Source organism: Bubalus kerabau, chromosome 15 (genome assembly GCF_029407905.1).
Source record: "Bubalus kerabau isolate K-KA32 ecotype Philippines breed swamp buffalo chromosome 15, PCC_UOA_SB_1v2, whole genome shotgun sequence".
NCBI lineage: Eukaryota > Metazoa > Chordata > Mammalia > Artiodactyla > Bovidae > Bubalus > Bubalus kerabau.
Genome location: NC_073638.1, coordinates 65,817,435 through 65,889,523, shown reverse-complemented (window position 1 = coordinate 65,889,523; position 72,089 = coordinate 65,817,435). Strand labels below are relative to the sequence as shown.

Genomic DNA, 72,089 nt, shown 5'->3' with positions numbered 1-72,089 from the left:
AAAGCATCAATTCTTTGGCGCTCAGCTTTCTTTACAGTCCAACTCTCACATCCATACATGACTACTGGAAAAACCATAGTTTTGACCACATGGACCTTTGTTGGCAAAGTAATGTCTCTGTTTTTTAATATGCTGTCTAGGTTGGTCATAGCTTTTTTTTCCAAGGAGCAAGCGTCTTTTAATTTCATGGCTGCAGTCACCATCTGCAGTGATTTGGAGCCTCAAAAATTAAGTCTCTCACCGTTTTCGTTGTTTCCTCCATCTATTTGCCATGAAGTGATGGGACCAGATGCCATGATCTTAGTTTTCTGAATGTTGAGCTTTAAGCCAACTTTTTCACTCTCCTCTTTGACTTTCATCAAGAGGCTCTTTAGTTCTTCATTTTCTGCCATAAGTGTGGTGTCACCTCCATATCTGAGATTATTGATATTTCTCCAGCAATCTTGATTCCAGCTTGTGCTTCATACAGTCCAGCATTTCTCATGTTGTATTCTATATATAAGTTAAATTAGCAGGGTGACAATATACAGCCTTGACGTACTCCTTTCCCGATTTGGAACCTGTCTGTTGTTCCATGTCCAGTTCTAACTGTTGCTTCTTGACCTGCATACAGATTTCTCAGGAGGCAGGTCAGGTGGCTGGTATTCCCATCTCTTTAAAAATTTTCCAGTTTGCTGTGATCCACACAGTCAAAGGCTTTGGTGTCAATAAAGCAAAAGTAGAGTCTGACACGATTGAGCAACTTCACTTTCACTTTTCACTTTCATGCATTGGAGAAGGAAATGGTAACCCACTCCAGTGTTTTTGCCTGGAGAATCCCAGGGACAAGGGAGTCTGGTGGGCTGCCATCTATGGGGTCACACAGAGTCGGACACAACTGAAGTGACTTAGCAGCAGCAGCAGCAGATGTTTTTCTAGAACTCTCTTGTGTTTTTGATGATCCAACAGATGTTGACAATTTGATCTCTGGTTCCTCTGCTTTTTCTAAATCCAGCTTGAACATCTGGAAGTTCATAAGTCACATACTGTTGAAGCCTGGCTTGGAGAATTTTGAGCATTACTTTGCTGGCATGTAAGATGAGTGCTTAAACAACGATTGTTTGGGGGAAGGGTTATTTGTCAATGAAGACAACTTTAATGAGTTTCTTGAGGAGGTCCTGAGCCCTCCATTCAAACAGACAATACCCCTGAGACCACCATTAATTGAAGTTCCTCAGGTTACTGATAGTAGGGCTGAAATACCTGCAAAGTTGCCAAGAATGCAGTAACTCTGAGCAGCTTTATGAAAAAGAAGAGTCAATGAAGGAAGTCCTTTAACAGAAAAAGAAGATCTAGAACATGCCACCACCTCAAAACCTGATTCTGATTCATCTGTAGCAGTCACAGTACTAGAAGAAGACAGTTGTGATTAAGTTGCATGCTTGCAACAAGAGGCTCTTGATGTTTCTCAAAAGCTGTTTGCAAAGTCTCAGCATTCTAAGTTAGAAAAGGAACCTGAAGTTATAAAAGACAAAAGTGCTGTTTATGCAAATAAAAAAAAAGATAATTTAAAAGAACCAGAATAACTGAAGAGAAAGAATTGGATGAAAATCACCCATCTTCATTAGTGAACAAAACCGCAGTTCACAATACACCTGGTTTTGACCACTCAAGTAAACCAATATGCAAGATGATAGTGATCAGGAAGCTTCCATAACCCTCTTATCCCTATCTATCAGAGGGCAGACAGAATGAAAACCACAATCACAGAAAACTAACCAAACTGATCATATGGACCACAGCCTTGTCTAGTCTAATGAAACTATGAGCCATGCTGTGTATGGCTTGGGCCACGGAAGTTGGACGGTTCATGGCAGAGAGTTCTGATAAAAAGTGGTCCACTGGAAAAGGGAATGGCAAACCACTTCAATATTCTTGCCTTGAGAACCCCATGAACAGTATGAAAAGGAATATTACCAGGCACAAATAGGAATTATTTTATAAAATTGATTAGATCATCAGAAAATGAAAGTCGCCCATTTGTGTCCGAGTCTTTGCAACCCCATGGACTATACAGTCCATGGAATTCTCCAGGCTAGAATACTGGAGTGTGTAGCTGTTCCCTTCTCCAGGGGATCTTCCCAACCCAGAGATGGAACCCAGGTCTCCAGAATCGCAGGCAGATTCTTTACCAGCTGAGCCACGAGGGAGAACCAAGAATACCGGAATGGGTAGCCTATCCCTTCTCCAGTGGATTTTCCCAACCCAGAAATTGAACTGGGGTCTCCTGCATTGCAGGCGGATTTTTTACCAGCTGAGCTAGCAGGAAAGCCAGAAATCATCAGAGTTCAGTTCAGTTCAGTCACTCAGTCGTGTCTCTTTGCCACCCCATGGACTGTAGCAAGTCAGGCTTACTTGTCCATCACCAACTCCCAGAGCTGGCTCAAACTCATGTCCATCAAGTCGGTGATGCCATCCAACCATCTTATCCTCTGCCGTCCCCTTCTCTTTCTGCCTTCAATCTTTCCCAGAATCAGGGTCTTTTCCAATGAGTCAGTTGTTCTTCATATCAGGTGGCCAAAGTATTGGAGTTTCAGCTTTAGCATCAGTCTTTCCAGTGAATATTCAGGACTGATTTCCTAGAAGACCTAAATAATGCTATCAAACTAACCTGAACTAACTGGGATTTATAGAACAACAGCAAAATATACTTTTTTTTCAAATATTCATGAAACATTCACTAGACCACATTCCTGGTCAGAAATCTGCTTCATTTATTTTAAAGCATTGAAATTATACAGAGGTTGTTTTTGAACAAAATGGAGTTAAATTGAAAATCATAATAAAAATATATGGATAATTCCAAGTTTGGAAATAAAGCATTTGGAAATTTTAAAATATATTTTAAATAATCGATGGGTCAAATAAGCTATCATAAAGGAAATTGGAAAATGTTTAACTGAGTAAAAATGACAACAAAATATATTCAGACCTGTAAGATATAGAACAGTCTTATGGACTCTGTGGGAGAGGGAGAGGGTGGGAAGATTTGGGAGAATGGCATTGAAACATGTAAAATATCATGTATGAAATGAGTTGCCAGTCCAGGTTCGATGCACGATACTGGATGCTAGGGGCTGGTGCACTGGGATGACCCAGAGGGATGGAATGGGGAGGGAGGAGGGAGGAGGGTTCAGGATGGGGAACACATGTATACCTGTGGCGGATTCATTTTGATATTTGGCAAAACTAATACAGTTATGTAAAGTTTAAAAATAAAATAAAATTTAAAAAAAAGGGGGGGGGGGAAGAATTAAAGTAATTCTTAAAATGAAATTTTGGTGTCTCAGAAGATAAAGAATCTGCCTGTAGCGCAGGATACCTGGGTTTAATCCCTGGGTGGGGAAGATAACCCTGGAGAAGAGAATGGCAACCCACTCCAGTATTCTTGCCTGGAAAATTCCATGGACAGAGGAGCCTGGCGGGCTACAGTCCATGGGGTTCCAAAGAGTTAGACTTGACTGAGTGACTAACACTTTCACTAAAATGAAATTTACATTATTAAATGCTTACATAAAAAGGAGAAAGATCCGCTATTTGTCTAAGTTTTCAAATTAAGAAGCTAGAGAATAAGAGTAAATTAAACCCAAAATAGCAAGAAGGAAGGAAATAATAACAATAAGACAGAAATCAATGAAATAGAAAAATGACAAACAATAGAGAACATCATGAAACCAAAATCTGAGTCTTTTGAAAAGATTAATAAATTTGGCAAATCTGTACTGATCAAGGCAAAAGAGAAAAAGTATAGATTATCAATATCAAGAATGCAAGATGGATATCACTGCAACTCCTACAGACATTAAAAATATAACAAGTTCATATAATAACCAACTGTAACAATAAATTTTAAACAAATCTAAAGCTACCAAAAGCATCTCACGAAGAAAGTTTAAAATCTTTACAGTCCTGTAACTATCAAATAAGATTACTTTATAATTTAAAATGTACCCACATTTAAAATCCAGGCCCAGATGGCTTCATTGCTATATTCCAACATTTAATTAAGAAAGTATATCAACCAAAAAGCACGTTTCAGAAGGGCTTCCCTGGTGGCTCAGATGGTAAAGAATTTGCCTGCGATGTGGGATACCCAGGTTCAGTCCTTGGATCGGGAAGATCCCCTGGAGAAGGAAATGGAAACCCACTCCAGTATTCTTGCCTGAGAAATTCCATGGACAGAGGATCCTGATGGGCTACAGTCCATGAGGTTGCAAAGAGTCAACATGACTGAGTGACTAACACATTAATTCATAAGCATGTTTCAGAAAACAGATGAGGAGAAACTACTTCTCAATTCATTTTATGAAGCCAGCGTTACTGTAATTTCAAACAGATATTTCAAAGAGGAAAAGAGAGCAAAAGCAACAGATAAGTATTTCTTGTGAACATAGATGAAAAATCCTCAACAAAATTCTAGCAGATTGAATTCAGCAATATATAAAAAAGATAGTATATTATGACTATATGTAATTTATTCCAGAAAAAAAAATAAAACCACGATGCTATAGAAATGTGTCCATTTACATAGAAGTACATTGGCAAAGAGACTGGAGGAAAATATCAGGCCATAAAGAGTATCTCTTAAAGGGGAAAATATATAAATGTGTACAAACAGAAAAGAATCTCAGTGACTTCCATACGTTTGATGGAACCATCTGATTCAAGACCAGAACAATGACTTTCCATATAAAAATAAGTATTGGAAAGACACTGTTAAGCTCAACAATAAGATGTACTAGAAACACAGCAAATGTAAAGTTATGAGCATTGGTTAAAGTCAAAGATGCACTTGGCTCTGGATCCTGAAGCACATAGTAACAGCTGAGTCTGTTCCTGGGAGGTAAAAGGAGCAAAAAGTTTCATCTAATAAGTATCACAGTACTGCATAATCCACAGATGGTTGAATCCAAGGACACAGAACTTGGGATAAAGAAAGTCGACTGTAGAATTAAATGTGGATTTTCCACTGTGTAGGAAATCAGTGCTCCTAACCCCTGAGTTGTTCAGGGTCAACTGTAGTTAGAAATATTGAATATAAAAGATAAATACAGTCACAAAGGAAAGAAATGCAAAAGATAGAATCAACTCGAAGTCAACACAAAGAGAGTATCAGTTCACTACTGTGCTGGGAAGCTCATCGAAAACATAGCGTAAAGAGACAAAGATCTGAAAAATTAAGAGAGGAGATAAGAGACATGAAAGATAGGTTGTCAAGCCTCCAAAGAGGAGAGAGAAAGAGGTAATAGTAGACAAGCAATATTTGAAAGAATAAGAGCTAAGAATTTTCTATGATTGGAGAAGAAACTGAATCTTCACATTTGAGATTTGAATGTCAAGCAGGATAAATAAAGATAAATCTACCCTTTAGGCAAAATGTGGTAAAATTGTATAACATTAATGATAACTAAAAATATTAAAAGCTACTGAAAAAAAAAACAGTCTACAGCAATATTGATTTCCATAAACAATAGGGTAATTTCTTCACACTAATAAAGAAAAATACCATTAATTTAAAATTTTATAAACAGTTAACAATTAGTTGAATGAAAGCTAAATTAAGACATTTTTAGACACAAAAGTACCAAGAGAAACTACCTCACCAACCTCAAGAACTATTAAAAGATATGTTTCATCAAGAAGAAAAGCAAACCCATAGAAAGAAGGTCATTGACAAACCCAAAACTTATTAAATATGTCAATAAATTTAATTAGCTAATAACTTTTATCTTAAAAATTGTATTTTGCTTATTTTAGAAGGTAAAAATAAAACTTCACACAACACAAACAAGATGAAGACTATGCAGTAGATAAACTTTAGGCATGCTTAGTTCTGAGTCTTGTGTATGAAAAAGCAGACATATAAGGCATTTGATAAACTTTGGACTGTCAGAAAAAATTCACAGTTGTGTTTGTATGGCAAGTTGTAATTCTACTCAACAAAGTTTTTGCTTCTTGTGAGGTTTCCCCGCCTTTAAAATAATAATACTTCTCTGAATTACTGACATTAGGCTTGGTCATTAGACTTCTTTGACCATTGCAATGTATTTGGTAATAATATACATTACTTCCAGAACCTTTCAGAACCATTGTGTACTCTATGACTTTTTTTCCCTCTACTTTCAAACTGGCATTGCCAGATAAATTGCAGGCTAGCCCATTAAATTTGATTTTCAGAAAAATAACCTACAAGTTTTAGTAAATGTCCCATACAATATTTATGATATGCTTACAGTAAAAAATTACTCATTGCTATCTGAAATTCAAATTTAACTGACATAAATATCCTTCCCCCAAATTAACTCAAAATGTGTCACAGAACTAAATGTAAAACACAAAACTGTAAAATTCCTTGAAGATAACGTAGAAGAAAACCTAGACAGCCTTGGGTGTGGTAATGACCTTTTAAATGCAAGATCAAGGACCTGATTTGTGAAAGAAATAATTAATAAGTTGGACTTCAATAAAATTTAAAACTTCTGCTCTGAAAAAGAAAAAAAAAAAAAAAAACAGTGTCAAGAGACTACAAAGACAAGACAGACATTGGGAGAAAACATTTGTAAAAGACATTTCTGATAAAGGACTGTTATCCAAAATATACATAGAGCTCTTAACAACAAATAACCTGATTTTTTAAAATATAAATGTATTTATTTTAATTGGAGGTTAATTACTTTATAATACTGTATTGGTTTTGCCATACATCAACAATATAACCTGATTTTAAAGTAAATCAAAGATCTTAACAAGCATCTCACCAAAGAAGACACACAAATGACAACTAAACATATGAGAAGATGCTCCACGTAATATGACATCAGGAAAACGCAAACCAGAACAATGAGGCATCTATTGGATATCTATTGGAATGGCCAACATCCAGAACACTGACACCACCAGACGCTGACGAGGCTACGGAGCAACAGGAATTTCTATACATATGGATGATCCTCATTATGGTACAGCAGAAACTAACAGGACATTGTGAAGCAATTATACGCCAATAAAACAATTTTTGAAAAAATGTTGGCCAAGATTAAAGTGAGGGAGAGGAATGAATAGGCAAGCAAGAGACTTTTAAGGTCGTGAAAATGCTCTGTATGATAATGAATATCATGAATATATGTTATTATATGTTTGTCCAAACCCATAGAATGTACAGCACCAAGAGTGAATCTGAAGGTAAATGATAGACTTTGAGTGATTATGATGCATCAATATAGGCTCCTCAGGTATAACATATATACCACTCTGGAGGGGATTGTTGATAATGGGGGAAGCTGTACATGTGTAGGGGCAGGAAGTATATGGGAAATCTCTGTACCACCCTCTCAATTTTGCTGTGAACCTAAAACTGCTCTAAAAATATTGTCTTTTTAAAAAACAAAAAAAGCATATTATAGATACATAGATACTTGCAAAGTTATACCCACAAATGGTTTCTATCCAGCATGTTATTTAAAATGCTTACAAATCAATAAGAAAAATTATCAATGCAATGAAGTATGTTCAAATGAACTGTCAATTCACAGGAAAGAAAACTTGAATAATAACAAATATATGAAAATGTACTCAACCTCATTAACATTTGTGGAATGCAAATTATAACAAAAATGAGATATAGTTTCACATCCTTCACATTCATGAAAATTCAAAATTATGGCAGTGCCAAGTGTTGATGAGAACATGGAACAATGGTAACATTCATGCCTGTTGGTGGGAGGGTAAATTGATACCACTGTTTGAGAAAACATATTTTGGCATCATCTGGGAACGCAGAAGATATCTGTGCTCTCCAACACAACATTCTAGAGAAATTTTAACACATGAGTGTCAGAAAACATGTGCAAGAATACTTATTGCAGCTTTTACATGGGAGTAAAAACTTGGAAATGGTTTAAATATCTATCAGAAGGATGGATAAACTGTGATACATTTATATAATGGAATATCATTCAGCACTTTAAATGAAGCTGAGAGAGTAGCATATATATATATATATATACACACACATGTAAAATATCAATTACAGAATGATACAGACAGCATAAAGCCATCTATATAAAATTTTAAATTGTGCAAAATTCGCTACTTGCATCTTAGAGATGGATACATAGATAGCAAAAGTATTAAATTCAGCATGAGAATTAAGGAGAGTGGTTATCTTTCAGAAGAGAAAGAAGCTAATAGAATAGGGGGTAGGTACCCAGGGGATTCCATTGGTATCTGTCAATGTAATTCTTTATTTCTCAAAAAGAAAAAAGCCTATATGCTTCTTTATATTTGAAATATTTCAATGACTTAAAAATTTAGAAGGAAAAGTAAAATCAAGGAGTTGACAGTGCTTCTCTCTGAGTATATGAATTTATTTTATTGTTGTTTTAGGATTTCTCCTTTTCATTGTTGTTCAAAGAAGGAAATTCTTTTTTTTTCCTGAATATTAAATAATTAGGCTTTTCTCCAATCTGAATATTTTGGATGTGTATATGAGCATATATGTGTGTGTGTGTGTATCTATGTATATACACACATACATATATGCATGTGTATGTGTGATATAACATATGTATATATGTGTGTATGTGTGATACTACACATATTTCTTAATAGTAACAATGACAACACAATTGGAGACATTTTTTTTCTCCATCAGTTTTCTGGAATGCTTGGTGGAAAAGGGTTTTTCTGGACCATGCAGATGGTAACCTCACAAAGGTCGTGGCATGTGCAGAATGGCCTCACCCATGGTGGTTTCCAGGGTTTGGATGAGAACCAGTTTCTGGCTATTTCACCATCTCAGGACAGGTGAGAGGTGTTGCTCTGAGACACCCAGTCAGCACCGCTTCTACCTGAGAGGCCCTGCCCAGCCTTGAAATCATTTCTGAAACTAATGAGATCAGCAGCTTTTCACGAAACCATGAGTCATCTGTCGGTGAAGATTTCCAGGAGCCTGAGGAGTGCCTTCAAGTGCTGGCTTCACCAGATGCGGTAGAATCACCAACCCTCCCCAACACCTAGTGCTGCATCCGGCCCATTGCCCACAGTCATGAGGTCACAACAGCCAAAGAAAATGCCTTGGGTTTCAGGTGAAGACTGTAAAAGTAATGCAATCCCAATAAAAATTCCAGTCAGATTGTTTTTCAGGAACTTTATCATTTAACACTTACATTAGCTCACAACTAATTAAGACATTACTAATTTTAAGACACATTAGAAGACCAAGAATAGAAACTGTATGGTATTCAACAGAAACAGACAAATCAGTCAGTGTAAGAGAAGAAAGTATGTCATATAAAGACAGATGGATAGTCTGAAAGATTTATTGAGACACTTGCTTAATAAATAACATTGAGAAACTAGAAAATTGACTATCATAGGAAAAAATTCTGAAGCTAGATTACTAACCCCATTAATAAGGGTAGATTTTAGACAGATAAAAACCTCAGATGTGCAGATGACACCAACCTTATGGCAGAACTTGAAGAAGAACTAAAGACCCTCTTGATGAAAGTGAAAGAGGAGAGTGAAAAAGTTAGCTTAAAACTCAACATTCAGAAAACGAAGATCATGGCATCTAGTCTCATCACTTCATGGGAAATAGATGGGAAAACAGTGTCAGACTTTATTTCTTTGGGCTCCCAAATCACTGCAAATGGTGATTTCAGTACTTGCTCCTTGGAAGAAAAGCTATGACAAACCTAAACAGCATATTCAAAAGCAGAGACATTACTTTGCCAACAAAGGTCCATCTAGTCAAGGCGATGGTTTTTCCAGTGGTCATGTATGGATGTGAGAGTTGGACTGTGAAGAAGGCTGAGCACCGAAGAACTGATGCTTTTGAACTTGGTGTTGGAGGAGACTCTTAAGAGTCCCTTGGACTGCAAGGAGATCCAACCAGTCCAGCCTAAAGGAGACCAGTCCTGAACATTCATTGGAAGGACTGATGTTGAAGCTGAAACTCCAATACTCTGGCTACCTCATGCAAAGAACTGACTCATTGGAAAAGACCCTGATGCTGGGAAAGATTGAAAGCAGGAGAAGGGGACGAGAGAGGATGAGACAGCTGGATGGCATCACCGACTCAATGGACATGAGTTTGAGTGAACCCTGGGAGTTGGTGATGGACAGGGAGGCCTGGCATGCTGCAGTCCATGGGGTCACAAAGAGTCGGACACGACTGAGTGACTGAACTGAACTGAAAAACCTAAATGTGAGCACTAAAACTATAAAATTAATAGAATAAACTGTAGAATATGGAGAGAATTTAAAGCACTATTATACCTATGCTACCCACTCCAGTATTCTTGGGCTCCACTGGTAAAGAAGCAGCCTGAAATGTCGGAGACCTGGGTTCAATCCCTGGATTGGGAATATCCCCTGGAGCAGGGAAAGGCTACCCACTCCAGTATTTTGGTCTGGAGAATTCTATGGACTATATAATCCATTGGGTCACAAAGAGTCCCACATGACTGAGTGACTTTCACTTTCACTTCATTTTCATACCTAATATAAAAAATAAAAAATTGAATGAGGTATATAATCAAACATAATTGACATAAAATAGAAATAATACACATAGTGTTAGTCGCTCAGTTGTGTCTGACTCTATGATCCCATAGACTATAGCCTCTGTCCATGGACTTCTTCAGGCAAGGATACTAAAGTGAGTTGCCCTCTCCTTCTCCAGGGGATCTTCCCAACCCAAGGATTGAACCCAGGTGTCCCTCATTGTGGGCAGATTCTTCACCGTTTGAGACACCAGGGAAGCCATACTATATAATCAAACATAATTTACATAAAATTGAAATAGTACACATACAGTATATATTTGAAGAACACGTATTAAAAAAAAAAAAAAGAATGTGAACCACCACAACACATAGATAGAATAGAATGGTTGTTCATGGAAGTGGGTATGAAAAAAAAAGCCAGTGAATAAGTAAGTCAAGTAAAAAAGAAACCCTTGAAAGGCCACTAATAATTATGTCCCATAAACTGAAGAATGTGATTAACTCTGCAACTAAAGATACACTTGCCCTGTAAATGCTCATACTCTCATATAGAAAAAGATACTACAAACATTAAAGAAATTGTATATGTATTAAGGAATTCACGTGCTATCCGGCAGAGAAGAGATACTCATTATACAGATGCTCCTATTTAAGCCAGGCAGACCGTAGTAAAAGCCATCATATAGGATGTATTACAGCATAATAAAGAGTGTAAGTAAGTAAGTAAGTGTTAGTCACTCAGTTGTGCCCAACTCTTTGCGACCCCATGGACTGTAGCCCACCAGGCTCCTCTGTCCATGAGATTTTCCAGGCAAGGATACTGGAGTGGGTTGCCATTTCCTTCTCCAGGGGATCTTCTCAACCCAGGGATCAAACCTGGGTCTCCTGCACTGCAGGCAGATTCTTTACTGACTGAGTGACTAACATCTATTTTTTTTTTTTATGGACAAAAGATCCTAGATGTCTTCTTCTAGAAGTATATTATTGGAACAATTTATTCAATAAAAATCTAAGCACAAATTACCTGAGGCAATGCATCACAGATGTATGTGTGGGAATTGATGGAACTGCATTAGGGTATTGCCATCTTCATCAGCACTTCGGATAATAAGTGACAGAAATGTGAGCCTATCTATCTTTTGCAGTATCAATAAACTGTTTATTACTTACATTTATCTAAGTTTTTAGATTTTATGATTTTGTAGAAGAAAAAAGTACCAACAAAGAAAATGAACCTTTCCTTTGTGCTCTTTTCTCTCCCATCTCTAGAATTTCTCCCCCATCATCTTTTAATACTTTTCCTACTTTAATTAAATAAGAATAATCCTAAAGATTTGCTGGGCTTCCTTGGAAGCTCAGACACTAAAGAATCTGCCAGGAGTACAGGAGACTCAGGTTCAAACTCTTGGGTGGGAAGATCCCCTAGAGAAGGGAATGGCTACCCACTTAAGTATTCTTGCCTGGAGAATTCCTTGGACAGAGGAGCTTGGTTGGCTATAATCTGTGGGGTTACAAAGAGCTGGACACAACTGAGTGATTTTCACTTCACTCACTTCATTCACAATCCTCAAGGAAATAAACCCTGAATATTCTGTTGCTGTTGCTGAAGTTGAAGCTCCAATACTTTGGACACATACTGTGAAGAGCTGAATCATTGGGAAAGACCTTGATGATAGGAAAGATTCAAGGCAAAAGAGAGGGAGGCAGCAGAGGATGAGATGGTTACATAGCATCATCAACTCAATGGACATGAGTGTGAGCAAACTCTAGGAGATAGAGAAGGACAGAGGAGCCTGGCATGCTGCAGTCCATGGGTTCGAAAAGAGTTAGACATGACTTAGTGACTAAACAACAATAACAACCTTATTTAAATGGTAAAAAGGTTGAAATAACAAAAATGCCCCCAAAATAGGGGAATAGCTAAGCCAATGATGTTTCCCATTTTATAGATTATTATAGACTCATAAAAATTATATTAAAGTAGAAGAGGAAGAATGAGCATTAAGAAGGTGCATTGTGGCTGGAAACACAGGTCCACAAACAGAGCTCAGTTTCTCCCCATGAGTTGTTCTGGCTGGAATCTCTGGTGATTTGTCTCATCTGCATTGCAAGCATTATTTAACAAATTCCACACCTCTACCAATTCTTTAGGAATTCAGAATGGTTTTGGCTGACAGTGGGAGGTCATGCAGGGAAAAATATTTTTTCAAAACTGGTTGGATGAGGACATAGAGATTTGTAGAGGGATCATAAGTAATTGGCATAGCACTACTTAATTTCATCTGTGTTAATTGTGTAAGATACTCCATTATTTTATGTATCATTAAGTAAGAAAAACACCGTCAATTTAACTATGACATAATGGAGTCCTTAAAAAAAACAATACAGCAGTCTGGAAAGCTGGGGTGTATGTCCCAACCCTTCTACTTCTAGCTATGCATCTGTGAACACATGAACTAACCTCTCTAAGCCTCAGTGTCAGCATTTGTAATAAGAAAACAGTAATAGGGTCCACTGAGAAGTCTGTGTAGAGATTAAAGGAGAAGAAAACACGGTGTTCAGCATGGTGTGTAGAACATAATGAAACAATGGACTGGTTCCAAAGTGGGAAAGGAGTACGTCAAGGCTGTATATTGTCACCCTGCTTATTTAACTTATATGCAGAGTACATCATGAGAAACGCTTGGCTGGAAGAAGCACAAGCTGGAATCAAGTTTGCTGGGAGAAATATCAATAACCTCATATATGCAGAAGACACCACCCTTATGGCAGAAAGCAAAGAGGAACTAAAGAGCCTCTTGATGGAAGTGAAAGAGGAGAGTGAAAAAGCTGACTTAAAACTCAACATTCAGAAAACTAAGATCATGGCATCTGGTCCCATCACTTCATGGCAAATAGATGGGGAAAAAATGGAAATCGTGACAGACTTTACTTTCTTGGGCTCCAAAATGACTACAGATGGTGACTGCAGCCATGAAATTGTTGCTTGCTCCTTGGAAGAAAAGCTATGACAAACCTAGACAGCATAAAAAGCAGAGACATTACTTTGTCAACAAAGGTCCTTCTAGTCAAGGCTATGGTTTTTCCAGTGGTCATGTATGGATGTGAGAGTTGGACTATAAAGAAAGTGCCAAAGAATTGATGCTTTTGAACTGTGGTGTTGGAGAAGACTCTTGAGAGTCCCTTGGACAGCAAGGAGATCAAACCAGTCAATCCTAAAGGAAATCAACCCTGAATATTCATTGGAAGGACTGATGCTGAAGCTGAAGCTCCAAAACTTTGGTCACCTCATGCAAAGAACTGACTGATTTGAAAAGACCCTGATGCTGGGAAAGATTGAAGGCAGGAGGAGAAGGGGACAACAGAGGATGAGATGGTTGGATGGCATCACCAACTCAATGGTCATGAATTTGAGCGAGTTCTGGGAGTTGGTGATGGACAGGGAAACCTGGCGTGCTGCAGTTCATGGGGTTGCAAAGAGTAGGACACGACAAGCAACTGAACTGAACTGAACTAGTACATATAGGCCATTGATACTTAAAATATATTAGAAATTTTAGGATGAATGAAAAGTTTGTAAGAATATAGAATGTGTTCACAGAGTTAGCATGCTCAGTCATGTCTGATTCTTTGTGATGCCATGGACTATAGCCAGCCAGGCTCTTCTGTCCATGGAATTCTTCAGCAAGAATACTGGAATAGTATTGCCTTCTCCAGAGGATCTTCCTGACCCAGAGGTTGAACTTGGGTCTCCTGCATTGCTGGCAGATTCTTTACCATCTGAGCCACCAGGCAATCTCCAAAAGTTGTAAATAATATAGTATGTACTCATGGTATAATGTAATGAAAAAGCAAGAGATAACATTACTATAATCTCAACTATATTTTTTAAGTAATATATAGGAAAAATACTGCAAAGAAATATATCAAAATTTTCACATATGTGTTAACATATATAACACACATTTGGTAGGTAAAACTATGGGTTATTTTTTCTTTTTTTTCCTTTTGTATTTTCCTGGCTTCCTAACTTCTCTATAAAATTAATTTTAATGGGAAAAAGGTATTTGATTACTTTTATGATTTATTCCTAGGTGCTTTTTTCATACTTGGGTACCACCATTGAATGAGGAAACAAATGCACCCTCAATGTGGCTACAAAGCATCAGTCCACCACTTCTTATTCTAGCCTGAGGACATTGCTGATTAAACAAAGCCTCCTGCGATTCTCACCCTGAATTCTATTAATACCTGATATTTACAAGCCTTATAACAATAGTCCAGCTCTTTCCTTCTGATCAATTGAAATAGCACAAACTGGTAAAGCCTGTCTTCGGTCTCATGCGTTATTCCCCCCCAGGATATTTATACATTAACTATTAACATATTTGATCACTAGGTCAAAACTTCAGGCTAAAGACAAAAAAGAAAAAATCAAGGTGGAATTTTAGGAGGCCAGTTTTTGGGAAAGGAAATTTGGAAAGAAGGACCTTTCAACTGCAACACCTTCATTTTCTTTTACCAAAAGACCATAGGCTTACCAGCAGACTTTCATGTCCGTAAGCCTCTGGCAGGATTCCAGATTTTCCTAAGCAGTCCTACAATTGCATGTCCTACCAGTTGTGCTGGTCAGGCACTGTGCTCCAAGCTTGGTTTTACCTCTAAGGTCCTGTGAGCTCATCCCTTTTTATATTCCAGGCACCTGGCTCTTGGCAGATGTTAAATCAGTTGGTTGCCCAGTGATCCATTTCTTCTAGCAAAAAGAAAACCTCTTCCCTTCCTAGCAAAGCCATAAATTTCCCCTCACTCTCAGACTTTGTGCCTCACCTCTTCAGACCTCTTCTACCAGGACGGCACAGCCCACTCTGCCTCATGCGTGAACTAGACTAGTCCTCCCAGACGTGTCCTGGAGCCAGTTTCCCAGGAGATGAGAACAGGTGGTCAGGGCCATGCCATGCCCATGATGTGGAAAGCCACTGGAAATGACTGGTAAGTGAGTCATATAGCTGTGTCACTGTTTGTTTACAGAGACCAAAGCTACATTTGTCCCAAGCTTGTAGATTCAGAGAAGAAAAAAAATCTCAGGAAAAGACCAGAGGCTCATATTATTCCAAGTTACCTGCAAAAGGCAGAGTGATCGGCGGCCTGCAGGTGGAGATAAGACAGCTCTTGAAATTCCACTGAAAGGCTGCAGGCACCTGTCCCCAGGTGCCTTGGGTAGCTGGCAGAGAGATGTTTCCCTATGAAAAGACTGAAGAAGAGATATTGTCTTTGATGTGCCCAGAGAGGGGGTTCTTGGATGGCCTTTGGAACTGCTGGTTGGAATGGCAGAGAAAACTTATGACTTGGTTTCAGAAAGCCTGCATTCAAGTTCTGCTTCTCTCACCTAATGATGGTATGATCTTGGGTGAGTCTCTTAATTTCCCTGAGTGTCAGTTTTGTCATCTGTAAGCTGGTGGCAGTAATTCCAGGGTGTTGAGATAATTCAGAGAGTTTACATGAATCTTCTGGCATATAGGAAGTGCTCAATAAATGTTTCATTCCTTATCCATTCTGTGGAAATTTAGGCTAGGAGAGATTCTATGATTTGCCAAAGGTCTCCCACATCAATGGTGAATGAATGACAGACCTCCATTTTCTGCCTGGAAAGTGGGAGAACTGGGACTCGAGTCTAGTTAGTTGCCTGTTTAAAATCAAGGAATTTCCCTGGTGGTCTAGTGGTTGAAACTCTGTGTTTCTAATGCAAGGGTTTGGGTTTGATCCCTGTTTGGGGAACTACGATCCCAGATGCCATGCAATGTGGAAAATAATTACTTACAAAAATAAAATCAAATGCATTTTTCTGAAAATTCTTTTTGCCTTCTTGCCAGTCAATGCCAACTGGTGGAGGCCTAGTCAGAACTGAAGTTGAGGAGGGGAGCACAAATTCTTAGGGCCGAGAGAGGAGAAAATCCAACAGGCAGAACTCACTGAGAAAAGCCCTGCGTTCTGTGCTGCTGCCCTCCTCTGCAGCCAGTGAAGCAGGTAGAGGCGGCACGTGGGAGGGTCCAGCCCAGCACCGTCACGTGTGGGTGCTCTCTGCAGTCACCTGGTACTGCTGACCCAGGACCCTCTCACTGTAACAGCAACAGCCATACAACGGCAGCTCCCACTTACTGACTGCTTCCCGTGTAGCCAGTCACAGGCCAAACATGTCCCTTCACAAGGTTGGTGTGAAGACGCAGTAAGGTACTGTCTACAACACTGGCCAGAGCAAGTGGCCTATAGTAAGTGTTCAATTAATGGTAGCTTTGGGCACTTTATATACAGTCCCCTTTCATCTTTCCAATGACTTTATAAATTGCTTATAATCAAAGTCTCTGGGCTTTCCTGGTGGCTCAGACAGTAAAGAATCTGCTTGCAATGTGGGAGACTCAGGTATAATCCCTGGGTTGGGAAGATCCCCTGGAGAAGGGAATGGCAATCCACTCTAGCATTCTTGCCTGGAAAATTCCATGGACAGAGGAGCCTTGTGGACTACAGTCTATGGGATTGCAAAGAGTTGGACATGACTGAGTGACTAACACTACCATTGAGGATATGGAGGCTGAGTGGATAAAGGAACTTGGTCATAGACAAAAAGCTGACTATCAGTAGAAATCAGGATTTAAAGTCGATATATCTGAGTCCAAAGCCTGTGCTTTTAACCATTAGGACATAGTAGCTCATAGGTCAGCTAGTGAAAGTTGTGAGTCACTGGATAGTCTCAGTGTAATGTTGCCAGAGTTCCCTCTTTCACAGGGGAAATTGTGCTGAGCCCTAAACAGCACAGCAGGAGGGAAGCAAATGCCATGCCGGCTGGCTCCATCCTCTGCATTGCAGGAGCCTCTCTGAGACTGAAGACTGGTGGCTAAGAAGGAGAGAACTGAACTGGGTTTTTATAGGAGAAACCTTAGAGGTTTCCTGATCTCAAGGTCAGTAGACTGGTTTGTCTGTTCCAGTTTGATTTGGTTTGATTTTGCTTTGGAACACTTTGCTCAAATGCAATTTTATAGGAAAGTTTGAAGTGTGAAGTCAACAAAAGTGAAACCACTCTGATGAAAATGAATGGAAGGGCCAGAGCCTCACCTCCTCCAAGGAACTCTGACATACGCACCTCTTAATGTGAGGAAGAAGGCCATGCATCTGGGGAACAAAGGACCATGCCCTCTGTACATGGATGGAGACAATATGGGCAGTGCAAAGTGCATGGGGCTTTGAAATCAGATAGAACTAGGTTCTCATCACATCTCTCTTCTTTAACCTATGTATGATTTGAGCAAGAAATATCATCCTTCTGAGCATGTTTTGTCCCATGGAAAATGGAGCTCTGATCCCAACCTGAGAAGGTTGTTGAGAGAAAATGGAATAATTGGTGAAAATGACCTCAAACAGTAAAAGACACAGAAAAGAAAGGAAACAACTGTTAGCTCTTGGATCACCAATCAGGTTTTGCTTATTTTATTTTTCATGAAAGGAAGAAGAAATTTTTATGGGTTAAAATGAATAAAGAAAATATACCTTTAAAAAAAGCATATATAATCACAAAACCTCAAAAAATGCACGTCCTGAGACTTCCCTAGTGGTCCAGTGGCCAAGACTTCCCAACACAGGGCACCCAGGTTCGACTCTTTGTCAGGGAACTAGATTCTGAGAGCTGCACCAAGAGTCCGCATGCTGCTGCGGAGAGATCCAGAATGCCTCAACTAAAAACCCGGCATGCCTCAACGAAGGTCGAAGACCCAGTGTGCCACCACTAAGACCCAGGGCAGCCAAATAAATAAATAAATAATATGTTTAAAATCCACATCCTTGCCTTCATTCAACATTTGCCACGTGCCCAGAACTGTGTGGCACCAAGATGGAACAAGGAGTACGACTAGCGTCTGCCCCGGAAGATCTTAGTCCAGTGTACGTACAACCACACACACACACAGAGGAAAAATTTCCAAACTCGTCCCAGCCTGGCGAAAGATGACAGCGCAGCAGCTTGGCGTCCTGAATCCTGGGAATCCCTCCTCCAGTTCTTGTCCGAGCAGGAAAAACACCAAAGCAGTGAACCAGACCATCACCCTCCCAACTTAGATATGGTAGAATTCCAAGACTTTATGTACCAGAACAAAGACATTTTTCTACTATTCTTCATCCAGTGAGACCAGAAAGGCAAATATTTTAGATAAAATATAGTGACCAAGCACCCCTTCATTGCATTTATTGAGTGTTCACTCTATGCAATGTGCAGACATTACACGGATTATCTTTGGGCTCCAAACTACTTGAAAGCAGGGGGTTTTGTGTTCCCAGAGACAGAGCAAAGGACTAGACTTTTCAGCTCTTTCCAGACTGAAATAATTTTTTTGTCCCCGAAGAATTCCTTTCAGTATTTGCCTTGGTGTAGCCAAAAAATAACTAAAATTATAAAAAATAATATAAAATAATTCCATCTATATAACCTATTCTTTTTTCTTTTTTTTACTGAATAGCTCGTCCATTAATAAAGTTTATATGTAAGTTTTCACAGTGTGAAATCATGCTTTCACCAAAATCCTCCAACCTCCCAAGTCCCAGCCCTTAATTCATCTATCTTTTTATTAGTCTAGAAGCCTGGAATGACATCCACCAAATGTGTACAGGATTATTTGGAGTGGTAGGATTTGAGTTGTTTTTTTTTCCTTCATGTTTTTCCATACTTCTTTTTTCAAATAGTGATCAGATATAGTTTAAATTCCACTGTTCTGTGAAGACTTAGCTGACTGTCAGGACCAGAAATTATTTCTTTCTTCTCCATCATCCATATCCCTTACTCTGCAGCACTCGCACGTTATATACATACTCTCTGAGACCGATGCTATTTGTAGACATGCAATGCATTCCTGCTGTAGCAGCTCCCTGGAAGTCCAATCTGTGGTTCCACCATTAGCATTGAGTTCAGTTCAGTTCAGTCACTCAGTCGTGTCCGACTCTTTGCGACCCCATGAACAGCAGCACGCCAGGCCTCCCTGTCCATCACCAACTCCTAGAGTTTACCCAAACTCCTGTTCATTGAATCAGTGATTCCATCTAACCATCTCATCCTGTCATCCCCTTCTCCTCCTGCCCTCAATCTTTTCCAGAATCAGGGTCTTTTCAAATGAGTCAGCTCTTCGCATCAGGTGGCCAAAATATTGGAGGTTCAGCTTCAACATCAGTCCTTCCAATGAACACCCAGGACTGATCTCCTTTAGGATGGACTGGTTGGATCTCCTTGCCGTCCAAGGGACTCTCAAGAGTCTTCTCCAACAACACAGTTCAAAAGCATCAATTCTTTGGTGCTCAGCTTTCTTTATAGTCCAAATCTCACATCCCTACATGACCACTGGAAAAACCATAGCCTTGACTAGACGGACCTTTGTTGACAAAGTAATGTCTCTGCTTTTTATGCTGTCTAGGTTTGTCATAGCTTTTCTTCCAAGGAGCAAGCAACAATTTCATGGCTGCAGTCACCATCTGTAGTCATTTTGGAGCCCAAGAAAGTAAAGTCTGTCACGATTTCCATTTTTTCCCCATCTATTTGCCATGAAGTGATGGGACCAGATGCCATGATTTTAGTTTTATGAATGTTGAGTTTTAAGTCAGCTTTTTCACTCTCCTCTTTCACTTCCATCAAGAGGCTCTTTAGTTCCTCTTTGCTTTCTGCCATAAGGGTGGTGTCTTCTGCATACATGAGGTTATTGATATTTCTCCCATCAATCTTGATTCCAGCTTGTGCTTCATCCAGCCCAGCATTTCTCATGATGTACTCTGCATATAAGTTAAATAAGCAGGGTGACAATATACAGCCTTGACGTACTCCTTTCCCAATTTGGAACCAGTCTGTTGTTCCATGTCCAGTTCTAACTGTTGCTTCCCGACCTGCATATAGGTTTCTCAAGAGGCAGGTCAGGTGGTCTGGTATTCCCATCTCTTTCAGAATTTTCTACCGTTAGCATTACAGGGACCAATTAACCTCAAGAAAAGATGATATCTATCATGAGTTTTGAGTTTCAAATTACACTCAATGCCCCAGGAAACTGTTTAATTTTGCATTTTTGGCAAAATTTGACTTCCTGTTTCTAAGAAAGCCTACTCAACCAAAGAAGGGACTTTGCTCAGCTGTTTAAATTTCAGGATATTCTTCCTCTAGCCGCTTAAGGGTTCATGCAGTAGAAATGTCATTGCTTGGGAGCTGTGTTCAAGTTCCAATTCTGCTACCCGGGCAAACTGTTTAATCATACGAAGTCTCCACTTCCTCCTCCCAAGGGAAAGATGGTAACAATGCTATTTACCTACTTCATAGAGTTAAATGAGATCATATAAGTAAAGTGCATGGTACGCTCCCTATCAGAGTAAGCACTCCATAAATATCAGCCCTCACTGTTACCCTTAAGTCATATTCCCAGGAGCTGCTTTCCCAGATGGAGATATGGTTCTTAGATACTGAAGGGCAGCTTTCCCTGGAGTTGACCACATGTGTCCAAGGATCCAGGCTCTGCGGCTTTTGTCTCGACTCCCCTCACTTCCACAGCCTTACAAAACCATCAGAGATAATTCCACGTTTACCTTAGTTCACCAATGCTTCCCAGGGCAGAATCATAAATACTTAAATATATTTCAGATTACATTCAAACTTAATTTCGTAAATTCTTGAAACTTTCTATTTGGGACAACCTCAGACATGATCTAGTCCAACCTGTTGACTTACAAATGAAGAAACCAAAGCAAGAGCATTTAAGAAACTTGCCTAAAGGCCCATGGCCAGTTAGTAATGGAGCCATGCCTGGAACCCAGGTCCTGTCTTCCAGCAAGTCCCTATTATGGATTGCTTTGCCATGTAACATGCTGGTTAATTGGCTCTCTCCCCCAGAAATTATAAGCACCAGCTTAGAACACCTGCTTGTTCATGAGGAAGCTGAGGTTTAGAGGTTAAGTCATTGGTCACCTAGGTCACCCAGCTGGTCAGTGAAGGTATGAGATTTGGAACTTGGATTATTCCCATTCAGAAGCCTATACTTTTTATTCTACTAGCCTGTTTTCCAGTCTCAGTGACTTAAAGATATCTCTTTTCTCAAGAAAGAATGAACATCAATGGTGGATGCAGAACAGTGGTGTAATAACAGGAAGTCAAGGGGCTCATACACTAACCTGCTGTGTGAACTTGGACCAGTCCTTGACCTTGCCTTGTACTGTGTCTTAAGCAGCAAGACTGTGGCAGCCTCTACTGCAGTGCATGGCACCCGGGATGCCATGGAGATCCATATGGAGCTGAAGATTGTTGACTGTGGGAAGCCCTTTTCCCCCAGTACCACACAGCCACCACGTTCTTTACTTCTTGTTTTCCCTCTCACAGGACACCTCAGCGGAGAGTCCATCACAAGCCCAGAATCCTGTGTCTCCCTCCCCACTCAGGTGAGGCGTGTCCTCAGGTCAAAATGAAGAGATCGCCTCTGTTTTCACAGCTTTAGCAGGGATCACTGGCTCTATCAAGTGTGAATCCACTGTTTGCTTTCCTTTTTGTCTCTCTGTTTGCCATTGGAAAAGTCCATTAGTGCTGAATGACAAGACTAAATAGTCAAGGGGAGAACAGTTGATGTGTTAATAACTCTTGGGTAAATACCATTTGTTATTGTCACCACTGAGGCTTTCAGAGACATGGCACCATTCCGGGCCCTGGACTGGAACTGTCGTCTTGTCAGCTCTCCGTCTTTCAGCAACCTGGAAAGACAGGTTTGGAGAGGGAAGGAGTCTGAAAGGGATTGGTGAGCAAGAGGAAGAGAAGGTATGGGAAAGAAACAGGGACTCTGAAAGCAATACAGAGAGTGAGAGAGAGGAGGGCAGGCTCATATACGTGCCCACATGTGCCTCAGCACACACACATACACAATGATGCCAAGGTGCGAAGTCAGAGAGCTGGTGATTAATGAAATTTTTACCAGATTTCATAATCTCTTATATTCCTTCCTTCCCAGTGCTAGGGATCTCTGCATTCATCACATTTTAGCAGCTCTGACTTTGTTCCTCTGGTTCCACATCTGCTCTTCTACTGATATCCAAGATGTGCAATTTGTCCTACTGAACCTATCTGGGACCCAGAGGGGAGGTGATGTTGAAGAACCAGTATAAGATTCAAAGGGTCAGCATAAGAAGGTCACATGGCATTACCATGGAGGTCAGGAGAAAAAACTTTGTAAAGGATATCTCCATGTTGCGGAGGATGGTAGAATCCACAATCAGGAAAGCTCACATTTGCATGAAAAGATTTGTGAACAGAAAAACTGGGAAACTGGCTTCTGCTCTTAGTTAAGAGCCTGGGTGACCACCTTGGATCTGTATATTAAGTTCTCTGCACTTTTATTATGGTGTGTGTGCTCGCATGCTCAGTTGCTCTGTCATGTCCAATACTTTGCAACCCCATGGACTGTAGCCTGCCAGGCTCCTTTTTCCATGGGATTTTCTAGGCAAGAGTGCTGCAGTGGGTTGCCATTTCCTCCTCCGGGGTTTCTGATGGCAGTTTGAACCAAATGATCTTCCAGCTCCAAGCATCTCTGGGACTGAGATCTTAAGGCAGATCAGACACTGAATACTCTTTGAATCATCATCTCTGGCTAGGAATGATCAAGTATGACTTTAACACAAGGCAAAATGGCTTGAAAACAACCGTGTTGGCTAGAGATCATTGGGTTCCCAGACTAAAGACCTTAAATACCTATCTTAGAGTCGTCACAAATTTAGTAATAATTCGTTTACATTGCTTAGTGGTTAATTCTTTTCATAGCACTCTCCAAGAGAGGCAATAGAGCATCAGGACTGAGACACCAGCTCTGGACTCAGCCAGCGTGTGCGTGCATGCTGGGTGGCTTCAGCTGCATCCCACTCTTCACGACCCTATGAACTGCAGCATGCTAGGTTCTTCTGTCCATGGGATTCTCCAGGCAAAAAAATGGAGTGGATTGCCATTTCCTACTCCAGGGCATCTTTCTGACCCAGGGATCAAACTGGCATCTCTTACATCAGCCTGCATTAGCAGGTGAGTTCTTTACCACTCAGGCAAAAGTTCAAATCTCAGCTCTGCCACACACCAGCAGGGTGAAGTCAGGTAAGATTCTTTGCCTCTCTAAGCCTCAGTTTCCTCAACTACGAGATGGAAATAACAGTGAACTTATCTCATGGGCAAAGATTTAAAGAAACAAATAAATAAACAAATGCAAAGTGTTTAGCACAGTGCCTATCTGTATAAACCCTCCATAAATATTAGATTCTGTCCACTCCATTCCCACAACACTGCTGGGAATTAAGTGTGTATTTCCATTTAGGAGAGTAAGAAACTAAAGAATGGAGAAGTTAAATGACATGACCGCAGTCTCCAGCCAGTTAGAGTTGAAGCCAGGACCAGAAAGAAAATAGCCTGTTCATCCTTCATATCATCACAAAGTCTCTAAACTGAGCTTTCAAGAGCCTAAGCTTTGAGGGTGAGAATGTAAAGAGACGAGGGTAAGGGCTAAGGATTTTATCTTGGGGAACACATGTCGTTAGAAGGATGGGAAGAGTAAGAACTGAAGAATGAGGAAAGCAAGAGAAGAAAACTGTTGCAGCAAAGGAAATGGATCTTTTCCAAAGTAGAGAGGGAGGTCTGCAATATCAAAAACCATGAAGTCAAAAGAAAGGTCTTGGAATTCGAAAACAAAAAAAGTCCTTCATTTATTAAACAAATATTCATTGAGCCAGATACATATGTTAGGCACATCCTAATGCTAGGAATATGTTGGTGAATGTGGTGGACAAGATACCTGCTCTCTTGAAGCTTCCATTCTAGCAGGGAATATAAATACTGTAAGAGTAACCTAATGTCCTAAAAATGTAATTTCAAGCAGTGATAGTTCTAAAAAGAAGATAAAATTAGGATAGTACAATAGCAAGTCATGGAGAAGGTGGGTGAGGACCTGAAGCTCAAGTGATTAACAAAGGTGGCTTTAGGAATCTACCAACCACAAGGCCATCAAAAGTGTATTTTAGGTGAAGGGAACAACTGAAACCAAGTCCCAGAGGTATAGATGAGTTTGACTATGACCTTCAGGGGGCATTTTCAGTGACTTGATATGAACAGGGGCCAGATTATGGGTTAACAGAAGAGATTTGAGACATAAGGAAATAAGAGTCTATAGGTCAACTGGGCTTCCCTAGCGGCTCAACAGTTAAGAATCTGCCTGCTAAGGCAAGAAACACAGGTTCAATCCCTGGATCAGGAAGATCTCCTGGAGAAGGAAATGGCAACCCACTCCAGTATTCTTGCCTGGGAAATCCTATGGACAGAGGAGCCTGGCGGGCTACAGTGCATGGGGTCACAACTGAGTGACTAAACCACCACCACCATTGGCCAACTACTCACTCAAGAAGTTGGTCTTGAAAAGTAGGAAGAAAATGGTATTCATGGCATTTATAGCTGACAGTGGCAATATCAGCTATTCCTATTTTGGATGTTTCGTTTCCCTTCCCATTTCAGTGATATCTCCTCAATACCAAATTTTCAACCAGAGAGCCACATTCTTGGAACATTCACATTATAGATGGGGAAACAGTGGCTGACTTTATTTCTCTGGGCTCCAAAATCACTGCAGATGGTGATTGCAGCCATGAAATTAAAAGATGCTTACTCCTTGGAAGAAAAGTTATGACCAACCTAGACAGCATATTCAAAAGCAGAGGCATTACTTTGTCAACAAAGGTCCGTCTAGTCAAGGCTATGGTTTTTCCAGTGGTCATATATGGATGTGAGAGTTGGACTATAAAGACAGCTGAGCACCAAAGAATTGATGCTTTTGAACTGTGGTGTTGGAGAAGATTCTTGAGAGTCCCTTGGACTGCAAGGAGATCCAACCAGTCCATCCTAAAGGAGATCAGTCCTGGGTATTCTTTGGAAGAACAGATGTTGAAGCTGAAACACTAATACTTTGGCCACCTCATGCAAAGAGCTGACTCATTTGAAAAGCCCCTGATGTTGGGAAAGATTGAGAGCAGGAGGAGAAGGGGACGACAGAGGATGAGGTGGTTGTATGGCATCGCCGACTTGATGGACGTGGGTTTGAGTGAACTCCGGGAGTTGGTGATGGACAGGGAGGCCTAGCATGCTACGGTTCATGGGGTCACAAAGAGTCAGACACAACTGAGCGACTGAACTGAACTGAACTATAAAATATTTGTGGGATTTGGAGATAAGCATACTCAATTCCTCCCACTCCAAGACTCCACTGACAGCATGGAACTTGTTTGCACTCGTAGATAACTGTCACCATTCCAGCAAACACAGAGATATTTGCTTTGGATCTTTACTAATTTTTTGTTCTCTAGAATTCAGGGTCACCTCTGGTTTCTAAGGCTTAGTGGATCTTATTTCACTGTTGATTAGTTTTGCTCACTACCCTTGCCCCTTTCCACCCTTACCCCATCCTCCCAAGTCAGATTCTAGAGCAGTGCTGTCCATTGGGACTTTCTTTGATTATAGAAATGTTCTATATCTGTTTATCCAATAGAGAAACCTTTAACCATATGTGACTACGCATATGGTAGTGCAATTAACAAGCTACATTTTCATTTATGTAATTTTAACGAACTTAAATGTTAATCACCACATGTGGGTAGCACCTATAGTTTTGGACAGACAGATATTTCTAAAGAGTTAAAATTCAGGAGAGTTCCTGTTTCCCAAAGAGGAGACACTCTGCAAGATCTTCATGATTACTGAGAAAAGTGTCAGTGCAAATAACTCCCAAGGCAATGAGGGAATTTCTCCTCCTTGGAGAAAAATGGAATTTATATAAAGTGGGCCGAGTTTGATGTGCTTGAATATTATCAGCATACTAATTTGGCCTGAAAATGAAAATACTGCTTCTTGTAGCTCAGAGAGGTCATCTCAAAAGATCATCATTTCCCTAACAGTGTTCCAAAGGGTGCTGATTCCATGAAGTCTTCTTTGATGAAAAAGTTCCATTGTCAAGTAAGCTTGGAGAATTGGGAACACTTTTTTACCTCTCTTACAGATTCACAATGCACCTCATAACACAAAGGCTCTGGAAAATCCCACAGTGAATAACTCTGTAATACATCATTTGACTCAGTATTATTTCCTCAATGTCTTTAACCATGAAAACTGTGTGTGTGTGTGTGTGTGTAAGACATGAGTGTTCCGACACACTAGAGACATATTAGGGTTATGAGTATGGACTTTGGGGGATGCCCTGGTGGTCCAGTGGTAAGGACCCGGTGCTGTCACTGCCACAGCCCCTGTTAAGTCCCTGGTCAGGGAACTAAGATCCTGCAAGTTGCCTGGTGCAGCCAAAAAAAAAGAATGTGGACTTTCGGAAAAAGAGAGCTGGGTGAACAATGCCAGTTCCACCAATTACTACTAACTATGTGGAGAAGGCAATGGCACCCCACTCCAGTACTCTTGCCTGGAAAAGCCCATGGACAGAGGGACCTGGGGTGCTGCAGTCCATGGGGGTCGCTAGGAGTCAGACACGACTCAGCGACTTCACTTTGACTTTTCACTTTCATGCATTGGAGAAGGAAATGGCAACCCACTCCCGTGTTCTTGCCTGGAGAATCCCAGGGACGGGGGAGCCTGGTGGGCTGCCGTCTATGGGGTGGCACAGAGTCGGACACGACTGAAGCGACTTAGCAGCAGCAGCAGCATGTGACCTTAAGAAAGCCACTTCACCTTTCTGACCTTCATTTCCTTCAGTTGAAAATTGAAGATAATATTTATATATAACGGGAAAAAAATGGAAATTATATAAAGTGGGCCGAGTAGATTAAATGCAATCATGTATACAAAGAACACATCCCAGTTCCTGGGATCAACTGCTTCTTCCCCAAGTTATTTTCATTGTGACTTATGAACTTAAGTGACTGAAGGACTGCAGACTCCGCACCCCCAGGAGAAATGTGCTATGAACTGGTAGAACGCATGTCCTGCCTGGAACTATTTTTAAGTGTGGTATTGGAAAGCTGGATGTGACAGTGGTCTTTTCCACCTCCCTTTCTTCATCCTTCACCAAGAATGTACACTCAGCATTGAATGGCTTCCTGCAATTTATTCTTAACAGAACAGCTAGAAAGACCCTTTCAAACCAGCATAGGAGCACGGCATTCCTCTCTGGCTCCCCATCTCACTCAAACTAGAGCCTTCAGCACGGCCTCCAAGCTCTAACATTATTTCCTACTATTGCTGAGTCTATCTTGCAAACAGACTACCCTCCTTTTCTTTGGATATCTCAGGAACAGGTGTCAAGAACCTCAGGAACTTTGCATTTGAGGTGCCTCCAATAGGGTGCCATCCCTTCCCCCTCTCCGCCCCAGCTATCTCCACAGTTCCTTTCCTTCCATCTTTCCTAACCCTGCCAAAACTTGCAAGCACCCCCCCATACTCCAGCATACTCTACTCCTCTCCTTGCTCTACATCTCTTGACTACACTTCTGATACACCATGTTGTCTTTGTCAATATCTTGTTTCTTGTCTGTTTGCATCCAATAGAACATAAATGTCACGAGAGCAGAATTTTTTTGTCTCTTTCATTCTCTGCCGTAATTCAGTGCCTAGGACAATGCCCAGCCCGTAGGAGTAGATGCTCAGTAAATGATTATTGAGTAAACACATCCAGAAACTGCCTACGTTGTGTTGCTACAGACTAAGTGCATTCCCCTAAGCCCAGTTTTGGATGGCTTGTTGAAGCATGAAACACACAGTTACAGGCTGGTCTCTGTAGTTTTTATTAGTGTTTTCTGGGACCCATCAAACAAACAAACAAAAAAACCTGTATTTTGAAAAAAATAATTCTTTCATAAAACAGAAATACTCAGTTTGAATTTAACACAGTTTCAAGGGCAAGGTTTCTGATTGTTAAAAAAATAGCGGCAGTAGGGTTGCGTCCCCAAAAAATGTCAACCCAGAAGCCAGATGGGAAGAAAAGCAAGAATTAGGTAGACAGTTACAGAAAGATTAATCCCAATTAAGCTAAACTCATGAAGGCTTACACATTTCAGTGGTTTGCGACACCCAGTCTCAACATGTTTTTATTCAATGTTCTCTCTCTTATTCCAGAAATGGAATCCTGAGAAGCAATGCTGAGGCTAATTCAGCTCATGTACTTTCTTTCACACAGGAAGTAGCCATTCCATGGGCTCCTCTGGAGTTTCTCTTACACCCCATATAGTTAGATAAACTCCTCCTGAAGATGGTTCCATGCTGTGCACACAGGTAGGCACTCAACAAACTTTTTTTTTAACTATAGAAGAATAATATAACTGCCTTTTTCTCTTACTATTTTAACTTCTCCTACATTTTATACATTTGAAAAACAACACACTTGCAAAACTAAAATCTAACATGCATGACTAACCTTATCAAAAGATCCCTCAATATTTTTCAAAAAGAAAAAAAAAATACAAACCAACCACAAAATACTAAAACTTAGAACTGCTTTACACTTAAATAGAAATTTACATCATATAAACATTCATAATCTTCATCGTTTAAGACAGGTTCAAGGTTCATGACTGGCTTCTCATATACTGGGTAATTCTCACAGTTCCCAGTGAGGTGACAGAATTCTCACACAACATAGGTTGATTTGCAGAACCAAATAACCTGTTTTGGTTTTATTTCAGCGCAGGTAGGAAGGCAAAGTAAAGAACCTCATAGTAAAATGTTCATCTGACAGATAGTAAGTCCTTGAAGTTTTGACTGTTGTGCTCTTTGTCCAGTAAAGAAACAATTTACATCACAATTATGGATATGGGCTCCCAATCCGAGGAGTCTTCCAGAAGACATTTATTCATTAACTCAACATCTAGTTACTAAGGACCTATCTCATGTAGGTATTGAAAAAACAGTATTGCTAAGATATCATCCCTGCCCTCACAGAGCTTACAGTCTAGCGAGAGAAGAGTTTGAAAAAGAACAAGCCTTACGATCCAGCAATCCCACTGCTGGGCATACACACTGAGGAAACCAAAAGGGAAAGAGACACGTGTACCCCAATGTTCATCGCAGCACTGTTTATAATAGCCAGGACATGGAAGCAACCTAGATGTCCATCAGCAGATGAATGGATAAGAAAGCTGTGGTACATATACACAATGGAGTATTACTCAGCCATTAAAAAGAATACATTTGAATCAGTTCTAATGAGGTGGATGAAACTGGAGCCTATTATACAGAGTGAAGTAAGCCAGAAAGAAAAACACCAATACAGTATACTAACGCATATATATGGAAATTAGAAAGATGGTAACAATAACCCTGTGTACGAGACAGCAAAAGAGACACTGATGTATAGAACAGTCTTATGGACTCTGTGAGAGAGGGAGAGGGTGGGAAGATTTGGGAGAATGGCATTGAAACATGCAAAATATCATGTATGAAACGAGTTGTCAAGTCAGGTTCGATGCACGATACTGGATGCTTGGGGCTGGAGCACTGGGACTACCCAGAGGGATGGAATGGGGAGGGAAGAGGGAGGAGGGTTCAGGATGGGAAACACATGTATACCTGTGGCAGATTCATTTTGATATTTGGCAAAACTAATACAATTATGTAAAGTTTAAAAATAAAATTAAATTTAAAAAAAAAAAGAAAAAGAACAAGCAAATTTCAAAGAAAAACTCACTGCCCTGGTCTGTGCTGCTCAGAAAGCAACTTCCAGAAGTTGTAGGCACGTTGTTGAGGGTCAGGGCTTTGCTTGTTTCATCAAGTCAATTATCTAGAGGCCCCAGATGATCTGAATCTAGTAAAGTCTTAGCAATACATTTCCTTCCTCAGGTTCCCATGCAAAAATAAAATAAGAGCCCAAGCCTTTAGTGTAAGAGGGGTTTAAGGAGGCCATGTGTAGTGATCATAGGAGTGTTGGCTCAGATGAGAGCTTCTCAAGTGAGAAGCTGTGAGTTGCCAAAAGAAGGGGGCTTCACCTGTTGCTGGCTTGTTGCTGAGATTTTGCTCTCCCTTGCAACACTGGGGTGGGAAAGATTCTGTGCACACCCCAAGTTGGCATGGCTCAATTACCTTGAGTTCTCCAAGTCACGAATAGCACATAGAAAATGCATCAAACTCAAGCCAAGACAATAGAGATATATGCTGAGAACTTAATACGCCAACCTATTTAAGTAGGAACCAGGTGCCAAGAAACCGTCACTTTCAACAAATAACACAATCTGCTAATTATCTGCAGTGTTCCAGTCAATACACCCCAGACTCACTACCTAGCAGGGGTTGCTCTTCAACAGAGAGGGTGAAGAAAGAGCCAAGACCAATTTGGAGGAACAGGAGAAACTTACAGTTTTGAGGAAGGGAGAGCTCAGAGAATGATCCAGGCAGCTTAGATGATGAACAGGCCAAGCCAGAGGACAGCAGAGAGCAAATTAGCAGATGTCTCTTAATAACTATACACAGACATGCAAACATTCACATGTTTACATTAATTCAAATATCTGGAAGTTTAATCTCTTCTGTGGAAAGTATGGTCAACTGCTGGGAAAGCCTCAGTTCTATAGCCTTGCTTGGAGAACAAGGTTTGTCTTTCTTGTGGGAATGTCTCAGATTTGTGCTGCTCATCGTCCTTCTAATGAGAGCCATGATGGCCAGTGACCTTGGAGCACAGCTTAGTGAGATGAATGACCTTCTGAAGGTACAACTGAGTTGTTTTTCTTTCTGCATGACTTGGTCTCCTCTAGAGGTGCTACTCAGCATTGTCAAAGTACAGATACTGGGGAAAGTCTCTAACTCCTTCCTGGCCACAGCTCCTGAACTGAGTTTTCTGTTTTTCTCTTCCATCTTCCTTCCTTTCCATCCTTCCTTTCTGTTTTTCTCTTCCATCCTTTCTTTCTTCTTCCTTTATTCCTAAGGAAGTCTTTTTTTGTTTGTTTGTTTTAACATTCCTCTAGATCCAAATCTAGGCAAGACAGCATTCACTTTGGAATGAGTTAAAATGCGACAGGAAGGTTATCCCAAAGAGGAAAGATTATAAGAAGCAATATCTGCAAATGTGTCTCCCTGGCACTAACCTCTCTCTGTCGGTCTCCCTCTCTCTCCTCTGTGTTTCCTTCCACAATATCATTTTTTCTCTGTTTTGTCATTCTACTGAAAATGTGTTGTATTGTTAGCCCTTGTTTAAGTTATCTGATTCTAGCTCTCATCTGGGGTTCTGAAAAGAAGTCCCTCTAGCGATTTAAACTCACTGTCACAACATTTTAAAAATGAAAAATAAGTTGACTTTAAAGTCTTCACTCCAGGGATTTTTGTTGTTGTTGTTCTGAGAGTAAATCACCATCTTCATCTTGACTGGCTAAACCAGTGGTTCTCAGTTAAGGGCAATCCTCCCACCTAACCAACCTGGGGGACATTTGGCAATGTCTAGAGACATTTTTGGTTGTCGCAACTTTGATGACCACAGTGCTATTGGCATATAGAAGGTAGAGGTCATAGATATGCTAAACATCTCAAAACACAGACTACAGCCAAAATAATACACAACGAAGACAAATTCAGCCAAAAATGTCAATTGTGCCAATTTTGAAACCACAGACAATGGGAATACAAGAGAAAACTCATCATCTCCTTTTCCCACTTATTTTTTAAGCAATTAATATAAAAATAACCAAGGCTAGACCTTCTCTTGAATAACCAAAAGTAAGCACAGGTGGCAATTGAAGTTTTTCACCAATGAGTCGAGAAGGAGGAGGGAAGATAGACTTCATCCCAGGTAAATCATTCCTGAACGAGTATAAAGCCCCCTGCACCATTATTCTTCTCTGATTTAAACAGGAAAGTTATGTGATTATGCAGTGATTACAGTCCACCCTGGACTGTGGAAGTCCTCAGTCTCCACTCACTCACTCCTGAAGGTCAAGGTAAACATCCCAAGCATCCTTCTGGTTCATCCCATCAATCTGAGACCCTGAAGTTCATCCTGGCGACCACATCCACCTCACTTGAGGAGGCAACGTGAATGCTTACGTGTGGAGGACACGTCACCTTTTCCTAAATCATTTTGTATATAAAAACATTTAATGCCCTCTGATTATTTTTCTTTCTCTTAACAAGAAGCACAAGACTCTGTCCTTCTTGCAGCAGAAAAGAAGTTCACAATAGAGTCAAAAATCACAACCAGGCACAGCGTCATATTTCACAGAAAACTGTGTACATTTGTTCCCCATATAGGACATACTTCAAAAGTAACAAAATAATTTTATCAACTGTCATGTTCCTTCTTCCTGTTAGAAGTAGATGTATTTTTTTCCCCCTCGTGGTACATAAATATCAGAAAACAAGTAGTCTTTGAAATATTTACGTCCGGGAACTTCATGGTTGGTTATCATTTGGGGGGTTGTTTAGCTTTATGTTCAAGGGTGTCAGCAGCTTCAGTTTTCATTTTCCCTCCATCCACGTGCATTCTTGCCAAATTTATATACCAGTCTTCGTCCATCCACACGTTCCAGAATTTCTCTTTTGTAGTAATATCTGTAACAAAAGACATTGCGTAAGGGGCCTGTTCTAATTAAGATGGCTGCGGGAACAAATGGTCACATGGTCTTATCATGTTCGGAGACGTGAAACTCCTAACCTCATGGCTCGGCTGAGTTTTTCGTAGGTCATGCTGCTGTTGTTTTTCTTTTTCCCCCATAGCTGGGCCACAGCCTCTGATTTCAAGAACCTGAAGATGCCCTCAGACCGGTCTTCCCACTTGATTAACCCTGGATTCTTGTCTGGGTTTAGCAGGATGTCGCGGATGAATTCCCATAAGTGAGTCCCTCTCGGATCTGAGGCCAAGTGGAAAAGAAGAGTTTATTCACAGCTTAAGTCACAGCAAAGAACAGCTCGAGGAAGCCTAGAGTTGAAACATCTTCCATCAAGTAAGAAATACTCAATACCTTGCTACCCACTTATGACACCACATCACAGCACCTCCAGTACTGAGTGTTTAAGAATGAACTAGCAGAATTTTTTAATTTTACAAGTCAGAAAGCTGAAGCATGGATAACTTAACTGACTTGACCAAAGTCACACAAGCAAATTAGCGGCAAAGCCAAGACAAAAGAATAGGTCTTACCTAGAGAACAGATTTGTGGTTGTCAAGGGGAAGGGGTTGGGGGATGGATGGAGTGGGAGGTTGGGGTTAGCAGATGTAAGCTGTTATAGATAAAGTGAATAAACAACAAGGTCCTACTGTATGGGACAGGGACCTATATTCAATATCCTATAAATAAACCACAATGGAAAAAATATTTTTAAAAAGGATGCAGAGGGAGGGGATATATATATATATATATATAGATATAGATATGACTGATTCCTGTTGATGTACAGCAGAGACCACCACAATATTATAAAGCAATATCCTCTGGTAAAAAAATAAATAAAATAATAAAAAAGAATGTGTGTGTACACATATATATATATATATATATGTATAACTGAATCACCTTGCTGTACAGCAGAAATTAACACAACATTGTAAATCAATTTCAATAAAAAAAAACAAATTTAAAAAATCAGTCCTAGATCACCGAGGCTAGTGGGAGTATCTTCAAAATATGGTTGACAGATTCCTGGGGACTCATTTCAACTTGTTACTTCCCAGGAGAACAATGCTCAACCACTTTTATTTACTAATAGGACCTCAACCAATTGGACAGCTGCAACCCAACAATTGTGTGTCAGCCAAATGCACAGGGTTCTAGAACTCTTAGGCCTAGAATATATTATGGTGGGGTCTCATGGGGGTTGAGGGAGTCAATCTGAAAATAAAACAGCAACTGTAATGACATTAGCAACCAAGTTCAATTCTATCCCCATTGGATTTGTGACGCACAGCTCCCTCCCCAAGCCCCAATTAGCGAGGCTGTGTCCCTTCAGTCCTTCAGGATGATGTGGAGTAGCAGATAGCAAAGATGTCCAACCACTACAGTTTCCAGATTATACCACCTCGATCTCTTTTCCCCACCAACTCCACATCTCTGATATTTCATACGCTTTCATAAGATTTTATTATTGGGGGAAATATAGCTCCACAAAAGCACTGCTGATGCTTAAGAATAAACAATATTTCTTGAAACAGTAACTCAACAAAAGAAAGAAGCCAACATTCAGCAAAAGAAAAAAAGAATATACCTCAGCTGTTTCTTCCCACCTTTCTCCTCACCCCACCCTTTTTTTTTTTTTTTTTTTTTCTGGAGAAAGGGAGATAGCCCACCGCATGTCTGTAAAAAGTTCCCATTCACAGAGGTCTCAGTGTTAGAACAAATAGAACAGAGTGAGGAGGAAATATCCATTGAAACTCTACTTTGAGAAACCACTGCAGAGGGGTTGCTTGGCCAGCAAGTGATGCCTCTCTTTTCACACCCTACCCAGTCTGAGGTGAAGAAATGCAGGCAGCAGGAAGAGGCAGTGTTTGCCTTAAAACTGGCGGCCTCCAGCAACCCTCCACTTGAACGAAAGGAACGGCCAGGAGGCAACTGAAAGCCAGCCAACTTACTGTGCTTTTTGGTGTGGGGCTTGGTGGGGTGGTCTTGCTCCTTTTTCATATCAGGTGACTCTGCTAAAGAGAAGACAACGAGAACTGCTTCATTTCCCTGTTTCCTACAATTGTCGTCTTCATTTGTCCATTCATTTCACCAGGATTTATTACACACCTACTACATGCCTGGCACTGCTCATGTAGTTGGTCATGATCAAAACAGAGCAGAGATGATAAGTGCTCCAGAGAAAACATTTCAGGATAAGAAAAAAAGGGTAGACATGTGGGAATGGGAATAATTTGCAATTAAATATAAGGTGGTCACAGAAGAACTGATAAGGGGACCAGAAGGGTGTGAGGGAGACAGTCACACAGAGAACTTGTGGAAGAACCTGCTGTGCCTGAGAATAGTAAGTGCAAAGACCCTGAGGTTGATGTGCACAGAATAGAAGGAAGCCAGTGTGGCTGTGAGCAAGGGGCAGAGGGGAAACAGTGACGTTCAGATCACTAAGGCCTGATAGGATATTTTGAGGATTTTAGTTTTTATTCTGTGAGAGATAAGCCATTGAAGGATTTATGTCATCAGTTTTTTTTTTTTTTAATGAAATACCAAAATGTAAACATTTAAAACAAAGAAAGATGACTTTTAAGCCAAAGGAGTGCCTTTTTTGGCATGCAAAGTTACATTTTAATTAGCCAGACAAAGGTGCCATTGACTGGCCTGAGCTCAGCACAGAGGGCCACAGTGGACTGTGGAAACACAAATTAGTTTAACAAATGACTCATTATGGTGACCCTTGAGATTATCAACAAGAGAAAATGACAGAGGCAAATTTGTGAAATAAAACTTGTTAAAAAGAAAACTAAATGACTTAGCAGTGTGTGTGTGTCTGTGTGTATGCCTGTGTTTGTGTGTGCCTCTGTGTGTGTGTGTGTGTGTGTGTTTATATCAGTGGGCATGTCCAGTATCAGGAGAACTAAAGCAGATCTTACCAAAAAAAAAAAAAATCCCACCATCAAAAATCTGCCAACTTGAATACAGAGCTGCTTGTAAGTGGTAGCCAATCCCGATAAGAAATTGGACCAGTATATCACATCTCTTCTGTGGGCATTACATCAGAGTTCCCTCACTTAGGGTTTGCTGACCCACATGTGGCTTTCAAGAGCATTTTAATCAGACCAACACTGCTGGCAAAGGAAGAGGATCCACGCATTCGAGATTGTCAAGAGTGGTTCATTATTCAATAAGGTTTGAACATCATCAGATCCTAATGAAAATGGTAGACTAACTCTTGTTTCTTTAGCACTTACTATGTACCAGGCACTGTGATCAGTACTTTACATGAAGCACCTTATGTGATTCACACAATAACCCTATGAGGAAAGCGCTATCAGGATCCAGAGGTTTTACTCATAAGCACTATTCTATGCCATTTACAAAGATGGTGCCACATAACAGATTTCATAAATGCCTTCCCTGCCAAGAAGCAGGTTCAGTTCTGCAACACTCAGGTCAGTGGGGAGAAGTCATTCCAATTTGATGATTCTGTATTTCCCAACGTGCATAGACACATTCACCTATCTGAGCACCCAGACTGTCACAACTCAGAGCTCCCAGCAGCTTGAAAGTTGTGGTGGGATGGATGAAAGAGTTTTAATAAGATCTGGTTAGAAGAGAAACCTCTTTTTCTGGTGGTTAAATGCACCGCCACCCTCCACTCACCCCCCAACTCCCCCCACCTCCACTACAACAATGTCAGCAGGAGGGTTTGCACCTGACTCAGATTTCTCTGAAACCTGGAAAAACAAATTCACAGAAAATGCAAGGAGACTCCACTCTCTCTCTCTGTAGGTTTCGCAGTGAGGTTGCGACATCCCATCAGGATGTGACAATATTGCAACAGGTTGGCACCCACCCCGGTTTCCAAGTGATGCATCACTCTGACAGGGCCACGTTGTTCTGCAGACAAAGAGTGGCATTTACCCAGCAGGCCACAAGCAAAGCTTATTTTCAAATGGCATCCAGGAGTGGTGCAGGGCCATTATTTCAGAGCCAGGGTTGAAGTCAGAAAAACCCAAGTGTAAGTGTCTCTCAGCTTATTGGCCTCAATCCTTACTTAGGGGTTGCAAGCACATGTAATGCAAGAATCAATTACTTTGGGAGATTGAAGTACCTTTAGAATAAACTGGAAACCTTGGACCCTCTCCCCAGAAAAAGGCACATATGTGTGTACACTCATGAAATTCTGTAACAGTTTCAGGAGTTTGTGGGTCATTTAGCTGTCCATGGATTCCAGATTAAGAACCTCCAGACCAGCTACACCAAGAGGAAATGTTCTCTTTAAGATGTCAACCATTTACCCAAGCTAGACTTCCGTCCATCTTAAGGAAGAACCTCAGCCAAAAAAAAACCCCTCAATAAAAATGTGACCATCATCGTATGGAAGAATATGCAGCCACAGGCAAAAAACACTCGAATTTCTTCCAGCCTCTTCTAGTCCCCAGTGCGTGCGGGGCAAGCTGTAGAATCACCCACCTGCCTCAGCACTAAAATCTTTTGATCTGAAACTTCACCTTCATATGCTGGTCTCTCCCCCTGGCTCTTCCCCTGGCCCTCAAATAAAAGTCAGAACCTTTGAAGTTAGCCGTGTGGTTAAGTGACTCATCCTTATAAAATAATAGTTTGCTCTGAGGAAGTTGTCCAGCTTGGTTTTCTCCTGCTCTGCTTCCAGGCACCTCAGGCCAAGGTCCAGTCTGGACCGGGGCAGCACCAAGGCACGAGTTTATGAAGAGCTCCAGAGCATGACTTCAGCTAAGCTGCCTTGCAAGAAGCAAAGAGTAGAAACATTTGCATATGATTCAGCTGTGAGCCATTTCTTTACGGGATATACAAATTTCAGTGTTATAATAGACTATGCCACCCTCGCTCTAGGCTCAGCGAGTCGGTGAATAAACACATCAAGCCTGCGTTGGCATGATTGGCTTGAGGACTATCGGGCAGATCAGGAACACTGGCGGCAGCCATTTTATGAAATGAGCAGATGACAGAGAAATCAAAACACGGCTGCTTCCCCACCTGTGTTTATCAGTGAGGGCATCAGTTTATGTGTGGCCTCGCCTCATTGTGGCTTGTAACTTGCATTAAAACAAATAAAGATACTTAACTGCCCTCCATTTCATGGGAGCTGGAAATCTGAAGACTCGAACGAATGACAGGTCTTTGGGACAGGGCTCGGGGGTTGTGGCAGGGTGAGGGGTGGAGGTTCGGGGGTCCTGGCCCCATTCAGTAGAGATAACTATTCTGAAGGGGATTGGTCCTTACAAGGCTGTAATTAACTATTCTACCTGGAGGGCTTGTTACCCCAAAGAATTTACCAACCCAGACACTGAATTGATTAAGTGATCATTCTGATAGAGCTCCTGAATGGATTATCTCTTTTTTCAGCCTGTGTTACAATTTCAGGATAGGAATCCAGGATAAAGAGATTAAGAATCAATGAAGGGACTTCCCTGGCGGTTCAGTGGTTATGACTCTGTGCTTCCACTGCAAGGGGCGTGGGTTCAATCCCTGGTCAGGGAAGTAAGATCCCCACATGCCCAGTACCAGAAAAAAAGAAAGGAAATTTCTTGAACTGAATAAAAATGAAAATACAACATATCAACTTTAAAAAAATTTTTTTAAAGAATCAAGGGGTGTGAAGGAGAGTAGATTTATAAAGCTCATTTTAAGAAGGACTATTCAAAAGTTGAGTAAGTGAACTCAGAAGGCAGTGAGTTCCCCGTTACCTCCACAGGATCTACCCCACCCAAGATCAAATTCATGTCTCCTCCACCTCCTGCATTGCAGGTGAATTCTTTATCCCTGAGCCGCCAAGGAAGCCCACAAACATGAAAACAGACATTGGTCCCTATTGATTCTGAGATTCTAGCAGGTAAGTCAGGATGCAAAAGAGAGCCGGGTCGCCTGGCGTGAGGGCAGCAGAGCTGTGAGGACTGCTTTTGGTTTCCCAGGTGCCTCGAGATCTAACTACTCCTGAGGCTCGGGAAGTGGCTGGTTTAACCTCATTCTTAGTTGCAATCTTCTGCCCAAAGCCAAAGACTCAGGACATGGGATCAATACCTTAGGAAGCGTGGCAGGAAGGCAGAGGGTGACGAGGGTGGTCTCTTCAGCTCTGAAAACCTTAGTCTTAACTGAATGGCAACAAAATTTTACCCTGACTGGCTCAATTCCTCCAGAATGGCAAATCCACCACAGAATGCTTCCAGTGTTTGATCTAGTTCCCTAATTTCAGCAGATATTTAGAGTGACAGACAATGGGATGGGCCACCGGGGCTCCAGAGGGGGAAATCAAAAAATGAATCAGCCTTCGCTCTTCACCTCGATTCCAGAAGCACTTACCCTGGCTCCCAGCCCTGTCTCATTCAAGGGGCTTGAACTGAACAAAACCTCAAACCGAAAGCTTTCGTTTTTTCAGTTCTCAAAAACACACTCAACAAAAGCCAAAAAAAAAAAAAGAGAGAGAGAGACAGAGAAGGGGTTGTTGTTTGACTCTTGCCTTTCACAAACACTCTTTTTAAATCCCAGTTCTGAAGCTGCCCCAAATTAAGTTCCAGGAAAAGATAGTCACTTGTAACAGGTCTAAGCTCTATTTTACAGAGCCAGACAAAGCCACAAGTAGTTTGCAATGAGATCAAGAGTTGGCATGAAACCATCTCTTCACCTTCCCAGTGCACTCATTCCTACCAATGGACCTATTTGTAAGTGGATGAAGAGTAATAATCTGAAAGCCCCTCTCCCAGACTCCCAACAGACCAACCCTCTCACTCAGTTTGACTTTGACTGAGTCACGGATAGCCTCCAGACACATCCAATCTTGAACACAACTAATATGAACATAACTCATAATGTGCAGGTGGCCTGACTGATTAGAGAGTCCTGATGAGCCTTCAAGCACAGACTTTAAAACTGACCCATGATTCCCAAGTTTTCAGCAGAAGTGAAACTTCACTTCAGTTTTCAGTGAGGGTGTGGAAGTTTTCCTGCACCTTCAACCCAGAGACCATCTTCCTAAGTTCACTGACTTCTGAATTCCACTGTGAGACATTCTTTTTCTAAAGCCAAAGACAGCTTGTTGAAAATTAAATAGAGCCTTCTCCCCTAATATACCCACTTAATAATTTTATCAGATGATTTCACAAAAGCAAGTTTTTAATTGAAAAGAGGGTTTTTCTTGTCACAAGAGAGTGATTTGGATTCACAGGAGGAAAACACTTTTTCTAGAGGCATCTTTGATGATCATTTTCAATAGATAAATATGGTCTCAAAAGCAGTTATTTTATAAAGCTTTCCCAGACCTTCACTGGGAAGGACTCCAGCAAAGTTGGAAATGTAGAACATTGGTAATTCTCGTTAATTCTCAGTAAGCGCTTGTATGAGGTACACTCAGCCTTGGGTGTCAGGACAACTTACCAATGGGAAGGTGACCAGTGGTTGTCATGGAGATCTGGGCCCGGCAGAAAGTTTTGCTGTCCAGCAAATCTGTGGCAGTGAAAACGTAAGGGACATTAAGATCCCCCTCCTTACAACATAAAGTTTTGGCTTTGAGAAAAACAGAATCAGAATGTAAAGGGGGTCTTAAGTGTTGGGGAGTTAGTTACCTACTGTGCTACCATAGTTGGTGTCGTATAAATAGTTTTCTTCTTTCCAGGTGTTCATGATGGAAGGGTCTACAAAGGACAGAAAATGGAAATGTCAGCAGTCACCTTCCCCAAGTGGGGGGTTTGCCTGTTCTTACTGTTCTTTATCAAAAAGGTGTGGGACAAGAAGGTGGCTTTCAGAGAGAAGAGATCAGATTCTACTTCAGTCACATATTGATTTACGATAATGTTAGCCCAGTTTTTCTTCCAGCGCCCTGGGGGAGATGGACTTTGTTACAGCCTCAGCCAGGTGTTCCACACCTGTTGCATTTTGAGCAACGTGAGAGCAGTTGCAACAGTGGGATCCTCTCCTAGACCAGTGCTTTCCTGGGGATGTTTCCAGTTTGCACGTGGGGGTGGGGGAGTTCAGGGGTCTGACATTGTCATACATTCTACTGTACTGTCCCCAGAATACTTTTATACTAGTTTAAAAAAATGGTAAGGACAAAAAATTTCATGATGAATGAGCATCTTTTCCAAGTAATATCTTCCTGGGAGAATGAATTATGTTTCTTTCATAAAAAATCTGCTCAGTCTTATCATAGAATCTTTATTGCTAAAGTCCAGAGTGAAACTCTTAAGTTGGGTGACAGCTCCCTCCCTCCAGGACATCTCCAATAGTCTTAAGGGGTGGACATAAAATTTTCAAAATAAAACTGAAGGAAGAAGAGGAGATTGTAACCGAATCAAATAAACAGCTTTTAAGAGTAGAACCTCATTAGAATGGATAAAGAAGATGCAGTACATATATACAATGGAATATTACTCAGCCATTAAAAAGAATGAAATAGTGCCCCTTGCAGCAACACAGATGGTCCTAGAGAGTGTCATACTGAGTGAAGTAAGGCAGACAGAGAAGGAGAAATGTCGTATGACATCCCTTATATGTGGAATCTGAAATGAGCTTACAAAGCAGAAAGAGACTCACAAACTTAGAAAATGAATTTATGGTTGCCAGGAGTGGATGGGATAGTTAGAGAGTTTGGGAAGGTCATGTACACATTGCTGTATTTAAAATGGGTAGTTAACAAGGACTTATTGTATAGTGCATAGAACTCTGCTCAGTGTTGCGTTGCAGCCTGGATGGAAATAGGTCTGGGAGAGAAGGGACACATGTGTATGTGTGGCCAAGTCCCTTCGCTGTCCACCTGAAACTATCACATCGTTCATTGGCTCTGTTCCAATACCAAATAAAAAGTTAAAAAAAAAAAAAAAAAGAGTAGGGCTTCATTGCCTCATCTTGGAAAAGAAGTTCTTTCTTCTTCTTCAGAGTGCTGGGTAAGCACATCTCTTGACTCTTTAGATTTCAGACTCAAAGGAAACTCCCCTCCACCTACCCTAAAAGCAGCCCAACTCCTACACACCCGCCACATCTGGGCTGATCTCCAACAGAAGATCTCTTTTTTTCCTGGCTGGGCAAGAGCTAAGCGATCTGGCAGGAGCTGTCACCTCATCCTCACCAGGAACTTCCTGCTCTCCCCTCCTCACAGATGGAGATGCCCTCAGCTCCCTCCTGCCCAGCATCTGAATTTCAGGGCTGGGATGGTAAGCCACTGGCCGAATTTCATTTTGTTTTTATAGCATAAATGGTGTAAAACCTGACTCACTGGCTAAGTCCTCTTGTTTACGACATAGGGATTTAGCTGGTATTTGAACTAATAGCTACATGCTTGGGCACCCCAAGCCCAGTCTCCTGGGGTTACACCCTCTCTCCTCGTTGGGTTGCCTCGTACACCTGTTGTTGTCTCTGAAAACAAACTGAACCAAAAGAGGTTTGGGGGTGTTGGCCCCTGCATGAGCCTCCTCTCCCCTCCTCCCAGGGTGCACCTTCTTCCCCACCCTTCAGCTCAGCTTTCCTGAACTGGCACCACAAGAATGTCTGGATGGTCGAGGAGGAATTGTCAAGTACTTGGGACCTCTCCGGTACCACCTCCTGGCTCTTGCACTGGGGCTATCTGTCTGGTCAATAGTGGGGGTTAGAGGTGAGGCACCATCCTCTTGGCCAAGTTCTATTCCTGCCTCTAAGGCAGTCAGGCCCATAAAGCACAAACCATCTGGGTAACTCAATCCCTGGTCTCTGGGGCGGCGTGGGGGGGGCGGGGGTAGAGGGGGAAGGGCAGGGCTGGAAAACCTAATTAACATGCTTAGCAGCTATTGTTTTTTCTTTAATAATGGTAGACCAGCCCCCTTATACAAGAGTAAATAACTGCATGGGGCCAGTTTCTGCCCCTAGTGACTCACAAATCACCCCAGGTCAAATTCTGTCCTTGGTGACTGGCACGCAAGCCTCAGGGAGGCCTGTGGCAGACTCTGTGGTTGGCCCATGTGGCCCATACTCTCGCTGATGTGGGCATGGGGAGAGACCCTGGGGCGGGAGCAGTTCCTGTGGACTTGGGGCAACTTGCAGAGTTCTCTAGACTAAGAGGTCATAGAAGGGCAATATGCCAGGAAACTGATTGATACCAGGCTCTGGGGCACAACTTCTGGAGGTAGTTACTGTTCTCTGCAGGTCCCCTGGAGGGGAGGTGGGGAGACAGAAAGTCCCCAGGAGAGAGTTCAGGACAGAGAAAGGAGGGATGATCGGGCAGAAGGAGGGTACAAAATGAATGTAATGGCTCTGGGACCGCAAACTCTACTTGGAGCTCAGAACATCAGCTTTTGTCTGAAAGTGCTCTTAAAGTAGGAGTTGGTTCCACAGCTGCTTGGACATCCTTACAGAAACTCCAAGGTCCCCAATCTCTCCTCAAGCCCAGTCTCTTGGGGTAACACCTTCTCTCCTTGCTGGGTCACCTGTTGTTGTCTGTCATAGAGTAACTACGACACCCAGGTCGGTGCTTCCTCTTCTTGATGAAACACACTCCCTTCAAGGGAGAAGGGGGAGAGGAGACACTGATGCTTCCTCTTCTCTCCTCTTGCTTCTCCTGACTCGGCCAAGTCCAACCCCCTGACTCTCTGCAGTGAGGAGGATGCCCACTTAGACTCTGCATTTTTCTGGGCTCCTGGATCAGAGCCTGAATGCACCCCTGACCAACCACAGGAAACAGAGATGTGTGGGAGGAATTAGGCTCACCACCAGTCTAGAAGTCAGAAACAGTTGGTAGTCATGGTCCCAAGGACAAGGAATGAGATTTGTGGCTGGGTGGGTGGCCCATTGGAGACAGCCAGGGAAGAGGCATCCCTGGATTTTCTGCCCAAACACCGGCTCCATCCTGCTCCCACACTCTCCCTCACACTCCCTCCCAACTTGTGTTCCCCAGGCCTGTGCTTCCCAAGTTGGCTCCCTTCATCTACCACGACTCACCAGTTTGTTCAGTTTTGACAATGACATTGTGCGTGGACTGGAACAGGTCACTGCTGCACTGGCCTGTGAAGGGCAGATTGGGAAAGTCAGAGCGGGCCCACACGGAGCCAAAATGTGTTGCTTGGCTAAGGACAAAGCTGGCTTCATGGAAGAGTTTCTGCTAAGCCCACTGCCTGATCATTATCCTTTGCTTCTGAGAGGGGGCTTCCCTCTCTGCATCTGTAATCTCAAGCCTGGGGTCCTTGGCCCAGAAAATCAGTAGCTGGGGCACCCACCTCAAATGGAATTATTTGGCCTTTCAAAGAGAAGACATCCAGTATAAGGGAACTAGAAGTTTAGATGTTAGAAGACCAGTTTCTCCACTAACAGCTGCAAGTCACTTCAGCTTTCTCGGTCTTGGTTTCCTCAACTGTAAATTTAGGGGATTAAACTAGATAAAGTCATTAGATAGCCTCTAAGGTGCTTTCCCATACTAAGATCTGACACAAAATGCAAACAAAAACACAAAGCCATCTTAATCCTTTTTTGATCTTAAATGTAGCCCCTTTCGGTTAGATCCGATCTGTGAGACACGTCTAGGTAAGTGCAGTGATTCTTCTCTTACGTATGCCTTACAACTTCTCTTCAGATGTATCATATATAAAAGCACATGCATGCGTGTGTGCAAAGTAGCTTCAGATGTGTCCAGCCCTATGGATTGTAGCCCGCCAGGCTCCTCTGTCCATGGGATTCTCCAGGCAAGAATACTGGAGTAGACTGCCATTCTCTTCTCCAGGGCATCTTCCTGATGCAGGGATCGAACCCATGTCTCTAACGTCTCCTGCATTGGTAGGCGGGTTCTTTACCACTAGTGCCACTTGGAAAGCCCCATTAGAGCACATATATACATGTAAATTCACTTTGTATGTTTGTCCTCCCCAGCCAGATTACAAATATCTCAGGAGCAGAGGTCACGCTTCAACGTCTCTGACCTTCAGTTTTCCCAGATGAAAACTTCCCCTATCAAATGGCCGTGATGTTTATTTTCTCATAAGGTCACCAAATGAATCTATTCACTTGGAGTCCTTGTATAAGTAAATACTCAATAAATGTAAGTTAGTAGAATGTTTACAAAAAGGCAAATGACAAAAGCAAGGTGAGAAATCTGGCCAGGAGGCAGTCAGAGGCACCGGCTGTACTCAGTGGGACCAGACAAGTCATGGAAGGCCAAAGATGGAAGGCCAGGGCCTGGAAGTCAAGGGTGACCACATCCCATCCCACGCCTCCCTGTCTTAAGCTTCAATCAGAGCAAAGCTTTAAAGGAGTGGATTTAATCAGAGGTGGGGAGGTAAATATTTTTAATTCTTCAAGTATAAGTCTGCTCTTTCTGAAGACTCCTGGGCGTTATTTTTAGAGCCTTGTTTGGTTTGGTTCTAGTAAAAGAAAAATGAGCAACCACCTCTGAGGTGGGTGGGAAGCAGGGAGTGCCCCGGAGCTGAATGAGGTCATCTCAAACGGCCACCATGCTGCCAGCTCAGCAACCAGACATTGGGTCTCTTCAGTGTTGGTGGCAGCTGTCGGGACCTGAATCTGGTCCATAGCCCTGGAGCTCATGCTTCCCACAACCCCAGCTCCATGTCCAAACACTGGTTCTGCTTGGATAGACGTGCCTGTTCCAAAGTAGACAGGCCAGGCCACTATTCATACACATCACTGCTTCCCAAAAGGGTTCTCAGAGAAGCTAGTTTTTTAAATAACCATTATCATAAGAACTTCAGGCCGGTGTCAAGGGCATTCTGCAAGATAGCTGTCTCCCCTACCAAGCCTTCCAAGCCAGTGTAGCATGCATGCGTGTGTGAATCAAGTATCACTGATGGATAGCCTTTGAATGCTTCCTGTCTATGCACTGGGTGAAGCGTCAGAAGAGACATCTGGGGCTCTAGGATAGCCCCAATCCCAGAAGTCACTGCAGAAACATACCAAACCTGTCCAGACCATTTGTTCTAACCCTTTTTCATTTAGGACCTTTTAAGAATCTGTTGTAATAACATAAGCTTTCTCTCCTCCCCCAAAACAAACTAGAAGTAATTTCACCTTTTTTTTTTTTTTTTTTACCATACTTATGTTCCATTGTAAGAACCTAAGTATAGAAATATTTTTTAAAATATCCATGGCGATCTTAACCAGCAAGTGATTGGGAATGAAACAATCAAACCCCATTTGTAAGAGAAAGAAGTGGTTTTCTGAGAGCACCAAGTATTCTGTGACTACCCAGCTAACCCTTGTCTCCTTGGAAATTAACCATAAGGAGAGAATTACATTACCCTAGATTTGTATGGGATTTGGCACACCTTGTACCCTAGGCTTCAAGCCTGTCCCCTCTCACCTCCCTTCTACTTCCTTGTCTTGGGAAACAGTCATTTGGAGGTAAGGCCATCCTCAGATGTCCCTAAACAGGAACCCTGCCAGTCGTGGAGTCTCTGCCCTTCCAGCTGGCTCCCAACAGGGTAGAGAGAGTGAAAGAGAGTCACCATTCCACTTGAGATGCTGCAGGTTGCTGTAAAGAAGCTGCCCGGCCGTCCCTGCCGCCCGGGTGAACTCCTGCAGACTCATGCTGCAGAGATGCTCGCCGTTGACATCAAACTCTTGGAAAGGGATGCAGCTGGCATCCAGCTGGTTGGTGTCCAGGAGATGCTGGAGCCACTCCCACACCTGGTACTTGGTCCAGTACTGAGGATGGATTTCATGCCACTGGCCTCCGAAAAACCCACTGGAAACTGCAAAAGAGGAGGCAGCCCTGTGAGTGAGCTGTGTTTGTTTCTGAGCATGATCCCAGACAAGGGAGGTGCACCGCCAGAAGTCACAGGGATCGCAGCTGAGGTGTGCATGCATCAGCAGACATTGGATTTGGAGAGGAGGCTCTGGGAAATGCAATTCCTTCCCTAGTTGTGGTAGGAGCCAGTCATTCAGCCTCCCTACATCTTCCTGTTGTTCCTCATATACTCACCCTTGGGCTCTGGATAAGGACACAAGACTTGAAAGGCTCTGAGATCATGAACTTCTTCCCCATCTCCCACAAAGTACCATGAGAGCTAATGCATTGCTACAGTTTCAGCAACGTATTGGCTTCCTGCCCACACCCACATAGTTCACGTTTTTTTTTTTTCCCTCTCTCTCTCACACACACCTATATACACACATATACCCCCAATTCAAATTATTTTCAACCAGAAGCCTGAGACTCGGGTTCTCTTCTTTATGATGCCTTTGTTTCTCCCCAGAGTGGTCCAGATGATTCATCTGCCCCCTGTGCTGATGTTGCCCTGCCCAGTACTGGTTATTACAACCACTATGACATCACTTCCCTACCCAGTTACCTTCAGCAACTTCCCTTTATCCAGTGAAATTAGGTCCCAAACTTCCAAGCCAGGCACTGAGGCTCTTCACTATTCCTCCAGTGACCTTTTGCCTTTTTTCTATATTGTCCTTTAGGCCAGTTTGAGGTCTACCTGTGGCTCCCTATTGAATTCCTGCCCAACTCACTGACTCCGACCACCCATAAAGCCATCAGAGACCCGCCGACCAACTGCTGAGGGCTGCTGTCTTTAAATCTCCAGGAAACATACTTCCCATTTCTCCTCATGACTTCTGTCCTGTTTTGCCTTTTTGGATGGGTCTTTACAGTCCTATTCTTCCTTGTAAACTGTGTGCTCAATTTCGAGACTTCACTTTCACTTTTCACTTTCATGCATTGGAGAAGGAAATGGCAACCCACTCCAGTGTTCTTGCCTGGAGAATCCCAGGGACGGGGGAGCCTGTTGGGCTGCTGTCTATGGGGTCGCACAGAGTTGGACACGACTGAAGCGACTTAGCAGCAGCAGCAGCAGCATATCCGTCTTACCCATCTTTGTATCTCCCATAAAAACTACTTAGAGATTTTGCCATTATAGGTACTTTCTCTCCATTTCTTCAGTAAATTTATTGTTGAAGAAGAAATAACATTGGAACCTGGAAAAGCCTATGAGATCCATTCACAAGATGGCTAATTCAAGTACCAGTGAAGAAGAGGAGTTCCTCCAAGCCAATAAATATTATTGAGCTCACTATGGACTAACCATCTATGTATGTGACTCTCATACTCACTTAAGAGAGCATCACTAAATCAACCCAGAGTCCTGAAGGGATGGAGAAGAAAGAGCCAGCTTCTGTTGGCATGTGACCAGGCTGAGAGCTCTTACAATCCCTTCTAAAGCAGGGACCAAGGGAGGGAGCACTCTTTTGGAAGAGGTGAGGGGTAGGAACAAGGGGGAGACCCTATTAGAGCCCACCAAGCTGAAGAAGGAGAAATCTAACTGAGCATGACACACAGATATTCCCACCAACTCAAGGATGGACCAATAAAGGAAAATGTAACACAAGAAAATAGTCCCTAACTTTTTCTTCAAGGTCCTGCTAGATCAGTACGTCTCTAAACTCTAAAGCGATTATGAATCACCAGGGAATGTTGTTCAAATGCAGATTCTGATTCCATAGACTTGGGGTGAGGCCTGAGATTCTGCATTCCTGGTGAGTGTCCCAGGAATGGGGATGATGATGATGTTTGTCAGTGGACACAGTTTGAGAGGCAAGGAGATACAGACCTCCAAAAGGTCTGATCCCCATAATACCCACAGCCTGGCCCTCAACACTCCTAGAGGAGAAGCTGAAGGGGGAATGCTTCCAACCCACTCCCATTTTTGCTCACCCTCTTGGACTTCATCCACTGCTCCCAGACTTAAGGATTGCTAAGAGCAGGCGGTCAAGATCACGTGGCCACAAAGGTACTGTCCTGGGTCATACCTGCTGCTCACATTAGGTGCCTTACTCCTCATATCTCATAACCACACAAAGGCAGGCCTGAACCCTCAGCTTGGGTCCTAAAGGGGAAGCCAACAGTGAAGGGGGAAGGGATAAGGATTGGAGGAATCTAGTCCCCAAATTTAAATACATAGAAATATTCCCAAATATACTAACACACTGGGCCTAAATGGGATGTCTCTAATTTCTCCCACTTTTTTTGGTGTCTCACCAACCAATACAGCTGTTGAAGAGTGGGCTATATTTTTTGCAGCTCCCCCAAGTCTCTGTTCTTTTATTTTTAAATTAATTGTTTTGCTAATTGTGCAACTCTGAGTTTGCAAACAAGAGACAACAACTCTCAATAACCCCCCACCAGGCCTACAGGGCTTTCTTCTTTCAGTGTCACATGATTCAGAAGAGAGGAGGGTTCCTGATAGTGCAGCCTATTAGAACTTGGCAGAACCAGAGAATTTTGTCTGAAGTTGAACAGGGCAGACTCCCCAGTAGCCTCCCAGAAGTTTGGGGAGAAGCATTGAAAAAGCCTATGAGTTCAGTTCCTCTCTGGCATTCAACTGGTCTCCCCAGTCCCATCAATCAAGACCAGGAGCTTCTGGAAGTGAGAATGTAACAGTGATGAGTGGATTCTACTCCCTGTACAGCAAACAAGAGGAATGCTGCCATAATGGAGAGTCCAAGGGCTTGGGATGCAAAAGACTTTCCACCCTGAAGAACTGTTCCCTGTTTAGAATTATCCTTCAAGGTCACAGGGAAGCTCATGCCCAGAAAAGACAGCAGTTCAGGAGGATAAATGATCAAATAAGAGAAGGTCTCCCCTTCCTGTTTTCCACACTGTGTGTCTGGGGATTCCAAATTGAAAGGTGGAGCTGCCCAGGAATTGGCTGCTTCTTGGAGAATGCAACCCTTCCATTAGCATCCCACTCCTGCCTCCCAGACATTGTTCACCAAGAGCCACTTCCACGTTGTTCAAGGGAAGCAAGAGCAGCAGAGTCTCTGGGGAGGAAATTAGCAGCAGGCAGAGTTCAGACCTCCTTACACCCACTGCAGTCCAGCGCAAAGGAGTTTGCCCCAGCTGACTGCCTTCACAACGAGGTGCACGGCGCTGATTAGCAACCACTGTGTTCAGCCTGGCTTCTACAGTAAGCCATGGGCTGGATCCACCCTCTGTAGGCGCCAGACTAAGCCCTCCCTCTTCTAATCCACCAATCTTAGATTAAAGCACCGTAGGCAGGCACATGGTCTCCTAACAAATCTACCCACCCCTTACGGAGGGAAGTCACTGGAAGATGAACAGAAGGATGAAGCTGCTCTCTCTTCTCCTTAACGTCCATGCTTCTACGTCACACACACACACACAAACACACACAGAGTTTTCTCTTCTATCCATCTTCATATCCCAGCCAACACTATTAAAATGGCCTTACTTTGGGGTAGCTCTTCTCTCACCCTCTCTGTCAGCTTTCCAACCTGGAACTTTGAATATTGAGAGGAAACCACGGAATATCTCAAGTGGGCTTCTGGCTGGGGCTCTGGGGACCTGTGGAGATCTCCTGCCTGAAGAGTTTTCTCCAGTCCCCCCAGCTCCCACATCCCCTGTATTTCCCACAGGCCTCCTGGGTCCCACACCCCCTGTATACTTCATGAAGTTGGGGAATGAAGTCTAATCAGAGCAAAGGAAGAAGCTGGAAGAAGCTGCATGAGGAGGGACATGCGCAGCCCCCTTACCATTGCACGTGGAGTAGCTGTCTGTCCAGGCCGGCTGCTGGTGGAGAAGATTGTTGCTGGGGTTGAGATTCATTACACCACTTCCTTCCAGAATCATGATCTGTAAGGGGATCAAAAAGGCCGTTCCGTCAGTGCCTCTGGGACAAACGTCATTTCAGAGTATGGATCATAGAGCAAATTTAGGAAGGAAGAAAGAACGTGTCCTCCCGTCCACTGCCTGCCAGGCATGTTGCCACAGCCCTTTCAGTAAAAGCAAAACTGACTGGCAATTAAAAATTTCCAGGTTCAATTTTCCTATGCATGAGGCAAGTTTTTACAGCCACCCATTCATAAATGAATAATCTCTGATTGGGAATGAAACAGGAGGAAAATGTAATACCTGCTCACCGGGTGAGTCTGGCTAGCAGCCAACTTGTTTTTTTTTTTTACAAAAGTGAAAATGTCAGAGAGATTTTGTTTAAAGTGGAATTGCAATTGGGTAAAATCCCAGATGGGTAGCAGAACAGACCCAGCACCTGTGTGGGAACCCTGACTTGAAATCAGACAGGTACGAGTTCTGACACACCTGAGCAGCCCGCACCTCAGCATCCAGTAAATTTCCTCAGTGAGGATATCTGCCAAGAGATGAGCTGGTCTCAGGGGACCTCAGCCATATTTGACCTAGAGCTTTTCAAGCACTTAGCTCTGTGATAATGTTATAAATCAACAGGTTTCTCCAACAAGACACTGACCCTTCCTTCTTGGTAAAAAGTTCATCCCCACATTCCCTTTCCTTTTAGTTGTCACCATTCAGTCACTCAGTCAATATCTGACTCTTTGCAATGCCATAGACTGTAGCACACCAGGCATCTCCCGGAGTTTGCTCAAACTCAAGTCCATTGAGTCAATGATGCCATCCACCTGGAGGGTTCTGCAAGCTTCACAGCTGACCTGAAGGGGACTTTCTCAGTATGAGGCTCATTTTCTCAGTAAAGGATCAAGGAAAAGAGCCTTTCTTCCATGAGCCTGTTTTTGGATTTTTTTGAACTGTATGAAAATTTTATGCTTTAGAAATATTCACCTCGGTCCTCCAGCACTTACAATGTTCTTACCCTCGTGCCAGACTCAAAGCCTCAGAAGTGCATTCAATCATTCAAAGAATGAACAGCCTGTTTCCAGAAGGTGACTGAGCCTTACCCGGGATCCCTAAGGGTAACCTGCTCTTTCTAAATGTTGGAGTGGGGAGAAGCTAGAATTATAGTAGAAGATCATGGAAAATTCTCTGCCTGTTTGGGTGAAAACTTGCATCTTCATGTGTCACCAACATCCCCAGGATGGAAATTGCCCAACCAGAGCCATTCCACTCTCTCAAAACCCCTTCCTCTAATTTAACTTCTGTTCTTTTGGGTCAACGTAGGGCTTAAGAAGGGAGAAAAGGGGTCTGGAAAAGACATAAAAATTCATTCATGTATTCATTCATTCAACAGATATTTATTAGCCTTGCAATGGGTTGGGCACAGTTCTAGGAACAGGGAGTAGAGCAGTAATTAAGAGTTGAATTAGGCTAAGCAGAAACATTCATGATGATCATTAACATCATCATCCTGGTTGTTCGGTAAATAATTAGGCCTGAATCCAGCCTTAGTAGAAGGTAGGAGAAGGCAAGATGGGCTGGCAGTGATGAGCTCTGTAACAGACCACCAGGAGGGGAGGTAGCAGAGCTGAGTTGTATGTGGTGGTGCCATAGAGATGAGTTTTGACGTCAGAAAGAGCTGGATTTTATCCCAAGTTCCACCATTTAATACCAGCTAAGTTCTTAGCTGGTTTGTACTAAGTCAAACAAGTTATTAGCCTCTCTGAACCCCAGTTTCCTTTATGTAAAATACAGACCATTGTACCTACCGTATGTATTGGTTGCGGCTTAAGTGAGTCTCCATACCTCGAGCACTTGGCACCAAATAGGACGTAACTGCATAGCAGGTATGTTATGATGAGGAGGGGCACTATGCCTATGGACAACCTGAACCAGAAGTAACTGTGGGCCTCAGTTTCCCCGGGCAGAAATTGAAAGGCTAGTAAATTGCTTTTCAAGTTCATTTCCAGAAATGTCTTGGATTCTCACTCTCAGAGAAAACCAACCCAAGTCAAACTTTCTTTTCTTTTCCCATCGAGCTTTCTAGAGCAATAGCCCTAAGCTAAGAAATCAGATGGGGGAGTTGAAGGCAAAAGAAAGCTTCCAGGTCCCCAGAGGGTTGGCTGGGAGAGGGAGAGGGCATGGCACCAGCTCCTGTTTGCTCAAGGCTAGGCTTGTTCCTTGCCAGCATTTGCTCAACTACAAGCAGTAGAAAGGTTACTGTTTAACCCTGAAAGGGCTGAAGCTCAGAGCCCAGTCCATGTGCCCTCCAGGCTGGGGGTGGGGGTGGGTGTGCAGGGGAGGCTTCCCTGAAATTCTTTCACAAGGGTTTGCCTGCAGGGCTGTTTCAAAGTGGCTATTTCAGTGGAAGTCTGATCTGCTGGGGTCAACTATGACCTACTTCCTCAGCCGGCTGGCTCAGGGCTTCTCTTCACCAATGCCCCAAAATCTAGAAGGCAGAGTGGGGTGAGGACTGAGCACCCAGCTTTGGAGTTGGGGAGAGGTGGGCTCAGATCCTAGTTCTCCTGCTCCCCATGGGTGACCCTGAAACAAGTTCAAGCCTGTCCGACCTGCATCTTTCTGATCCTCACTTTCCCCACTTGTAAAATGGGAACAACCCAAACTCAAAGGGCTGTGGGCATCAAATGAGCTTGTGCACACTGAGAGCTCAGCGGGTACTAAGAATTCAATAAATGTTGCAGGAACACACGGGCCAGACTTCCTCTTATGACTAAATGACCCACAAGCCCCAATCCTCCAGGCGGACATCATTCCTCACCATGAGGCATCCAGAACTACTCTCAGCCAGAGAGAAGTCCTGAGGATTACAAGGTCACAGGTGCCCCGTTGCCATCTGGGCCCCCAGGAGGCTGAGCACACTCCCTGCTGGCACCCCCTTTCCAAGGGAAAGCAGCCAGCACAACGAGGGGCCCTTTTTTACAGGGCCCAGTAAATGGTTAGCACCCATAAAAGAGTTTATGTGGCTTATTCCTTAGTGAGTCAGAGTTCACTGAGCTCACCCAGGCTGCTGAGGAGAGAAGGTCAGTGTTCTCAACCCAGCTTGGGGCGGCAGGGACCATGCCCTCAGGGTGGGCACGGAAGGCCCCTGGGGCCAGCACAGCTGAAGGCCTTTCACCAAGTTCTAATCCCTTGGAGACCCAGCTTTTCAAGTGTGAAATAAGGACATTTGCCCCCCAACAGCCTCACAAGATTGTTGAGAAGATCAAATGAGATAATAGATAATAAATATGCCTTGAGAATGGCAAAAAAAAAAAAAAAAAAGAAGGAAAGAAAGAAAGAAAAAGTATTATCATAACCAACTCACCCACACTCCCGTATACAAATGTAGACTTTCCATGGTACATGGGGATTACCTTCTACTGTGCTTAGTCGCTCAGTTGTGTATCCAACTTTTTGTGACCCGTGGACTGTAGTCTGCCAGGCTCCTCTGTCCATGGGATCCAGGTAAGAATACTGGAGTGGGTTGTCATGCCCTCCTCCAGGGGCTCGGAATTCCCAACCCAGGGATCAAACCCAGGTCTCCCACAGTTCAGGTGGATCCTTTACTGTCTGAGCCACCAGGGAAGCCCAAGAATACTGGAGTGGGTAGCCTATCCCTTCTCCAGGGAAACTTCCTGACCCAGGAATTGAACTGGGTTCTCCTGCATTGCAGGCAGATTCTTTACCAGCTGAGCTACCAGGGAAGCCCAGGTGATTACCTGATGGAGTATGAAAAGCAATCCTTTTAATTTAGAAGTATTTAATGCTTCTCGTTGGAGAAGGAAATGGCAACCCACTCCAGTGTTCTTGCCTGGAGAATCCCAGAGACGGGGGAGCCTGGTGGGCTGCCATCTATGGGGTTGCACAGAGTCGGACACGACTGAAGCGACTTAGCAGCAGCAGCAGAATGCTTTTTGTTAGTCTTTTTACTTTACCTTCAGCATAACTTTTATTATTTTCTTAAAAAAAAGTATCAATTATGGGAGGTTGAGACTTTGGAGACTTTGAGGGCTAGGTTGGAACCCAGACTCCCCATCTTTGTCTTTGAGCTATGTGACCTTGAGTGTGTTACTCCTTCGGAGCTCAACATCTTTACTGATTCCAAAGAGGGAGTCAGGGGACCGTGGATGTCCTCCAAACTTAAGGACTATTTGGAAGGATAAGTAATGCTATGAAGTTAAAGATCCCTGGGCTTCCCTGGTGGCTCAGATGGTAAAGAATCCACCTGCAATGTGGGAGACCTGGGTTCAATCCCTGGGTTGGGAAGATGCCCTGGAAAAGGGCATGGCAACTCACTCCAGTATTCTTGCCTGGAGAATCCCAAGGACAGAGGAGCCTGGTGGGCTAGTGTCCATAGGATCACAAAGAGTGGGACACGACTGAGCTACTAAGCACAGGACAGGGTGCAGCACCAGCACACATGCTCTTTTAAAATGTTTCTTTTCCTTTTCTTAAACATCAGTTTTCAAGATATTTCTCTAACACATTTTACTTCTTCCAAGATTGGAAGCAGTAAATTCAGAGCCTAAGGAAAAACAGTTCCACCCTTTGAGCTAAAAGCAAGCTGGAGAAGGATCCGCTTCATCCCATTTCAAGCTAGAGAGAGAATTCTAGGGTGAAAAGCAGAGTTTCTCAGCCTTTGCGTGACTGGCATTTTGGTCCAGGATGGTACTTGCTGGGAGGGCTATCTTGAACACTACAGGATGCCTAGCTGTATCTCTAGTCTCTTCCCACTAGATTCTAGCAGCACTCATGCACCAACCCTGGGAAAAAAAAGCCCCGGAGCCAGATCACACCTAGTCATGAGCACCAGTCAAATCAGAGCCTGTGGAAACAACAGCTCAGATTTTGCTCTTGCTGGTGTGGTGACTTTGGACTAGCCTTTCTGAGCTGCTATATCCTCTCCTGGGAAACTGCCACCTAGGCTTGCTGGAGGACTGAAGGAGATTCAGGACCATGGGGCCCCTGGCACAATGCCTCATCATACCCATACCCGGTAAGTGCCTCCTAGGTGGAAGTTTATGAAAATGAACGACCATTGGACCCCCCTTTGTCTATTCTCACATAGTATGTATTCTGGGAACACAGCATAAATTGTTACTTGGGGTATTGAAAAATGCCCATCAAAAAAAAAAAAAAGTAAATTTTAATTCAAACCAAAAGATTGAAATGCACTGAGATATACAAGATTTTTCCATCTGCATTCTCTTCACTGATTTCTCCACATTCACCCAAGATGTCACCCTTGGCACCACAATTCTAAGACTGACACTTTGGATGACAGAAGTCTGCTCTTTATTTCAAGAGGAGGAACCATGGGTGGGATCCAATCAATTACAGCAGATGGTCCCTCGTGCCAGCCTTCCAGTCGGACACTCTTCTATCCTAGGCAGCAACTCCCTGGGCCACTAGGGTTTGGCCAATCCAAATTCAATTTGGCAGAGAGGCAGCACTGTGCTGTGCTGGGGTGGCCAGAATCACTCTTTATTCCCCACTTGGTTAAGGGGCCCCTTGGGATTAAACACAAGCACCCACAGTGCCCTAAGTTGCTACAGACTCAGACTACTTCTGGGCCACCCACATATAGAGACAACCCACTACGTCTGTACCCACCCTACCAGACCTTCATCAAGGGTGGATTCCCTTCCAGCACCAGCTTGACCACCATGCACAGGGAAGAGCAATGGCTCGGGGAGGGGGCCAGCAGAACACCTAGCCTGACCGTAAAGTTTAAGATTCACATTTTAACTGTTGCTCAGAAGGCAATGGCACCCCACTCCAGTACTCTTGCCTGGAAAATTCCATGGATGGAGGAGCCTGGTAGGCTGCAGTCCATGGGGTTGCTGGGAGTCGGACACGACTGAGCAACTTCACTTTCACTTTTCACTTTCATTCATTGGAGAAGGAAATGGCAATCCACTCCAGTGTTCTTGCCTGGAAAATCCTAGGGACAGGACAGCCTGGTGGGGTGCCGACTATGGGGTCACACAGAGTCGGACACAACTGAAGTGACTTAGCAGCAGCAGCAGCTCAAATGGGAGTGGGTGAGACCAGCCACACAGACAGAATCTCATTAACATCTGGGTTGAAAGGACACACTCAAGGTGTGAGGAGCTTCAAACCCAGCCCAATGTTGCTATGCTTCTGGAGGGCAGTTCTCATGGTGAGGATTGAAGTCTTGATTCTGCTCCTTGGCAGGCTGTGTTGACCCTGGGGAACTACCATCCTGTTTAAAGTTTCACTTTCCCCCATGATAAAAAGTGGGAGAAATGGAGTTGATGTGTGGATCAAATGAGAATGTTTGTAAAATTCTCACACAGTATGTCAGGAAATGTTAGCTGTCACCGTGGGGTCTGCCCAGAAGCTTCTCTCTGAACTGTGTTGGTTGGCTTGGGCAATATTCTTAGGGTTGAGGGAAACTCTTCAGAGGCAGGATGGTACAATTGTGGGAAGCACCAGGCTATGCAGTCAAATTGCCATGGTTCAATGCCTGGTTTTGCCAACTGACTAATCACTTGGACAAGTGATTCAACTTCTTTGGGTCTCAGTTTCCTCATTGATAGAATGGGGATGATATGAAAATGGTTGTGGAAAGACAAAATGAGGTGATACCAGTAGAATGCTTGGTACATATTACACATATCACAATACATGTATTAAGTACTTGGTGAATACAAGCTAATAAGTGTTAGTCGCTCAGTCGTGTCCGACTCTTTGCAACCCCATGGACTGTAGCCCGCCAGGCTCCTCTGTCCATAGAATTCTCCAGGCAAGAATACTTGAGTAGATTGCCATTCCCTTCTCTAGGGGATCTCCCCAACCCAGAGATTGAACCCAAGTCTCCTGAACTGCAGGAAGATTCTTGACCATCTGAGCCACCAGGGAAGTCCCTAATTATTATTATCTTTTATTTGTTGTGTTGTGACTTATTATTTCATTGAGTCTCCAAGGTGGAAATTGAGGGTTAAGTTCATTTCAAGCAAGACTTCTAACTTCTACCATCTACACCATGTTCAGCAGTCCCAGTGAGTTGGCACACTCTAGCCTAGGGCTGGACTTGGGCTCCCCAGCCCCATCCTGCTCTGCTGGGTGACACGCCATTAGGCTGAGTGATGGACAGCATCTCTGAGCCTCTGCTCACAGAAGCCATGCTCTGCCCCCCCACCCACTTCCTGCTCCCCTTCATGCCACCAGACACACGCTGCCTGAGGCTGCCAGAAGCAGAGGGAGGGCACACCTCTGCAGGCCCTGGGTTAGTGCCCCAGCATTTTGCTCCCACACACCATGGCTGGTTTGCGGGTGCACAGACTGAGCAGCTCATCTAAGATGGGAGCTCCTGGTGGAAGACAGCCTTCGGATCTCTATCCTACAGGGTCCCTTAGCACACGAATTGATCAATTACTAGAAGAAAGGGGTCTGGGATTTGACGTGTTAAGGACAGAAAAGTGAGCAGAAGGAGGTGCCCTTGGAACTTTGGCAAAGGACCAGAGCCAGGCCTTCCGGAGCCCAGGAGGCTCTGCCCAGCCTCGGGACTCCTAACAAGGCCAAGCCCTGCTCCACTGGTCTCTCTCAAACACGCAGAGAGGACCTGCCAGCAGAGACAGACACAGCCCAGCTTGGGCTCGCTCATCTAGAGCAAGGTGTGCCTTCTGCTCTGTGGTGGGGCTACTGAGACCTAAGACCAAGTGCTGTACAACTACTAATAGTAGCTATATACTATAGTAGCTAGGGCTTATTGAACATTTAAAATGTGCTGCCTCTTTTCTCATAGTTTTAAATCCATTATCTCCGTCAATACTCACAACTGCTCTGTAAGGCATTATGTCATTTAGCAGATGGTTCATCTGCAGCTCCAAGAGGTTGTGTCACTTGTTCAAGCTCACACAGTTTTGAAAGAACTGAAACTAGCAGAGAATTCAAACTCTTGAGTGTCTAGCAACAAACCCTGGGCACTTTCTGCTGAGATGGGGGTGCTTTGCCACAGAAGGAAGATGCCCTCAGCTCATCCTCAGCCCCAGCCCCATCCTACACACCGTCACAGCATTCTCCCTGTGCCACCTGGGGCCTCACACCTTTACCAGTTTCTCCTGGATTTCAAAGCTCTCTGCGTCCATTCAATCATGCAGGGACCCTGATTGAAACATGTTTCTTTTTTGCCAGAGCAACCTGAAGTCATCTCTCTTCTCAATATATTTAAGAATTCTTTTTAGAATAAAGGGGAGAAGTCCGTTATCATTTTTCCATACCTACAGTATATTCAGGTAGGAATATTTAGGGCCAGTTTTATCTATGATACTGTTTTAGCCATTAAAATAGATTTATGTGTGCTAAGTTGCTTCAGTTGTGTCCAACTCTTTGTGATCCTTTGGAGTGTAGCCCGCCAGGCTCCTCTGTCCCTAGGATTCTCCAGGCAAGTATACTGGGGTGGGTTGCGGTGCCCTCCTCCAGGGGATCTTCCCCAATCGAGGGATCAAACCCAGGCATCATAAAAGGAGTATTTATATATTCATGCAAATATATTCATCTATACATGCAAGTACATGAATATATTTGCATACACATATGAATATTCCTTGTATGATTCAATAAAATGATTTTTAGTTTATATTTTAGAAATAAACCAATCCACAATGCTTTGTGCTTCATCTGGATTATAACTGAATTAGTTCAAAAAGTAGTGTTTTCTTCTGTTGGGAGGGTGAAGATACACTGGAAGCCACCAGGGCCACAGAGCAGATCATAAGCAGGGCTTCGCTTGCATTCCCTGCTCCCAGCCCTAGGGGACTGAGAGTCAAAGCCACAATCTGCCTTCTTCCCAGATCCTTGATTCATTCAACCACATCATCCCCAAACTGCCTCAGAATCCTGTCTCATGTGGGTATTTTTACTCCTCAAGCCCAAGGAGCAATTAGGCATTTTAAATAATCACTTTTGCAATGACACCACTGTCCAGACCATTCTCGATCCTTAATCAAAGTTACCGGCAGGTGAATTCACAGCATTTGCCCGAAGGATGTTGCAATAGCTTACTGACTTCCTGTTTCAATATGACTGTCATTTCAAGAGAACTACTCCCAGTGAGGAGAAAAAATTCAAGTACATGTGAACTCTAACTGAATGTAACAAAGATGATAATTCATGTTTTCCAAATGAATCAAAATATGAATCAAGCTTGGGGAATGTATTTGATCCTCTCAGGATTACATCACAGGTAATTTCATGCCCTCATAATGTGTTTCAAGACAGACATTTCATGTTCCCAGGGGCAACATCAGAAGCGTTATTCCTGGGCTTTCAAGTGTCTACATGAGCAATGATGCCATAGTGGGAGCCCGAGAGTTGATTCATTATAGATACACTTTACTAGCTATAAGCCAGTTGAAAATACACATCTTATGCTGATTTTTATCAGTCTCAGTGACAGTTCAGACAAGAAACAGACACTGACAGGAGACAGGAACCAAAATTGATCAAAAAACAAGATTCCCTTACATGACCTCAGAGGCCTTTATCAATCGTGTTCAGCCTATGACAAACTAAAAATAGAGCAAGCTTTGAAACATGAATGTCACGAGTCTTTTCAGACCTCAAGAGAAACTATGGTTCTCTCCTCCCCAGACTTTACTCTCACACCAAGCTTTGCACATATTTTGTGCAAAAGGCCCTCCAAAGACCATCCACTGACCCCTATAAATCTATTGACACCGTGGATCTTTAAATCAAAATCTCTGTTGCACTCATGTAGGATTGAAATGAAAAGAAAACTTGTAATGGAGTCAGGGTCAGAAGAAAGCGCACCCTGACCTCTGAGAGAAGCCCTGCGTTTTTATTCTTGCTCTTACTTGACATGAGTGTGGCATAGTTTTCCTACAATGGCAGCAGGAAGGGCTTCCCCTTTCCCTCTCTATCAGCAGCTGAAGGAGGAACCAAGCTGCATCCAGGACAGTCATTCTGGACCTCTGTTCAGCAATGTAGTAAAAAATTCACCGTATACCCTACCACCCTGAATCTCAGTATTTCTCTCCTGACCAATCCTTGATCTCTCTTCTAAAACAAAGTAGCCATAAGCAACACATAGCAAAAAATAAAAGCAAAAACAAACAAACAAAAAACCCAGCCTACTTTTACAACCGAGGTCTCCACAGGGCTTTGGAAAGGCATAGGTATGGGAACTGAGAGATTACGTTTACAATGCTTATTTTCCTACTTGGCTGAAGAGATCACATGATTGGTCTATGGGCCACTTGTATCATCAGCACTGAAGAAGAAGTTAAACTTGGAGTTTCCTGAGGTCCCACCCAGACCTGTGAATCAGAATCTATGCTTTTAAGACCCCACCTTCATCAATCCTTAAGCACCCTTGCCATTAAGAGCTTCTGGTTAAAGTCTCATCTACTTGAGTTTTTTCAAGTTCCCAAAACAAGATAACGAACTCCAGCAGATATTGGCCCTAAAATAAACATCCATAAACACCAGGAAGTCCTCGTAAAGTCAGAGGCAATACATTTCAATCCGAAGAACTCAAGCTTCAGTTCATCTGCGGAGATTCTCTCCGTGTCTTGAAGTAAATTAGTTCCTAACATCCAGTACCACCTTGTTCAATGCAACAGTGCTCAGCAACTTAACAGTATGAGTCTGTGAAGGCCAAAGTCCTCAGAACACAGCATTGTGGAGGACTTTTGTAATGATTGTTTTCATCAAGGGGATTTCATAGCTGGCTGAGTCACCCCTTATTCCATCCCACCCCCACCACAGCTCTTCCAAAGATTACTTAACCACCCTGGCTTTTAGACTTCATACCAAAGAAACCTGGTATCTTAGCCTTCAATGGAGAGAAACAATCATCAAGAAATGTTTGCCCTGCTAGTATATTGATCCCTTCCAATTAATAGATATTCGTTGATAAGCTACTAGATGTTGGCACTGTGCTAGGTGCTGGGGGCATAAGAGTGAACAAAACACAGAAGCTGCTCTGCTCAATTGTACTGTCCAGTAAGAGCACTGCTTCTGAAAATGATGTAATAGCTTTTTCCAAGGTCATCTGGCCTCATTGGCCATCTCCTGCTGGGGTTACAGTAGAACAAGAGCAGGGAGAGCCAGGCGACCTGCTTTGGCATTTGGAAATGACCAAGCTTGGAAAGAACTTCAACTCCCTTAAAAAACAGGGTTAGGGCAAGAATAGAGATGCAGATGTAGAGAAGAGACTTGTGGACACAGTGGAGGAAGGAGAGGATAGAACAAATTGAGAGAGTAGCGTTGACATATACATATACTACTGTGTGTAAAATAAACAGCTTTGGTGCCTTGTGATGACCTAGATGGGAGGGACGGGGGATTGGGAGGGAGGCTCAAGAAGGCAGGAATATATGTCTACATATAACTGGTTCACTTCTTTGTACAGCAGAAACCAATACAACATTGTAAATCAATTATCCTCCAATCAAAAATAAATAAATAAATAAATTAATTAAAAAAGAAAAACCAGGACTGGTCCTCCTTTCTCCAACAACCCCAAGCCCTTGCCTTCACAGGAAACCCTCACCAAGACCTGGAGTTGGCAGCCATGAGTTTCACAAAGCAGCCTCAGCCAAAACCAATCTCCACGCAGGACAGAATAAAGCAGCTGGTTGTCTGGATGGCTGCATGTCTCTCCCTGAGACAATAGTGTGTTTATGTGTCAGAGGGTTAGGGGCAGGTTAACATAAAACCCACCGTAAACAGAGCTGTTAATTCAGTTGCTGGCAGGGGCTTCTGTTATCTTCTGAATACCTCCCAGAGGGTATAAGCCCTACCTTTTCATTTGAGTTGGCAGCAGAGTTATTTTTTTGCACCTGTTGCTCTGCTCCAATAACAACGCAGTTAAGCATTGATTTGTTGGAAAATAAACAGAAAAAAGCAAAGAAAGGCATCTGCCCAAACAGCCTGAGCTGGTTTGACAGAGCATTCATGCCAATTTGTTTTTCCTATAAAAACCAAAGAAAAACCTGCGCTTTCAGTTTGAATGCTGTCCTCCCACTCGCTAAGAAGAAAAGGTGGTATCGAAGAGACCAGCCAGAGCTGGCAGGGCCCAGGAGCCAGAAGACACTGTACTTTTCCATTGGCTGGTTCTACGAGGGCGCTGAGGGGTATCTGAGATCTGTAGAATGACATGGCCAACCTCCAGCCAGCCCAGGTTAAGATCCTGAATCAGATTAACAAGGCCAGAGAAGGGGCTGCCAGGGTATGATCATAACCCAAACCACACTCTTCCCAATGGTTGATTTCCGGAAGTCAGTAAGTTCAGGGAGTAGGTGTGGTCTCTGGGTTACCTCCCTAAGCAGAAACTCAGCGTGGCTCTCCCAAAGGCTTCTTTCATCCAGCCCTGGGCGATGAGCATAATTTGAAAACCCCCAGTCCCTGGACCATAGCTTTCCCAATGGGGAAAGGAGGTTAGCCATACCTACCTCCAAGGCAAGCTGTGTAGACTCACTCATGTCCTGCCAAGTGACTTGAGATCCCAGGTGTCCTGTCGAAAGGACCTAAGATGTTCACTGTATGATGCCCGCGTTAATTCAAGCATCACCGCGTTCTCATTTCCCAACAGTTTGTCAATATCACATGATGTGCTCAAGCCAGAAAGGGCTACAAAGAGCTAAACAAATCACTCAAAGGGAGATCATGACAACACTAATTAAGCGGTGGCATCATCACCCAGACTTCAACACACACTGTCAGGCGAAGCCTCTTAATATCTCTTTTTTAAGCCTTGAGCAGAAAACCTGGGACGTGTGGGCAAAGCGTGATGTTCCCCGAGATTACCACCTCCCCGCAGCTTTCTCTCAGCCACTGGGCTTTCATTATCACCACACCATTGGCTTAATGGGGAGGGGAGGTCACAGCAGTGGGGGGAAGTCTCCGAAACGCCTCTTCTCAAGGAGAGTTAAGAACAGGGTGTTCTGACAGAGGAGGGATACGGCTGGCTGAGCATTCCCAAGCATTCTTGTCATGAGCAGGGCAGGGAGTGGACTGCCTCGGAACCAAATTGGGCAGCCAGAAAAATAAAAGATTTAACAACACCCTCAGTTGACTGAAAAATAAATAAGACCCAGGACGCAGGAATGCAGGAAGGGTGGAGGGAGGTTAAGAGGCTGGAATCGGAGCCAGGGAGGGTTGGGATGGACTGGGACAATGGATTTGACCAGGTCGAGATTAAAGTTTCTTCCCAGAGAAAGACTGAAATGCCCCAGTCAGGGAAAGATCAACAGCCACCAATTTGGGATCTCCAGATGGTATAATTACAAAACAGCAGTCAAAATTATGACGAGGATGACACTTTATATTTATTGAGTGTTTATGATGTGCTAGGCATTGAGCTAGGCTTTACAGGAATTGTCTCATTCACTCCTTGCAAAAACCCCAGATGTGGATACTAATATTATCTCCATTTTTACAGAAAAGGAGGCACAGAGAACTTGAGTAACTTACTCAAAGACACAAAGCTAGTAAATGGTTGGATGTATAATAATAAATGCATTGGGGTGTGGAGGGAGTGCCATATAACTTTTCATAGCTTTGAAAATGGACTCTTGTATTTCCAAAGACAAGGTGATTGTCTTTTAGGATTGCACACTTTTATTTTTGAAACTGAGCTCCTTTAAGTACAGCTGTATAATTTTTTGTTCCCCAAATGTGAGCGTGAAGCATGCTAAGCATCCTTGTGCCCTTAGTTGAAGTTATTTTAGTGTGCATCTGTGCGGATGCTACAGGAACACCCGTTCATGTCCACCCAAACCCATCTGTCAAAACTTCAGCCTGGCTTCCAGTTGAAAGCCCCAGACTGACTCAGCGATTGGGTTTGGCTGCTTGAAGTCACCTCAGACTTATTAGCCATGATAAAAGAGCAGTAATAATCACAAGGAAACTGAAAAATTAAGGGGAAATTATGCCTCCTTTGGAAAAGCATCTGACAACTAAGCCATCACACACGGCTCCTGATGTCAGACCCACTGTGTCGTGGACATCACCCCAATGAGGGGAGGGCTCTGGGAGCCTGCATTCCATCCCTCTGAGAAGTCTAGGAAAGTTCTCCCCGACCTCCATCATACCCATGACCCTGCAACTGTTTGTAAAAACGTAGCCATAAAACAGATAGGACTTCACTAGACTCATTCCAGCATCATCTTTGCAACTTATGAATGGATAAGAAAGCTATGGTACATATACACAATGGAGTATTACTCAGCCATTAAAAAGAATACATTTGAATCAGTTCTAATGAGGTGGATGAAACTGGAACCTATTATACAGAGTGAAGTAAGCCAGAAAGAAAAACACCAATACAGTATACTAACGCATATATATGGAATTTAGAAAGATGGTAACGATAACCCTGTGTACGAGACAGCAAAAGAGACACTGATGTATAGAACAGTCTTATGGACTCTGAGAGAGAGGGAGAGGGTGGGAAGATTTGGGAGAATGGCATTGAAACATGTAAAATATCATGTATGAAACGAGTTGCCAGTCCAGGTTCGATGCACGATACTGGATGCTTGAGGCTGGTGCACTGGGACGACCCAGAGGGATGGAATGGGGAGGGAGGAGGGAGGAGGGTTCAGGATGGGGAACACATGTATAACTGGGTGGCGGATTCATTTTGATATTTGGCAAAACTAATACAATTATGTAAAGTTTAAAAATAAAATAAAATAAAAAGAAACAAATAATACATGAATTTTCTCATGTGTTAGAGCATCTCCTCTTTAGAAGAAGTAGGGTTTTCTCTTTGTACAGATAATCATTAAACAACTATAAACAAAAAGTCGTATTCCTTTCTAGAGCCTTGCTGCAAGACCTATAGACTCTAGGCATACCAGATCTCATTTTTCCTTCCAGAACACACTTCATTCTGCTTCCTCTAGCTCCCTGACCTGTAAAGTAAGCCCTCTGGAAAATAACACATGAAAATACTCCTCAGCAAGGCAAGCGACTTCCAATCAGAGAAGTTCTCCCAGGGATCAAATCCCTTCCAGCTAATTATTCAGGTATTCCTCCCCTTGCTTCAGTGGACCTCTTTGACACTCAAAATGATCAAATCAAAACAGCCAAAGTCAGCTAGATGAGCATGATAAGGAGGAGCCGGGGTTCTCCCTGCAGCGTCCCAGCATCAGGAGTTGTCACACATTTGAATAATTTCATCATATCCAAGGGAGCCCAGCTACGTGACTGGCAGGACTCAGTGCAAAAGGAAAATCCAGAGCCCCTTGTCCCAAATGTGTTAGGAGCTTCAAGACAGCAACAACAGAATGCTAAACCAAACACAGGTGCTTTCTAGGTGTTGGATCCTGTATGACTGAGGTGGCTGTATTCCGCTGACCCCAGCCCTGTCCCAGGGGTCAGTCCCAACTCTTGCCTTTTCCTATGCCCTTGCTCTATCATCATGGAAGGCAGGGAGACACTTTGCTGTCTACAGCTCCTAAAGGAGTTAGGAGAATCAAGCAAAATATGACATGGAACATGCCCGTAATAGCACCTGGCTTACGGCAGCACTCAACAAAGGTTAGCTATTATTAGCATGATTATTATTATTGTTATTATCTTCATGATGCCAGGGTCCCTTGACAACTCCAAAGCTATCCATAGACAAGAACGATGGGTGGGAAGAAAACACACCCTACTCTGATAGAAACTATTTATTAGCTACTGCTGTTCATCAGTCATGTGTGAGAGAGTGCTATAAGTTAGGGACTCCTAGCCTTCTTTTTATACTGTGAACCCATCTTGCAGTCCACTGAGGATTATGGACTCCTCAAAATAACACTTTTGAAATGACAAAGTAAAATACTAACATTAGAAAGGAAGTTTATATTGAAATACAATTTTCAAAATACTTTTAGAAATAAATGTGTGATAACATAAAAATATATGTGCTTCTCTGCTGTTGTTCAGTCACTCAGTCGTGTCTGACTCTTTGCAACCCGATGGACTGCAGCACTCCAGGCTTCCCTGCCCTTCACCGTCTCCTGGAGTTCTCCGAAACTCATGCCCATTGAGTTAGTGATAGTGAGTGTACTAATGTACTAAGCTTCTTTCTTAGTACATTAAACAAGAATAGCTAGTGCAGGTTCAATAACTTCCATGACATCAAAGTAGTGATGAATATTGATATTTTAAGACATCTTGTAGCAAGTGCAATGTGATATAAAAATATCTGTAATTTCTCTGAGTGATAATCAGTTACAGCTATTGCTACTGAGGAGTTTAGTATGCTGCACTCGTACTGGAATTGAATCGAATTCACATTGAATATTGAATTTTAAATTACTGAAAGTAAAAATTTTATTTGTTTTCACATCCAAGTCCACAAAGCCTCTGATTTCTCCCATGGACACTAAGAGATCCTTGGATCCCGGGTTAGAAACCTTTCCTGTTTTTGAAGCAAAGGCTGCTTGTTTAGTTCAAAGAGCCTCTAGCTACCACTTCTACATGGCCAGAAGCCTCATTTGAACAATTTACAGGAGGTAGATCCCATACTGCCTTGCCAAAATAAGTAGGAATTTTTTTCAAAGCCTCTAGAATACCCAGAGTAATTAATGCCTTAACTGCCGTGGCCAGTAAGTATCTGGAGACTCTCAAGAATTTAAGGGGTGGGCAACATATATAAAGTTGTGACTAGTCATGTGGACTGCCGGGAAGGATCATCAAGACAGGATAAAAAAACATGCTATGTACCTATCCCAGGTCTTCCTTGAGGCTCCCGTGGGTGGTGGTTTGCAGCCAGCTCAATACAAGGCTCCACTAAGAGATCCCCCTTCACATGGCTCATCCTACCTCCTGGCTGCCCACCTTCCCCACTGAAAATCCTGCTGCCTTTCTTCCCTAAGGTCACAGCACAGAGCCAACGTTGATCATTTTGACAAACAAAATCCCAGAATTATCCAGCCACTCCTTCTCAAGAGAGACTCACTGAAAACACCCAGGTTGAGGACTGATCCTCCGACTCCATTCCACAATTACTAATTGTTTACTCACAAGCATGGGTCCGGATGCTTTCAGATTCTTTGTCTAATTTAATCCTTATAACAGCCTGTGCAGATGTTATTACCCCCATTTTCCAGATGAGGAAACTTATATTCTGGAGCTTAGATAATTCATCCAGTGTCATTCAGCTGCTCGGTGACAGAGTCGAATGTGAACCCAGGTGTTCTGACTTTAACCTTGTGTTCTTTCTACCACATTCCAACTGCTTCCAGGCAACAAAAACCCATAGCCTCCTGCCTCTTGAGAGACAGAAGCAGCCAAAGTCTACACTTCACCCATGTTCCTCAAGCCACAGCCTCTGGTCAAGGGCGTTAGAAAGGTAAGCTAGGTGTCCTCTGATTTTCTCAGTGGACATAATTGAGACAGAGGCTGAATTGAGGCCAAATCTCAAGTCCAGTTGTGAAGAAAACAAGTCTTGTCAGTAGATACCCATGGAGACAGGCTGAAAAAATCTTCACCTTTCAGGCCCCACTTACCTCCTCCAATAGAGTATATCATTAGTCCTTATGAGAGAATTTTTTAAAGGTTCCTCAAAGGGACCCCCCAAAAATCTCTTTGAGACAGTCATGTGCTCCAAGGCCCATTGTCATATTTAGAGATAGAAGACCTCTTTCATATTCCAACAGAGACTTGATAGACTTTGGGAAGAAGTCTGCATCAGGTCAAGAAAGGGATGGCAGGTGAGCTAAAATTTCTCAAATCCACAATGGGACCAGTAAAGGTCTAGCCCCAAAGGCCCTTCATGTGGTGTCTATGACATAGAGTGAGGGGTATGTGGCTGAATAGGAACTTCTAAATTCGCCACAATCATGCCCATAAAGCCCTAGCCACCAAGGCCGTTTGTGTGGTGACTGATACAGAGTGAGGGGTACGTGGCTAAACAGGAACTTTTAAATTCACCACAATCACAACATCAGAAAAAAAAAGTGTGCATCTGGACAAGGACCTACAAAAGTAAAAATAAGTAGTTATTATAATAGTGGGGTTCATGCAGTAGTCTAATAGTCCAGTAATCAAAATATTATAGTAGGCCTGTTGGCTCCATTTGATTTGGGACTTGGTTTTCATCAGAGGCATGTTTGGAATGTATGAAGCATGTTTAAAATGCTGGTCATATTTAAAATAGACAGATACCCTTAATAATAACGAAGATGCTGCTGAAAAAGGACAGGAAGGAAACTCTCAGGGCCAGGGTGTTGGGGAAAATTGGAAGAGAAGACATAATATGAATCCAATGAACCAGAACAAGGGGCTCAGCCCCATAAAACAGACCAAAGACAGAGTGTGGTTAGGTGCTAGTGAAATCAATTTTCAAAGGAGTATTTTACAGGGTATCTCTTTTAAAACAAGGCCAATTAAAGCCCTGGGAGCCTCTTTAAATGGGCCATCCTGCTTGACTCTATTACAAGCTCTGATTTTTCCAGACTCAGGCTGAGGGCCTCTGTAAAGACTGGACTCTCTAGGTGGGCTGCTCAGTGGCTGGGCCAGCCATGTTCCTCTTCTGATGACCCCTCAGGTCTTCCTCTGTAGGAGGTGAGCCCACACTCATCCAATCTACCCAGTAATTCATGGACAATCAGTCAAGTGAGCTGACCAGCACCACACAATCTGAGTGGCCTCCATGGGGGCCTGAATATCCACTTTTCAGCCAGCTGCTTTGGGGTCTTACAGAAGAGGGCATTAGAGTGCCTACCCGGGTACACCAGTGGCTTCCAGTGGTCACAAAACAGTCAGCTGCATCTGTGTCTATATTCACACTGACTTCGGATAAATGAGACAATTGATAAAGACAGGATATTGTCATGGGAACTGACTCAAGCACCCCTAGGAAAGTCGCCCGGTATCCAGTCTGCAGTACCTCCACCAGGCATATCCCTGGGCCAAAATTCTGAAGACCCCAAGGAAGCCATTTAAGAGTTCCAACTGGTCTTCTTTCCTGTCTCATCCTTTGGAGGGCATCTCTCATCCCATTCTCAGCTTTCACAGCCTCAAGTTAAACCTGCTGACCTCTAGACGTAGCTAGCTTTCCCCAGTCACCAGGTTCTGAGGACTGAAGTGTATCTTCAGGATGATCAGGTTTCAAAATGAGGGATCAAAAGCCCAGAGAGGTGGTGTGTGTTGCTATGGGCACATAGTTTTGCTGGGACTACAAAAACCAGGTCTCCTCACTGCCAGTCCGGGACTGTCCTACACCCTGCCTTGTCTACACTGTACTCCCATCACTCAAAAACGTGAGTCTGGAATTCTTCAAGGAGAATTCGTAAAGACATTTTTTTTTCCTTCTGAAGTCCAATAATTCTTTAATCAAATAACTCTGAGGGATCCATGAAAACTTCTACTCTGGCACATCTTAGCTTCCTGACGTCAAAGCCACTTGGCTTGAATATACGTTCCATCTGAACATGACCCAGTCTCCCTCACTGCACCCTATTTCCTGCACAGCTTAATAGCCTGGAGCTCTAAAGCCCTGTCTGATTTAAATAAACATAATAGTCACATATATCTAATAAGAGCACAATTGCTGCTCCTCAAAACAAATCATATGATTTAAAATCCTATTATGAAAAATTAGATAAGAGCATATTAAATAAAGTTTATTATCTTCCCTGTCACTTCAGTGATTGCGCAACAGATTTAAGAGAACCCCAACATGACAGGGCTGCCGTCCTGCCTCAGTCTTCAGACAACCACCCCCCGCGCACTGCCGGCGTGCCTCACCCCAGCTAAGAGCTCAGTACGGTCAGTTACCCAGTAACACAACCAGGGTGAGAAGCCAGGTCTCCAACACCAAAGCTTCATGGAGCTGAAGCCTCCCAACTGGGGCCTCACCCACAACAGAAATGATTGTCACTTCAATTCTACCAGAGAGGAATCTTAACAAGAGAAATGGTCTGAAACGGCAGAAAAAGGTTATCACCGAAAATCACGTTCTGACTTTGTATTTGACTCCTCCAAACCATGGCATTGCTTCTCAACTGTGTTAGCAGTTTCTACCACAGCATTCTCGGTGTTCTCGGTATCCACCCCACCCATCTCCCAGAGGTCTTTGAAAATCCCATCTGTTCCAAAGGACTTAGGGAGGACTCTAACTGGAGAAAGTGAGGCAAAGACTGAACCACTTTTGAATGATTCGTGTAAACCTCTACGACTGGGCTTGATGCTTGAACATTAAACAGGGTTCCTACGCTGAGTTTTCAAAAAGCAAGTTGGTCTAAAGAACACAATTCAGGGCTAACCTTAATTTAGGGGTGGGGAGTAGGTGGGGATAAGGAAGAAATGAAACCTTACAGAATCCACAACACTAAATTCTACTTCCTAGAAGTGAACTTTGACCCACAGCACTCACATTCTGGCCTAGGACCTGATATGAGTCCCTTCCAGTTTCTGGTTAGCTAACTGAATGCAGTTGAGTAAATAGTTTAGCCTCTCAGTTTCCATTTTGTCTCAGCCTTTGAAATCATCAAAAAGGTACTGAAAGAGGATCTGCATAAAGTTAGTAAGTTAAAGGGAGCATAAATGTGGAATCATGAGTGTGAACACAAGACTTCTCAGAGGTCCAGAAAGACCCAAGGCATTTCCATCTGGGGGCACTCACAGTATATTTTTTTTAAAAAAGCAAAAAAAAAAAAAAAAAAAAATCAAAAAGCATTGTTTGAATTTAACAAATAGATGCTTTTTAACTCAAAAGAAAAAATATAATTGAATTTTAGATTTTTCATATGTACAAGGCCTGGATCTAAGGCATCACACTCCCCACAATCACCCTAAAAAGTTTCCAAATAATGCCACCATCTTGAACAGTAACGCACGAGAACTGAAAGCACAGTTGTTCCCTCAATGTTACTTTCTTCTAAAGTACCTCTATAAAATAGTTTGGAAATATGGAGGATTATCTCCATTATATTTATTATTTTTTCAAATGTGATCACACATTTTCAAATGACCTTCATTTCATGTTCCACTGTTTTTTAAAGTCTGTCCACATAAGCCATTAGTGATGGTGCAGAAATAATGTAATCCTACACAATTTCAGGTTATAAAAAGATGAATCTGATGAGTTATTTCATAGTCTCTGGACTCAAGTTCTCAAAAAGAAGATTAAATGGAGCCTTCTACAAAATCCAAATGCAGCTATTAAAGTCATTCTCCTTTTTTTAGAATTAAAGATTATTCACTTTTATAGGGCTACATAAAATCATTCTTAAAATCTCTTAAGAGCCTTTCCTGGTAGTATCCCTTACCCCTAAAATTCTTCCTAATAACACAACTTCATCTCTCCTGTTGGAAATCAACTCTTCCCTTGACTTCAGTGG

At 42.8% G+C, this 72,089-nt stretch overlaps 1 protein-coding gene across 4 annotated transcripts; it reads right to left on the bottom strand.

Moving 5' to 3' along the window:
- Positions 1-28,342: 28,342 nt before the first annotated feature.
- Positions 28,343-63,297, bottom strand: EHF (ETS homologous factor). Of its 4 annotated transcripts, none has more exons than XM_055549299.1 (9): positions 63,201-63,297; positions 50,646-50,745; positions 46,595-46,840; positions 44,085-44,147; positions 40,745-40,813; positions 40,557-40,625; positions 35,105-35,167; positions 33,194-33,389; positions 28,343-33,090 (listed from the first exon to the last, which is right to left on the bottom strand). In XM_055549299.1, the coding sequence occupies exons 1-9, from the start codon at positions 63,228-63,230 to the stop codon at positions 32,991-32,993; spliced, it is 936 nt and encodes a 311-aa protein (XP_055405274.1). In that variant the 5' UTR covers positions 63,231-63,297; the 3' UTR covers positions 28,343-32,990. The 4 variants fall into 4 exon arrangements, with proteins under 4 accessions (XP_055405274.1, XP_055405275.1, XP_055405276.1 ...); XM_055549300.1 differs by lacking the exon at positions 63,201-63,297 and adding an exon at positions 51,211-51,528; XM_055549301.1 differs by lacking the exon at positions 63,201-63,297 and adding an exon at positions 51,377-51,528.
- Between the last annotated feature and the right edge of the window lie 8,792 nt (positions 63,298-72,089).

Coding starts and splice junctions, on each gene's coding strand:
- EHF (XM_055549299.1), bottom strand. CDS start 63,230: ATGAGTGAGTCTACACAGCTTGCCTTGGAG. Junction 40,626..40,744: donor CAACTATGGTAGCACAGTAG/GTAACTAACTCC, acceptor TCACTGCCACAG/ATTTGCTGGACAGCAAAACT. Junction 33,091..33,193: donor AAACTCAGCCGAGCCATGAG/GTTAGGAGTTTC, acceptor CTTTTGTTACAG/ATATTACTACAAAAGAGAAA.